The sequence below is a fragment of the Pinus tabuliformis genome, chromosome 4_1 (genome assembly GCF_031772625.1).
Source record: "Pinus tabuliformis cultivar Carrire ecotype Pingquan chromosome 4_1, CPIR1, whole genome shotgun sequence".
Lineage (NCBI taxonomy): Eukaryota > Viridiplantae > Streptophyta > Pinopsida > Pinales > Pinaceae > Pinus > Pinus tabuliformis.
Window position 1 is genome coordinate 404974108 of NC_142303.1, and position 72089 is coordinate 405046196.

Below are 72089 nucleotides of genomic sequence, written 5' to 3' on the forward strand. Positions count from 1 at the left end.
TAAGCAGGAGTACAAAAGTGGCACGGCAAGCATGGCGATACCAGCGATAAAGGGGCCCAACTGGATCCTGCACCCACATTGCAGCTGCATTTTTCCCCGGTTCCTGCACCCACATTTTATTGTCTCGCATTGCAGCTTTCATTTTTTCCCTTGTGGCTTATATTCACTGTTTTTATTTTTACGTGTGATATTTTTGTGGCTGCAGTTCAAGTGATGTTCTATATATTTCTTTTCGGTGAAATTGTTCGAGCCGGTGGTATTTCATTTTATGTTAGTGTTTTCCTGGAATTCTATTTTTATCAATTTTATCAAATTTTTGGTTGTGCTTATGCTATTTCAATATTAATGATTAGATTTAAAGCGAATTTTTTTAAAATATAAAATAAAGATGTCAAATATTTAAATTACATTTATCATTTATATCAATTCTTTTTAAATATAATCTAAATATTAATATTTAATCTCATACAATGTTAATAACATTGTATACCTTGTGTTAAGGTCTTATATTCAATACTCTATGGACAAAAGTCCCTACCTAAGTGATTTTGACTCAGTAAGAGGCGAATTCCAAATGAAAAAATTAGTAAACAAATATATAATAAAAATGTTGAAACATGTAGATTCTACATTAAATATGGGCGTTAGAAAGTTTCAATGATTTGATTTTTTATTTTTATATTTGGATTGAATTTGTCTTTTTCAGTGATATACTAACATTATCAATGATTTAACTGTTATATTGAATAATACGAATTGTGATTTTTTCTTATAATAATTAATTTTGTATTCCAATTGAAGGCAATATTATTATATTGATATATTTTTATAATATTTTTTTCAAATTATTTTAATTTTAATGTTATATTAAAAAATAATAAAAATATTATAAAATATAATTTATATTGAAAAAAAAATAGAAAAAGCAATTGATTAACTATGACTATGTTACGAAATATTATATAAATTATGAGATTTGAGATTTAAATCTATTCATTCATGTCTATTAAGAAAGAAACATAGAGGATCTTTCATTTGGAGTTCTGAATAACATGTTATGATTCTAAAAAACAATAAATCGATGAGAAGCTCTGCTCTGCTACAGCATCCAAACCCTAACCAGCCGCCGCCCTAGTTTTTGCGCCCTGCTACCGCCGTCGAATCCTTGCTGGTCGTTAGCAATGGACATGGCGGGAGGAGGGGAGAGCTCTGCTCCCCCTCCAAAACATTCTGAGCACTCTGACGCTGCCAGGAACATTCAGCATACGCCCCCTTCTGACGCCGATCCAGAATCAGGAAAAGGTGTAAATCAGAGAGAGGAGGAAAGGACCCATACGGCCCCTACAGATGAAGCAGAAGATGACAAAGAGAAGCCTGCTAAAGCCAAAAAGAATCAGCATAAGGTTACATCAGCCACCTGCATACCAAAAGCAGCTGAACCTATCAAAGTGGAGCTGCCCAGCCATCGCATCAATGGTGAAATCCAGTACATGCAAGACCATGCACTCATCGGAAAATTTTTAGGCTTCTGGCCAACGGAAAGGGCTTTACAAGGCTGGATAGCCTCCAAGTGGAAACCCAAAGGTCAAATAACTCTGCAACTAGGACCAAAGGGCTTCTTCACTGCTATATTCAACTGTGTGGAGGACAGAGTGAGAATATTCGAAGGAGGGCCGTACTTCTTTAACTCTTCAGGCCTCTATCTCACTGAATGGAAACCCAGATTCAATCCTGATACGGAGGACTTCAGCTGGGCGCCTGTCTGGATCAGGATGTACTCTCTCCCTACAGAATACTGGAAAGAAGAAACCCTTGCAGACATAGGCAACAATCTTGGCACCTTCATCAGAGTGGCAGCTGAGACAAAGACTCGCAAGTACACCTCTTACGCCAGGATCTGCGTTCTGATGCACCTCACCAATGCTCTCGCGGATACGGTAAAGCTCTACCATGATGATTATGAATGGACTCAATCTTTAGATTATGAACACATTCCCTTTCGTTGCCGCAAGTGTCATGAGCACGGTCACCTCTTTCGTGACTGCCCCTTAAATGCACAGTCCAAAGCAGCCGCAGCTGGTTCTGAAATGGACTCAGAAGGCTTCATTAAAATTCCTAACCGCCGTAGGCATGCCAAAAAGAGCCAGCCAGTCATTGAAAGCACCCCCAAAGTGGACAACCAAAACAAATTCTCAGTTCTTGCAACGCAAGAAATTATAGGCCAACCCAGTTCTGATCCCCCTCACTCCTCCTCCCCGCCCTCTCCACCTCCCTCGCGCCCCGATCCTATGCAAGAATCCGACCCCGATCCACTGAAACCCACACCCAGTCCTGCCATGGAGAAAGGCAAATCCATTTCCAATTTCAGTCCCTCCTCATTCTCCAAAGAACATTCCCCTGAAGCTAGCCAGCAGCAGGACACCGACATGGAAACCGATATCTCTCTTGCTCTCAGGCTCCAACAAGAAGAGGATGAGGAAGCTCTAGATGACAACATTGATATGGTAGAAGATCAAGCGGAAGTCAATATTGATGGATTAGACATCTTCACACTTGAAACGGCATGCAAACAAAAGGAATATAACTCTATTCAACCCTGGCAGATAGACAAGCTGGAAGGAGTTCTAGCCAAGGCGCAGCATAGCAAAAGCCTGGGTATCCAGGGAGGTAGCCCATGGGATGGAAAAAAGCTTCTCAAAGACCTCAAGAAAAGAGGACGGAAGACAGAACTCCAGCGCACAATAGCCTTGGGGGAAATACTTATGGAATCGGGGCGATTCCCTAAGTTGACCAAATTCTACAAACTCAAACAATAGTCTCCATGAAGTTAATATCATGGAATGTAAGAGGATTCAATAGTCCCTCAAAACACAGAATGATCAAACACCTGATTCAGCAAGAAAAACCTACCATAGTTTTTTTGCAAGAAACCAAAAGCACCACGGATGCTATTGAACGAATCCGAGGCAAAGTCTGGGCTGGAAGCAGAGCCATCTCTGTTGATGCTTCTGGAGCCTCAGGCGGCTTAGCCATCTTTTGGAACCCCCAGATAGTCACATTATATGACTTTCATGCTACACTTCATTTCATTCAAGCATCATTCCATCTCATTGGCACTGGCATACATGGCCACCTCACAAACGTCTATTTCCCACAATCAGTTCAGCAAAAGATAGAACTCCTGGAAACAATTGCTCACCTCAATGAAAGCAGACAATTTCCACTATGGATAGGGGGTGGCGACTTCAACATAATCACTTCATTGACGGAGAAACAGGGAGGCCGAACCGGGCTCGACAGCGACAGCGAAAGCCTCAAAGATTTCATTCGAACCAACCATCTCATGGACATCCCCACCTCTAATGGAATTTTCACCTGGACAAACAAGAGACGAGGCATACAACACATAGCCTCCCGCCTTGACAGATTTTTCCTCTCTGACAATGCAATCCATCTGGGAGGGGATTTTCATGCTTCCATTCTTCCTCAAGGAGGGTCGGATCACTGGCCAATTCTGCTACAATGGACCAGACCAGGCAATCAAAATAACAGACCCTTCAGATTCGAGGCTTTTTGGTTCACAAACGCCACTTTCAAAAAGGTGGTCCAAGATGCATGGGCAGCCTACACTCCACCGGAGGGTGCCAAGATGTATCAATTTCAGCAAAAGTTAAAGAACCTGAAACATGTCCTTAAAATATGGAATCGCACAAGTTTTGGCAACATACAGGAGAAGCGCTTACAATTAGAACAACAAATGAATAAACTCCAACAAACCCTCATCCTCCAAGGCAGAACAGAAGAACAAGCACAACAAGAACAGGAATTATGGAACCAGATTGAAGAACGCAGAAAGCAAGAAGAAATACTCTGGCGCCAAAAATCCAGAATCAACTGGCTCAAAGAAGGGGAGAAGAACACAAAATTCTTCCATAAGACCACCATTCAACGACGAATGCACAATAACATAGCATTCATCAACAACCAACAAGGTGAAAGAGTTGAAAAGCATGAGGATATGGAAAAGGAATTCACAGGGTATTTCAAGGAAATATTAACAGAGCCCATTGAAAACAGAGAAGCAGCCATCAGCGCTATCACACAGCACATTCCAAGCATAATTACTGAGGATCATAACAACAGATTACTACAGCCCACCACCATGCAAGAAGTCGAAGAAGCCATGGCTCAACTCAAAGATGGAAAAGCGCCAGGTCCTGACGGTTTCACGGCTAACTTCTTCCATGAATTCTGGGACCTCATCAAGGAGGAAGTCTGGAATTTGGTTGAGGAATCCAGAAGCATGCATTGGATTCTTCCGTCTCTCAATACAACTTTTCTAGCTCTGGTCCCCAAAGGTGAAGAACCCAACAGGCCGGAGAATTTCAGACCCATAGCTCTCTGCAATGTGATATATAAGCTCATCTCAAAGGTCATTGCAAACAGGCTTAAGCCTCTCCTCCCTCTTCTCATATCTCAGGAGCAGACAGGCTATGTGGAAGGACGGCAAATTATGGATGGAATCATTCTTTCCAACGAGATCATACATTCTCTAAAGATCCTCAAAAAGCCAGGTATGATTTTAAAACTCGACCTCTCCAAAGCATTTGATAAGCTCAGTTGGAATTTCATCCAAAAAATGCTTCTTGCCTTTGGATTCAATGCCACTTGGACCAGGTGGATTATGAACCTCATCACTTCCCCTTGCTTCTCAGTCCTTCTGAATGGTTCCCCCTCTCCTCCTTTTCGACCATCACGGGGCATAAGACAAGGGGATCCTCTCTCCCCTTTTCTCTTTGTTTTAATGGCGGAGGGGCTCAGTAGACTACTCAAAGCTGCCACAGCCTCTCGCCAGCTTAAGGGCATTTCCATTCATGGCCTCAATCCGCAGACCCATCAACAATTCGTGGATGACACCATGTTATTTGGCCACCCATCCTCAAAAGAAGCCTCCATGTTTAAATCGCTCCTCTCCCTCTACTCTGAAGCATCTGGCACCTCCATTAACGCATCCAAATCGCAGCTCTTCTTTTTCAATACCCCCCCCTCCACTCAAAGGAATATAGCCCGAATCCTGGGATTCACCATCTCCCACCTGCCTTCCAAATATCTTGGTGCGCCTCTTTCGTCCTCTGCTATTAAAAATACCTCTTGGCAATCCCTCCTTGATAAGCTGGATTCAAAACTCTCTTCATGGACCTTTCGTGCTCTCAATATGGCTGGCAGATTGGTCCTCATCAAGTCTGTCCTGCAAGCTATGCCGCTGTATCTCTTTTCCACTCTAGCAGCTCCAAAATGGGTACTAAAAGCCATTCGCAACCTTCAACGCAACTTCCTCTGGGGCTCCTCTGGCAAAAACCGCAAATGGGCCCTTGTGAACTGGAAAGATGTATGTAAACCCAAAACAGAGGGAGGCCTTGGGCTTCGAGATCCTCTTCAAAGCAACAATACTATGGGAGCCCGCATGTGGTGGAATTGGCTCTCCAAGCCTCACACACCCTGGGCACGCTTATGGCAAGCAAAATATGCATTGGGCAGTCAATGGCAAGAACTAATCCGAATCAATCCCAGTGCCAAAGGCTCTCCAATCTGGAATGCGGCGAAGATACACAGCAGCTTCATACAGGATCATAGCTTTTGGGAAATACATTCAGGAACGTCAGCCAGGTTCTGGGAGGATTCATGGCAGCAACTCCCCAAGCTGACTAATCTATTCCAGATGCCACTTTGGCAATTGTACATGCATCACGAAAACCTCATTCACGTGCATCACTTCTGGCAGCAAATACCCCATCAAGAATATCGAACCTGGAGATCTGCTAACAGCTGGCAAAGAGATTGGGCAGGGGAAACATTCTCAGACTTGGACCAGGAACTGATGCAGCGGAAAATTCGTCACTCTGACCAGCAGGACAAGCTCAGATGGGGCCACAGGCACAAGGGCACTTTCACCACGCAAGAGGCACATCAGCTGCGCTACTCTAATAGCCAAGAGGTTCACGACCAAATCTGGGCACGGGTCTGGCATCCTGGGCTCTGGCCCAAAATCTCAACTTTCCTTTGGCTGCTCAGTAAGAGGCGTATTCTCACTTGGGATAACTTGCTAAAGAGAGGATTCGTAGGGCCCTCCAGATGCCCGAACTGTAACCTCCACACTGAAACAATCGGCCATTTAATGGAATCCTGCCCACTAGCAAAGCAACTTTGGAAGCGGGTGGAACAATGCAACAAAAGAGCAGCTCCGCGAAGCGAAGATGTGACGGACAATATAAGGAACTGGGCCAAGAATCCGTTTCAATGCCAAATCCTCAACTCCTTATGGGATCTCACTCCAGGTTTCATGTACTGGCTGCTCTGGAAAGAGCGCAACTCACGAATCTTCAACAGCTCCTCCAGATCTATAGATGCCCTGTGGCTCATATACAAAAGAAATGTCCAGGAAACCCTTGCCATTCGAACCTGGTATGACACGGATATGCCAGTGACGCAACAAGAAAAGGACATCTTAAAAGCATGGAACCTGGACCTCTCAGCCTTAGCAAAGGTCGCCACGCGTCCCCCTCGTGGCCCCACCTCCCCTTCCTCTTGGTCCCCTCCGGCTCTCAACTCCTTCAAGCTCAACTTTGATGGGGCGGCCAAGGGCAATCCTGGTCCGGCAGGCTATGGAGGAATCATCAGAAGTCACACAGGCAAACCTGTGCACATATACTATGGCTCTCTAGGCAAAGACACCAATAATGTTGCAGAAATGGAAGGACTTTGGCATGGGATCTGCTACGCAGAGCAACTTCACTTCCTCCCTCTGGAGGTTGAAGGCGACTCCCTCATCCTCATCAATGCAGCCAAGAAAATCCAAGCAGGAAAAGCAGCAGACAAGGTAGAAAAGCCTTACCTTTCAGCATGTGCGAAGAACAGCAAACAAGGTTGCCGATAGACTGGCTAACCAAGGCGTTTCCCAGACTTCAACTCACTTCTCAGGTCCCCTGGACACGGTTGACGATGATCAACTCAAAAAAGAATGCATCACCCTGGAGCAACAAGATCTCTCTCCCCCGGATGCGGGTGATCGCTAGCCACGTGACACACAAGGCTCGTCCAAAGGGCATGTGTCCGCCCGGACGAGCCAAGCATGACAGAAGGACACGCATACACTCTACTACCCTTCAGCATTTAAGGAGGGGAATTAAGACGGTTGACAGAGAAGTCCTGTCGACCATCAAGGCGATTCTTGAGAAGCGCATCATGGCGCTTCATAACAACCTTCTCCAGGCCATTCTTACGCCATTTCTCGCTGCAACTGGTTCGTTCTCGCCGGAGGTGACGGAGGTTCTGAAAGTTGATTGTGAATGTGAGTGTGATGCTGCGGAGGAGTGGGGCAATTGGCAAGCTCACAAGCAAGCCAATTGCGCCTCTGAGAATTTGGTAACGCCTCTCTGTATGCGCCTTTCGTTAGCTCCTGCTCTGGTTTCGTTAGCAGGTGAGGGCACTCGGAGCTTCAGCTCGTATCCGCGTCCATTGTTCAGTCCTGTTCTGGCTTTGTTAGAAAGTGTGGAGGCTCAGAGTCTCAGCCCTCAATCAAACATTAAGAAAGAGGGTCAAGGCTCTGCTGCCACTGCTCTCGGCAATTGGGAAACTCAAACTTGGTCTGGCAGCATTTCTAGGCCGATTCCGCTGTTTCACAGTGGAATTAAGCGCTCTGCTCATAAGACCAGCATGCAGCGTAATAGGGGAAGAGGCAGCGGCGGCAGGGGTGGGTATAGTGGCAGAGCCCCCTCGACTTCCTCCTCAATTGAGGAATCCTCTGAACGCAGAAGGCCGAGGGGAAGGCCCCCGGGCAGAGGCAGAATGGGGGAACAGCCTGTGCGCATGGATTGTGGGCACACGGAACACCCAATGGTGCGTTACCGCCTCCCCTGCACCTTAGCTAATTCCACTTTCTTTGTGACTGTCTCTGTTGAGCATTGTAGCAATCCCTGGGAAGATGAGGATGACATCCCTCGGGCCAACCCTCCGCGTGTTCCTGGGATTGTTCCCATGGTGGATATGGAATGCCCTGCTGTTGAGATGATGAGGCCCTTACATGACCCGGGAGCAAGCCTGAGAGAGCCTGTTGGTGACTCAGGCGCTGGCCCAAGCGACCGTGGAGCGCGCAACCTTGGCAAAGCTATCCTTCAGCCTCCACGCTGCAAGGCAGAAGATGAGCCGCAGACCACTGACGAAGATTGACATGCCCAGCTCGCACTCCAGGTTCTACAGCAAGAATTTTTCTCAGTCAGCTTCCTATGCGGTTATATATGAGTCTGTCACTCTGTCTCTATGTAATGGTGTCGGTTTTATGTTATCTCTGTTCCATGTCGCTGTTCTGCAAGTGTATATGTCCATGTGTCAGCTGCATGAATGTGGCTCTAAGTCTTTATCCATGTGTCCATGTGTCAATGTGTCCTATGTGTCAAGTGTCTACTGTCTGTCCGCGGACAAATTTTACAGGGCCGCAGCCCTGTTGTAATTTTCACAATGTAACTCTGCTCTTGCTGTAATATAATAGTTTAGTATTACTTAGAAAAAAAAAAAAAAAAAAAAGAAACATAGAGTAATCTAAAATTTATAATGACTTATTATGTCACACTAACCTGAAATCTGTCAAGCTACACATTCTCTTACACACATTAAAAAACAAGTAATTAATAAATCATAAAATAAAAATAAAAATAAAACATTAAAAAATAAAAGTAATCAATAAATCATAAAAAAATAATTAGTAAATTGATCCAAAATTTTAATATGATTAATAACTTTGATCATTTTTACATAATTTAATTAATATTATTAATTTAACATCACTATTTCCTTTTGCCAATATTATTAATGTAAATAAATTAATACCATTTATACTTGTTTAATATTATTTATGGATAGAAAAGTTAAATATAATATTATGTTAATTTTTTTATGATTAAATATTTTTTTTTTATTTTTCTTAAATTTTAGTAAAAGAAATCATTTGTCAATTTAATTAATATTTTTCGAAAATTGATAATTAATTAAAATTATTCTAAATAATTAATTAAAATTATCAAAATTTACTAGTTAAAACAACTGGTGAATAAATATAATGGTTGCTATTGGTGAATATGCATAATGTCTTATGGAGGTCTCAATTTCCTAACTTGAAGCAGAGATCATCACCTTCCTAACATAGAACTAAAGATAATTAGAACTAAAGATAATGGTGGGTAACTAAAATATTCACCCCTCCTCAAACAGTCTTGCTTGACCAACTATTTTATTAAAAAGAATATGAAAACCTACCACCTAATCATTCAAACTGTATCCCTCGACTTTTACTCGAAGTAAAATCATCCAAAAGGGATTGCTAACATGTAGAGATGTGTGTCTGAAGTTAGCCAGAAAAGATTGCCATTGAGACAGGGTTCTAGGTGGAAGTCTACCACCTTTTGTGAATATTGTGAGCAATCTTAATCAACTCCCCCTTTATCAATGTCCTTTTCATATTCTGCTTGACATATAGAAAATGCAAGGATCTTTTACACCATATCTTAGATATGGCATTTAAATTGATAGCATGAATATCTTCAAATAAGTGTTTGACTTATGAAGGATAAGCCTGAAATATTCTAGGCACAACATAAATTCTATATGGGAGATAAAAGATGTTGGTGGAAAATATATTCAGTCGTGGGAGGATATAATTAAAGCCACTGTCTCCCACCTCTAGATGGATTATGGTCGTAAGGAGGGTATTGTAGTAGAAGATCTCATATGGTGGGTTGATCCATATCCTTCTATGTACGATGAGGATTCAAATACTGCAGTGTTAGATCTTTTAAAGGCAATAAAAGTTTGGGGTCGGATGGGTGGATGGTGGAACTATTTACACATTTCTTCGATATTTTAAAAAATGACCTACTGGACATGGTGGAGGAGTCGAGGGTCATGGGGAGTATACACCATCTCATAAATTCCACATACATTGCTCTTATCCCAAAGTGCTTCCCATCATCTTGTTTCACAAATTTCAGGCCCATATCACTGTGTAACCTCATCTACAAAGTCATATAAAAAGCTATTGTTGGTCGTATGCAGAGTATATTATCGTGACATATATCTCCAAAACAACATGGGTTCCTATAGGACATACAAATTCATGATGTACTTGCTAATGCACAAGAATGTATGCATTCGATACATACAAAACAACTCAATGCTGCCATTATGCAGGTGGATTTACAAAAGGCATACGACTATTTGGACTGGGAATATCTCAAACTAGTTCTTTATAAAATTGGCTTACAACTTAGATGTGTTGATTGGGTAATGGCGTGCGTAATCAGTGTCAATTATGGTGTGATTATCAATGGATATCCAACTCAATTCTTCTAGGCTAGCCGGGGACTTCGTCAAGGTTGCTCCCTTTCTCCACTTTTATTCATTTTGGTGATGGACGAGCTGAGTTTGCATATCAAAAATGTGGTGGTGCATGATCAATTCTAGGCTCTGCATATGGGGAACAACATCAAAATATCACATGGATTCTTTGTCGATGATGTACTCATCATGGGTATGTTAAATCGATTTGCATGGTTGTGTCTTTTTGATATTTTTAGGATATTTGCTGATGCCACTGGCTTGCATATGAATGTTCAAATGTCTATTATTTTTCATCGATGTTGTGACATGGACATAATTGCATATATTAGAAAATTTTTTGGTATAGAGGTAGAGATGATGAAGAACGGTATGGAGTACCTTCAGTACTATATCAAACCATGTAGCTACAGAATTTTTGATTGGAAATGGATTGTGGACCACTTTTTAAAAAGGATATCTGGATGGGAATTTAGATGTCTGTCACTGGGGGGTCGGGTTATTGGTGGGCTCCAGTATTGTAGCAATAATGCTACAACTCCTGGAGCTTCCTTCTCTAGTTTTATCAACCTGGTAGTTCGTAACAAACTTGGAAGTGATGGTGCTGTATGCACAAGTACTAGCTCTTATCGCAGCTGTCACTTGGTCAGCTGGCACAAGTCTGCTAGGGCTCAAGCCAACTTCTATGAGCTCTCAGAAGAAGCTTTTTAACTGATGAACGAAAGATAACTTAAAGGAAATTAACCTACTTTGCAAAAATGAACTGAAAGCCAACAAGAAACGAAAACCCTAGCAAACCCTAATTCTACCAGCTAGTCCTACTGATGCAACGGTGAGAATGCAAACTACTGAAAGAGATGCCATTACTTCTAGGAATGTGGGATGCATGTGTCTAGACTACTATGATCTAAAGAAATCATATTTTTGTATAATTGTTCAAGTTGTTGGAATTATTATGCGTGTGCTTCTAACTGGGTCTTTACTGTGCAGGGATAGATCAAGGGGAGGAATGCTTGGAAGAGGTCAGGGAGGCTCAGAGAGGGTCTAAGGAATCCCCAGCATCCCTTCAGAGAGTTTCACAAAGTTGGATGCCAAGCAACCGTGTTTATGAGCTTCTACAGGAAGTCTGTAGGGGTTCTACAGGATGTTCAGAATTTCTACAGGAAGTTCAGTAATTCCTACAGGATGTTTTACAATCGGATTTTTGGGTGATGGATGAGTAGAAGAGGCTGCATGGATGGATAGGGAGGTAGGAGGGGAGCTTGAAAGGACTCAGTGATGGAGAGATGAGATGGAGAGGGGGTGTACTAAGGTGGTTGGTCTAAAGGAGAGTAGAGGGAATGGAAGGCCGAAAAGGTAGGATAACGTGGGTAATAGAAGAGTTGGGAGGCAAGTGGTCTAACTGGGAGATGAGTAGATGGCCTAGGCATGGTTTAGAAGGATAAGGAAGTGAGGGAGTAGTACTGCACAGTGTAAATGAAACAAATCATCCACGTCTTGTACATAACCGAGATTTCATCAACCTATTCTAACTGTTTTAATAAAACCAAAGAACAACAACGTTATTTCTAAGGAAAATCATGCATGGTGCTGAAGCAAAGACTCATTCCACAAGTTCTAAACACATGGACACTTCCACAAACGAAAATATTGCATGAACATGTGAAACAATGTTTTTGGTGGGTGGCACGGTCTGCAATTCCAGTCCCTAAATAGAGGTGAAAGTGAGTGTGCAGTCAACCCTTTTTTGAGCTCTTATTAACTCCAATCTCCTTACTCTGATCTAAACTACTGAAGCAACTCTGTTCATAAAACTAACCTACTTAACCACATCAAGAAATTCAACTCAGCAAACTACGTTTCCAAATGCATGTACAGGAGAAGAAATACAATGCCGAAAGAAAGGTAACAATACAAAGGAAGGATGCCTTTTGCTCTTAGGTTGGGCCCAACCCCGAGAGCTATGGCTCCTTTAAGAACTCAGAACTGAACTCAAATCTACCTGCTTTTCATTAAAAGATAATAGTCATAAGTCAAATAACATGCCAAAAATGGCTTAAAAAAGAGCAAAACAGAGCTATCAGCTCGTAGTTCAGAATATGCAACAAGGTTTCAAAAGTCTCCCTCGAAGGCTACAGCCTCATCATTTATACATTACGAGGGCCAAGTTGGCCTCCTAAATTAGTGGGATTTGGCTGACCAAACTAAGAGTGATCTGCTATCCTCAAAATCTATTTGGCTGCCTTCTAGCTCGATGGTGGTGGCTGTTGGAGCTCGGAGTTGGGGTGAAGATCACGAGGAAGGCCATTCAATGCCGTGGACAACCTTCCTACAAAATCTCAATCCCATCTTGGCTGTCTCCTAGCCCTCATCTGCGTGGTTTTGCTCCATTAAATGTCCAAAAACCTGAAATAAGCATGTGTTAGCCACCTAGGAATAGTGACTGCCCTCATTCGTACAAATGACATAAATATACTAAAAAATGATGCATACGCTATGAAAAATGAAGGGTTGAGCAAGGGTGGTTAGGCCAAATGAGCCCAAAATGTTACCAAATTTGGGGCTCATCATCACCCCCCAGCTAAAATGATTGCTCATCCTTGAGCAACTAATCCAGCTCCTCGTCCATCATTACCTTCATTGCCACCCTCACATCCCAAGCTTCTGCAGTAGTGTCCTCCTTACTAACATGGAACCCAGCCTTTCTTTCCACCTCTTCCCACTGTTCATGCTCATCTTTCTCTGTGCTGCCTTCCATCAATCCTAACAGCAGAGGTGGGCTTAGCTTGAGGCCAATCCAGCTGGCCTGGAGGTTCTGCATGGATTTCTTATAGAGGGGAACCCGTACTAGAGCTTCCCTCATTTGAGTTGGAGTATGATATTCTCTGATTTTTAAACTGTCGGTGAATGTATTCCATCGGCGGGTGCAAGCTTGAACACAGTTGTCCCCTAACAGTCTCTCCATATCCTCGAAATGCGCTATGGCCTGGGCCTGCTGATCCATATATTTCAATAAAGCTTGAGGGTCGGAGGATAAGTGTTGGTGTGCCAATATTAATGTAGTTGGATCCCCTGGTTCTACTCTAATTAGCAATGGCTCATTCAGCTCTCGGTTCATGACCGCTTTGGCTTCTGCTGCTCTTTTTTCTTCATGGTTCAACCATGAGGCAAATTCCATTAACTGCATATCCCCTAAGACCGTGTTGGGATCCCATGAAGTCACATTAGGAAGGGCCAAATTATGGAGGTAGAACTCCGATAGTTTGGCGTTATCCTCTGATGAATTGGTATTGCATAATTCAGTGAACTGCTGCGGGTCTTGGAGCTGAGAGATACCCCTTTGCGCCAAGGTATTGATTTGAAATTGCAGCCACTGGTCTCTCAGGTACAGGCCATAGGATTTGGCTGGCTGTCTGCATTGTATAGCATCCATGGCCCAACTGGCCATGCAGGCCAATTGTGCCTCTTTCTGCTGCAGCTGCTGTCTGAGAGCTTGTACCTCAATTTGTGCTTGCAGTTCTGTTTCCTGTAGATGCGATGTTGGCTCCCCCGTTTTGATTCTCACACTTCTCCTAGCTTTAAAATATAGAGGGGCCTCCCTCTTTCTCTTTTCCTTTGGCTTAGGAGGTGTACTGAGGGCGGCAGCATGGCTGCTGCCTCCCTTGCAAGAATGTCGGCTTTCTTTTCTTTGGGTTTTCCTTTCTCAGGGCTTCCTGTAGAAGGCCCTTTATCAGCTGATTTCTGGCTTCCGGTAGAAGTCGGTTTTGGTTTTCTTGTAGAAATAGGTGGCACCGTTTTAGTTTGTTTTGCTGAGTGTGTTTTGCTTTTTGACTTGGTCGAGGCTGCCGTCGAGGTGCCTTTACTGACGTGGACCTGCTCAGTCTTGTCCACCCTACTTTGTAATCTTTTCTCTCTGGCTGTCAACATGGGTGTGTCATCCTTCTCCTTGGCACCCTTTTTCTCTTGTTTCTCCTTTTTCTCTTTCTTCGGTGCTTTGACCGTGGGTCTCTGGCCTTTTTCTTTCCTCTCTATGGGTACTGACTCCTTCTCCTCGCTGGAGGAACCAAGCTCTTCGGTCAACATTTTTATATCGCCATCCTTAGTCAAATTCCGGAAGGCTTCCCACGAGAGAGGGACTTTGTCTGTGTGGAGTGCATCCTCCATGAGGAGCTTAATGAGCCCGTGATGAGCTACCTGGTCTGGTGTGCCTTCTCTCAACTTGGTGGCACATTCAATCATAGACTGCAGTAGAAAGTAGGGAATACTTAGTTTGTTTTCTGCAGGTAGGTCCATCTGATGCCTTAATTCTGTGAGTAGTCGAAAATGGTACCCATACACAATGCTAAACTGTCCTTCACATGTGATGTATTTCATAATTTGGAGGCTAACTTCGCTCCAAAGTGGCAGTAAGCTAGTTCTGCGAACATCGTTCTTACCTTTTGAGAATTGCTCCTCTAGTGGGAAGAACTCTTTTTTAGCCTTTTGGCCTAATTTCCTCTCCTCCTTGTCCCACGGTACCCCCATTGGGAGCTCAGTGACTCGGCTGATGAATTGTGGGGTGAGCCTGAGACTCAAACCCCTGAAATTGACAGTAGCCAGTGTTTTGGATTTTGGCTTCAGAGCTCGCAAGAACTCCTCTGCCACCTCATCATCATATCCTTGCAATTTGTCACAGAACGACATCCATTGCACGCGAGTGAACAACTCTACCACCTCAGGGTTCTCCCTTAATTTCTTCGAGTCGGTCGGTTCTTTTCTGATGAAACCACCTGGCATGGTGAAAACCTGCTACGTTAGCTGGAGGTGGTAGGTGCGTATTCAAAAACTAGCCTTTTGGGACAGAGCGTAGGATCACGCCCCTGCCACGCACACAATTCGCGAAGACTATCTACAGATGAGCCTTAACAGGTCTTAATTACAAATCACATCCTGTAGAAAACCTTGCATACACCTCGACGACAATTCATGCAAACGGAAGACAATACTTGCAACTTTTTATGATCAGACTGTAGAACGTTGACTCCACCACCCTTGAAACCAATTGCATGGGAGGCACAGGTTCGGCTTACCTTTTTAATTTGCCACCTTTGACGTGAAGAGACCAATTTTCCTCGTGGCAGTGAGCTTCCTGTAGCGGAGCTTTCCTGTAGAAGCAGCGCAGGGGTTCTAGAGAGCACTGCAGTGGTTCTGCGCCTTCTGTGCTGCTACCAGACGTTCGAACAGGCCAAAGACTTGGAGTATCGAGCTTCAGAGGAATTCGGATGCTCACTCGACTTCTAAACGGCTGATGATAAATGCGTGGGGTGGCGATCTAGTAGATAGATTTGAATCCAGCGGAATTCGTGGCGCGGGGGTGAGCTGTCCCTGCCGGACCATTGGACGACGTCATCTACTCATTCCACTACAAGTTCCCTAACTGTTGCATCATTCTCCGCAGATCCGCCGCCGTAATTTTTGTTAAAACGCGCTTCTCCCCAACTGGACGGTTCTCACGTGTCCACTACCCGTTCTTCTTGCCACGATCATCACCTTACACATCCGACTAGACCATCTGACTGGTCGACGTGGCCAGTCGAATGGCCATACGACTGCTCAACCCATTCATTTCATACTTGCAAACATTTCAAAGTATTATTCATGTAATTCGATGAAAGAAAGGGCGAGGCACTTACCTGTGCGGCCGCAACATGATTTTCCAGGGTTCAGGACGATGATGATTGGATTTTCTTGCTGCTGCTATTTGCACAGGCACGGTGGTTCCTCTTCGCAGGCTGCTGATGACGAAGCTTATTACCTGGTTGCGGGTGGTGCATGTGCCTGCTCTATTATTGCATGTTGTAGGTGATTTAATGGCGTACACTCTAGCTGGATGAACTGCTACGGGATTCCTGTAGGATGTCCTGTAGCAGTTTTTCCTCCTCGGGTGCATGCTGAACGGTGAAAGCAGTGGCATCACGATCACGCTCACAGGACTCTTGGATAGTTGTGATGAGTATGGCATGGCATCTCGGCATCTTTTTTCCATTTGAGAATCGCTTCCTCTTGATAATTCAATGATCTGTTTTGATTGTGCAGGTGTTTTCATTGCATGGCAACTGGGGTGGTAGAAGGAGGTGACAGCAGTGTATGATGGAGAAAATAGTAGCTTGCATGCCTCCATGCCGAACCTTGGTCGTTAGATCTCCCCACACCATTAGTTCTGGGCCGCCCAAAACTTCTACAGGAAGTTTCCTGTAGAAATACAGAACTTCCTGTAGAAAGTCTGTAGCTTCCTGTAGAAGACTAAGCTGTGATGAAATCGTGCCCATACCTTGGAGAAGATGAGTGTTTTTGGAGGGGGTGCTGGTGAGGTCACCTGGTAGCATAATAAGGACCCTTGTCTTTGAGTTGAGGGACCTCTTTTCCTTCATAGAATACCTGCAACCTGCATGCATTGCCACATTGTGAACTTGCTGTCCCTGTTTTTTTGTTTATTGTTTATTGTTGTTTTTTTTTTTGAAAGACAGCAGGGGCGCCTCAATGAGGTTTTCACCCTTGCCATCTGCCTTAAACGCCTCAGAGAGGTTTTCACTCAAGGGTCTTTTTCAAATCTCTTTTTTTTTTTTTTTTTTGAAAGACAACAGGGGCGCCTCAATGAGGTTTTCACCCCTACCATCTGCCTTGGGAGCCTTAGAGAGGTTTTCACCCAAGGATCTTTATTTATTTATTTATTTAATTTTTTCATTTTTTTTTTTTTTTTTAAGATCTTCAGGGTATGCCCAAAACAGAGGCAGAACCCTTCTCTATGACCAGCACTGATTTTTCCACAGTTTTGATGAATTCTTGTCTTGAGAGAGGTTTCCCGTAGATCTTCAGTTGATGCCTATTGACAAGCATGGGAATGGCCTCCTCATCAATGGTTCGAATAAGAACAGATCCATTGTCATGACAGTTTTCCACTGCATATGGTCCCAGCCATCTGGTTCTTAGCTTCCCCTTGAAATCTTTATGCCTGGAATCATATAACAGCGCCCAATCTCCTGGCTAAAATTGCTTGTCATTGAGGTGTTGGTCATGCCACACCTTCCTCTGAAGTTGAACCACTTCTGAGTGAAGAAGGGCCTGCATTCGGTGCTCATCCAATCCATTCAGCTGCAATAACCTTTCTTGTTGGGCATGGCTGAGATCTAGGTCCAGCTGAGCTGCCATCCTCAAAGTGTTGTATTCAAACTCAATTGACAGCAAAGCTCTCTTCCCATAGACCAGCTCATAAGGTGTGAAGCCGGTTGTGGTCTTCCAAGTGGTGTTGTAAGCCCATGTGGCCTCAACCAAGCGATCTGCTAGTTGTAGGACTGTCGGGGTCTTTCTCAAGGAATCCTGAAGGTTGAGTTTGAGCATGGTATCTCTGGTCATCACGTTAATGGCAGCCCCCAGATCAATCAAGGTGTGAGGTATGATGGTGCCATTGATGTGGACATCTACTACAGGACTCCCGGGATCTAGATACTTTGGGCAGATGACTTGTCCCAGCATAAGGTCAGACAGTTGTCCTATGACATTGATGGTTGAAGCATCTCTCTTTCGCCTGCCTGGGTGTCTGAAACACTTTTCCTTAACCAGTTTGTTGTATATCGGTACATCTTTGATGGCTTGGAGAAGTGGTATTTTTACACACAGCTGCTTGAGTTCTCCCAGAAGCTCATCCTCCTCTGGGTTGGGTTGTGTGGTGGTCGTTAGTCTCTCAGGAAAGGGTGGAATAGCCTTTGGTTCACTTTCCTGTTTATCTTCCTCGTCCTCTGGGGGAGGAGGTTGGCGATCTGGAAGAGTCTTTCCAGATCGCAGATTGATCTCCTGGATCTCCACAGCATAGGTAGGGCATGATGTTTCCCCAGTATATACCTGCTGGGCCTGTCTGTTGTTGGGGTTCGAGTTTAGTTGCCTTGGAGGAGCAGGAGGTAATGGTTGTGGTTGAACTGGTGGTGGAGGAAAAATGGGAGGAGGAGTATTGTACTGGGGCCTCCACCCTGATTGAGGTGCATTCCACTGAGGCTGTGGTTGGGCATGTGAGTGATATGAATGAGTAGTGGGTTTAGTATGGTACTGAGGTGGGTAAGACCATGGAGGAGGCATAGACCAAGAAGGATGAGCAGGGGGACCCCAGGAAGGCATAGGAGTAGATTGGTTGGGGCTGTAATAAGCTTGGGGTGTCCCTTGCATCCCCTGCTGGTAAGGTCTAGGTCCTTGTGGCCTCCTTTGGTTGAGGAAATAGAGAGGTTCAGTGGGGGCTTCTATCCCTTGATACATGGCTTTAAGCCCAGGTAAGGTTGGACATTAGTTTGTGGGGTGGTCCTCCTCACAAACAAAACATACTTCAACCGAATGTAATGGGCATTCATTCTTAGGGTGTTTCCTTGTACACCTAGGGCAGAAGATAGCCAAGGCCCTCTCAGCTTCTTCTTTCTTCTGCTGGATTCAGAATGTATCAAGTTGCATGGCAATGGTCTATCTCACCTCACTCTTGAGATCCTCTAATTGATTTGCAAACTCATGTTTGGAGAAAGGAATACCAGCTGAGAGGAGGTTTCCTCTACCTCTTTTCCGAGCTGCCCTAGAGTGATTTCTAGACACAGTCTTTATGTCCTCATAAGGTAGTTGGTAAATATCTCCTCCAGCTAACATGTGAAGGGTATCTAAGAGGTCTTCAAGAACTCCTCAGAGCAGGACCAACTTGAGGGATTCAGGGTCAAGTGTGCACCTAGCCCGTTTATAGCTAAGTTGGAACCTTTCCTCGTAATCCTCTAAGGACTCATCATTTCCCATGGTCATCCGAAAGATTTCTCCCTTGGTTTCCTTGGACCTATAGTAGTCCCGGTATTTCTTATTGAAATCTTGCTGCATCTGAGCCCAAGTGGTGATACTGTTCCCAGGTAAGCCCATGAACCAGCGTAATGCTGCATCCTTGAGGGTTGAGGGGAAGAGTTTCAGCGTCTGCTCATCTTCAGTATAGTCATAGGTTCGACAAAGGACAACAAACTCAAACAGGAAGGTATCAGGATCTTCAGTAGTCAGTCCATGGAAGTGAGGTAAAGCGGAGGGGCTAATTTTCTTCATTTTCATGTCCCCATTGGTCTCTCGGATGGGGAAGGCACCTTCCATTCTCTCATCTTCTCCCCTATTGTCAGCCATAGCTTCAGATGGAGTGGTCTCTAACTCTTCTTCTGCTATAGGATCTTCGTATATCTCAGGAGGTTCACCTATAGGCTCTTCTGGATCACTGTCACCAAAGAAGAGAGAAGGGTGACTCAGTGATGTGGTGGGGGTGTTGGGTAAGAATTTGCATGTTTTATCTCGATTCCTACGAGGCATGAAATGGAAAGACTTTTGATTGCTTTTGTTTTTTCGGGTACCTGCAAAACTGAAACAGATTGATCTACAACTAACTATCTTGCTGAAATGAAAATGCAGAATTGAAGTGAAAGCATGAAAGAACTAATCTACTTTGCTCAAATGAAATTGCAGGAATTGAAATGCTAGTCTACGCTTGCAGAATTGAAATGCTAATCTACGCTTGCAAAAATGGAATTGCGGAATTGAAATGTTAATCTATGAAAGCAAGAAATGTCTATGCTACTTTTGCAGAATGGAAATGAAATAAACTACTTAGCAGAAGGCGAGAGTAGGAAAATAGAAGAAAAGCAACAATTACTAATACTCTAACGCTTCCCCGGCAATGGCGCCAAAAATATGGTGGGCTCCAGTATTGTAGCAATAATGCTACAACTCCTGGAGCTTCCTTCTCTAGTTTTATCAACTCGGTAGTTTGTAACAAACTTGGAAGCAATGGTGTTGTATGCACAAGTACTAGCTCTTGTCACAGCTGTCACTTGGTCAGCTAGCACAAGTCCACTAGGGCTCAAGCCAACTTCTATGAGCTCTCAGAAGAAGCTTTTTAACTGATGAACGAAAGCTAACTTAAAGGAAATTAACCTACTTTGCAAAAATGAACTGAAAGCCAACAAGAAACGAAAACCCTAGCAAACCCTAATTCTACCAGCTAGTCCTACTGATGCAACGGTAAGAATGCAAACTACTGAAAGAGATGCCATTACTTCTAGGAATGTGGGATGCATGTGTCTAGACTACTCTGATCTAAAGAAATCATATTTTTGTATTTTTGTTCAAGTTGTTGAAATTATTATGCGTGTGCTTCTAACTGGGTCTTTACTATGCAGGGATAGATCACGGGGAGGAATGCTTGGAAGAGGTCAGGGAGGCTCAGAGAGGGTCTAAGGAATCCCTAGCATCCCTTTAGAGAGTTTCACAAAGTTGGATGCCAAGCAACAGTGTTTATGAGCTTCTACAGGAAGTCTGCAGGGGTTCTACAGGATGTTCAGAATTTCTACAGGAAGTTCAGTAATTCCTACAGGATGTTTTACAATCGGATTTTTGGGTGATGGATGAGTAGAGGAGGCTGCATGGATGGATAGGGAGGTAGGAGGGGACCTTGAAAGGACTCAGTGATGGAGAGATGAGATGGAGAGGGGGTGTGCTAAGGTGGTTGGTCTAAAGGAGAGTAGAGGGAATGGAAGGCCGAAAAGGTAGGATAACGTGGGTAATAGAAGAGTTGGGAGGCAAGTGGTCTAACTGGGAGATGAGTAGATGGCCTAGGCATGGTTTAAATGGATAAGGAAGTGAGGGAGTAGTACCGCACAGTGTAAATGAAACAAATCATCCGCGTCTTGTACATAACCGACATTTCATCAACCTATTCCAACTGTTTTAATAAAACCAAAGAACATCAATGTTATTTCTAAGGAAAATCATGCATGGTGCTGAAGCAAAGACTCATTCCACAAGTTCTAAACGCATGGACACTTCCACAAACGAAAATATTGCATCAAAGATTGCATGAACATGTGAAACAATGTTTTTGGTGGGTGGCACGGTCTACAATTCCAGTCCCTAAACAAAGGTGAAAGTGAGTGTGCAGTCAACCCTTTTTGGAACTCTTATTAACTCCAATCTCCTTACTCTAATCTAAACTACTGAAGCAACTCTGTTCATAAAACTAACCTACTTAACCACATCAAGAAATTCAACTCAGCAAACTGCGTTTCCAAATGCATGTACAGGAGAAGAAATACAATGCTGAAAGAAAGGTAACAATACAAAGGAAGGATGCCTTTTGCTCTCAGGTTGGGCCCAACCCCGAGAGCTATGGCTCCTTTAAGAACTTAGAACTAAACTCAAATCTACCTGCTTTTCATTAAAAGATAATAGTCATAAGTCAAATAACATGCCGAAAATGGCTTACAAAAGAGCAAAACAGAGCTATCATCTCGTAGTTCAGAATATGCAACAAGGTTTCAAAAGTCTCCCTCGAAGGCTACAGCCTCATCATTTATACATTACGAGGGCCAAGCTGGCCTCCTAAACTAGTGGGATTTGGCTGACCAAACTAAGAGTGATCTGCTGCTTCCTCAAAATCCATTTGGCTGCCTTCTAGCTCGGTGGTGGTGGCTGTTGGAGCTCGGAGTTGGGGTGAAGATCACGAGGAAGGCCTTTCAATGCTGTGGACAACCTTCCTACAAAATCTCAATCCCATATTGGCCGTCTCCTAGCCCTCATCTGCGTGGTTTTGCTCCATTAAATGTCAAAAAACCTGAAATAAGCATGTGTTAGCCACCTAGGAATAGTGACTTCCCTCATTCGTACAAATGACATAAATATACTAAAAAATGATGCATAAGTTATGAAAAATGAAGGGTTGAGCAAGGGTGGTTAGGCCAAATGAGCCCAAAATGTTACCAAATTTGGGGCTCATCAGTTATCCTTACCCAAATTGTTCTCACTCAATTGGGGGTATACTGGGCACACCTTTTTCATATTCCTCTCACCATCGTTAATTGTCTTAATTGAATCATGGTTGATTTCATTTTGGGGGGGGGGGGGAGTCATGGGAAAAAGAAATTTCATCTAGTTAAGTTGTCCAACATTACTTTTCCAAAGGCCATGGGTGGTTGGGGGGTAATGGATCTTCGTCGTTTTGGATGGTCGTTACTGATCAAATCTCTATGGAGGGGTATATTTTGGACTGGCACTTGGAGTAGGGTGATCAGACATAAATATCTTAAGGACCATGATTTTCTGTTTTGGTATTGTAAAGGCACTATTGGCTTCCGCCATGGATAGGTAATCTGGCTTAGGTTTCATAAGGTTGAAAAAATATTTCTTCAACATCTTGCGTGGTCTATGGGATTGGGCCACAAGATCCTTATCAACGTTGACCAGATTATGGGTGTTGGCATCAACTGTAATATCTTTGTGGGGCTCATACAATAGTTAAATGGGCATGGCATATATTTCTGGAGTCAAGCGATAACATATTGGCGGGGTCTATGCCCTGTATGGAAAAGCACATAGGAGATGGGTATGGTTGGGCAGATGGACCTGGAGTGGAACTAGATTGTTGTTGGCATCAAAATTCTTGGTATTTGTTATGCGGGGATACATGACAACCTTATTTGGTCAGGGATGATGAAGTCTAGAAACATCATTAAGGTTGATACTTATCATTTTCTTTGTGACGGGGATGCACAACATGGGGAGCATGTTCTCTTATACGCCTTTTGGAGGACCAAAATTCCAAACAAAATTATCCTATTCACATGGTTGGTCTTCCATAACAAAAATATCACATGGGAGAATTTGCAGAAGCGGCAGTGGCATGGTCCTAGTATTTGTTCTATATGTAGAATGGATGCAGAAAACAACAATCACATGTTTCTCAAGTGTCATCATATGGTTCAGGTATGGAAAAAATTGTCATCTCATATCGGTTTTCCTTATATACAACATGATTGCATTGTGGATTGTATGAAGTGGTGGAGTACTCAGAAGATTGCATGGAGATCCATTCCACTTTTTCTTTTCTGGGCTATATGGAAATGGTGAAACAAATGAATTTTTCATAATTCTACAGAAAATTTCTATATTTTATTTGAAAGAATTATAACAAATCTTTCCATGTTCACTTCTTATGATACATGCTCCAAAAACTCTCAACACAAATAGACCAGGACACTGGTGGAATATCCAATGGGTTTTTTTGGTGGTTCTGTGCAAAGGAATATTTCTGGATGTGGATTTTGAATTTCCATCTCAAATGAATTGGCATACATGATTCACTAGAATGGGGGAAGTGGTACTAATACCATGGCTGAAGAAATGACGTGATGGAGTCTTTTATGGCTGGCCAATTTCCTTAATATCCTTGATATTCATATTTATGGGGATTCCAATATTATCATCAACCAGGTAAAGAGCAGTGCAAACATCAACAATCCATTCCTACTTAGATGGCTGGGGAGAATTAATCTTCTATGGAATCAACTAAGCAATTCTACAATTATGCGCATAGGTAGAGAATAGAACAAAAATGATGATGATCTTTCAAAGAGGGGACTACAAGATAATTTTGGTAATATGCACATTGAAATAACTCTGGGCTACAATGTTATGGCAGATGATGTCTATATCCCGTATTCTCATTATATAATATAATATATTATGTTTTTTTCATATTGAAAAAAATAAATTCTAGGGTTTCAAAATAATTCTATTAACAGTATGTAACATGCCAATAATGAGATCATATTCCCATTATAGATTCCATTATAGTACATTATAATTATCTTACATTTTCATAAAATTCGTAATGGAGAGCAAAGAGGGTAAATTTGAGCACTGGAGAATGGGAGATAAAGTTGAAGCCACACTGTTCCAAGATGGAATGGTAGATAAATTTTAAACCATGCTATTTCCCGATGGATAAACTCTATTTAAGTTGGTAAATTAACTAAAAAATGTATATTAATTTTAAGACTGACCAAAAGCACATTCTTACAAATTGTTTACAGTAAATGATAAAAAATAAAGCATGATGAAGAATTAACGGAACTTTCACTCTCTAAATGATAAAAAAATAAAGCATGATGAAGAAATAATTGGACTTGCACTCTATACTTAAAGGAAGGGAGTTTAGAGTTTGCCTAGATCTAAGATTTTTTTGTCTTTTCTTTTTGGTATGAGAAAAGGGGTTGGACATTAGTTTTTTTAATATTTATTAAAAGAATGGCGAGTAAATCAAATTATATATTTTCTTTCTTTCTCTTTCTCTTTCTCTTTTTCTTTTTCTGTAACTGAATCTTTTTTCTAATACAAGGTCTAATCTTGAGAAGTTTTTGAAAAACCCTGAATGAGAATTGCAACCACTTTTAAAGAAGGTATATTCTATAATGGCAACCAAACTCATAATGTCATGGGATGTTGAACCTCTTCTTCTTCCTTTTGAGGTTGCAAAGCTCCAAATTCATTATTGGATAGGAATTATGTCTTGGAGGGAGGCAAAGGCCTCAAGGAATGTTGAGACCCCCTTGCTCCTTGATTCTTTCGCTTTCCATAATGCTTTAATCCTTTATTGTGGGGAGTTAGAAACAGCTTACAAAGGAGCACCCATACTCATGGTAAGTATTACATCTAATAGGAACTTTCTCATAATTAAGAGACTGAATATCACTACAAACCTAAAATTCAACTCTGATAACCTCATGTAATCCCTTATTAAAATATATTTCCATACACATTCTAACACAAATGAGAATACCATCTATAGGCTCTACATGGGTTATATAATGTTTCTTGTTTTTTATTGCTTTGAAGGTATACTCTCAGTAGAAAGAAATAAATAAATGTGGAAGTCTAATTGATATGAAGCTAAAAATATTTCCACGTTTGAATTGAAATCAAGGGTCCCATGGGATAGGAGCATTCCCTTGGAGACCAAGATTTCGATGTTTGAATTGAAATAAAGGTCCCATGGGATAGGGTCATTCCCTTGGAGACCAATATTTTCATGTTTGAATTGAAATCAAGGGTAGCATGTGATAGGAGCATTCCCTTGGAGGCCATGAACTAAGGAAAATATCTAAATATCAAATCCCTTGCTTCCTTACCTTCAAAATAGGAATAAACAAAACTTTACCACAACGAAACATTGCAGCATGGTCATGATCAACCCAATTCTTAGCATTCCTTCCAGAAATTACTAGGCCAAAGACCTCTAGATTTACCTAATAATTCTCTAACCTCTCAAATATTGATATTCTGAGGTGACATAGAAGTGCGTAAGTTTTTCTTGGGAATGAAATTTGACCGTTTGTCACTTTTACTATTTTTAGAGATGGGTTTTCCTAAAAGAAGGGAGAACCATTGTGAAAGCAAGTATAAAACCCTTTACCAATTGGAACGTCTACTATTTATAGAAATGGGATTGTCCTAGAGGAAGGGATACCCATTGTGAAAACACACAAAAAAGGTTAATCCTTGTATTTTCATGAAGGGATTACAATTTGCAAGAGTAGGGATCCCCCACTCTTTTGGCTTCTCTTGACGAAAAATGAGTCTAGAAATGACGTTTAACCATTTGGCACATCTATATTTTTAGAGATGGGATTACCTCGATAAGAAGGGACACCCATTGTAAATGCACAAATAAAATCCTTGAATGTGGAGTGAGGGGTTGCAATTTGCAAGAGGGAACCCTCAAATATGCATTGAGAGATTAGGGTAAATGATAACTTCTCTACCTATATTTCAAAAAAAATTAAACTATCTATAACTAGAAAACCCTAACTATAGATAAGCATCGCTTTCACTTCATTATTTAAAGACAACCTTCAATTCATTATCTAAAGCCAATTATTTATAAATATTTATCAATATATTTCATTCCTACTATTATTTTTCTAAATATATAATTCAAATTTTATTTCATTACTTTAAAAGGTCACATAATGTTTTTTTTCTAGGTTAGCACACACAGGGGATTTGAGCCAATGACCTATCACAAGGAGTGCCTTAACACTGCACCATTCACAGTGAATCCATAGCCCCGTGGGAAAAGGGTCACATAACTTCAAAACAACTTAAAAATTAAATTATTGCAAAACTAAATTTTACTCGATAATAAAAATTATTTATATGAATAAAATTAATCATCTTACTCACACTCATTAATAAAATCCATATCCATATCCCTTTTCTTGAACAAAAAAAAATGATTTTGATATTTATATTTAATTATTTTTACCTTCAAGAGGGTATTATTATGGTAAATAACCCATATTTTCTAAATTTAAAGATAGTTGGAAATATCCAAATTTCGTATTATGAATTAAGAAATCTCCAAAATTATTTTTTCGACAAATCAAAAAATTACTTATCATATTTCTCTATTGCCTCTTCAAAACAATTAACACCAAACAATCTATAGAGGTAAAAAGGCCATGCGTCATCACTAATGGATTTGTAATTCCCTGTGGCTTGCGAGTTGCCCAGATGCGCCCACCGAATTGACGAGCTAGCAAAACAGACGAAGTGCGACCGAACAGGCAAGACACATATGTGCGGGCGAGGTGTGGTTGCGAAGTTTATAGGTGGGTGAGTACTAGCTCAACCCGCAGGCTGACTGAGTTAGTATTGTAAATGGGCGAGCAAAGGAGGGGGTGCTCCCACGAGCTGGTGGACCGACCCACCTATTGAATGAGTTTACAACTCAAATGGCAAGTCAGTCAGGCGAAGTGAGACGAGTTGGCCGGGTGGCATGACTCACCCACCCACCGTATATATTAGCAGTGTGGTTGGGAAGAGAAGGCATCATTTAAACATCGGATGAACTCGGCGTGTCAAGGGTGTGAGGAGCAGGTGGAGTACCGAGGTGCAGAACTGTAGTTCATGCGCTCGCTCGTTGGGCAGAATGCAAGACTTGACACTGGTGAAGGCAAGTCAGGTGGAGGGCTGCACGAAGGCACACCCGCCTGATGGATCGTGCAAGCTTCAGGTGAAGGCAAGTCGGGTGGAGGGCTGCATGAAGGCGTGCCTGCCCGACAAGTCATGCAAGCTTCGGGTGAGGTGAGTTGGGTGGAAGGTTGCACGAAGGCGTGCCCACCCAACGAGTCATGCATGCCGAGTTGGGTAGCTCGAACAAACCAACTAATGGTGGCGGGTGACCCGGCTGTGGGTGCCCGTGCACATCGAGTTGGGCAGCTTGGAAAATCAGTTAAGTGTGGATTGTAAGGCATGACCACCATGCAAGGTGTGCATGAGGTGGGTGCTTGGTGACAAACGACACGGTCGTAACGCCAATAGAGCTTTTGCTCCAGGTTAGCTATTTCCTCACAAATTCATAATAAAATATTATTATTGCATATGATGGTGTCCTATCCGTTGTGATGAATGTTTATTTTTATATGTTATGATGTTAATGGATTCCGCACATTAATATTGTTAATGAAAGATGATGAATGTTAGGCATAGTTCGCAATGTAACTTAACAATGGAACATGTTAGCTACTTAGGCAGTGCCGCACAGTTTCCTATTAACAAAAAAGAATTGGCAGCATGACAAATGGTATCAGAGCTAATTGCAGAGAATAGACATGTATGCAGGGAAAAGTTATGGAGAAATTGTGGATTAACAGTTTGGGTTTCATGGACTTGGAGGTTCATGGCAAGACCATCCAAGCTCTGGTGGACACGGGTGTTATAGACATTTTTGTGCCTTACAGCTATAAGCATGAAATGTCCATAAACCAAGGGATCCTAAGTCCCTAAAAGTGTTGTTCCAGCTCCTAAAGAAATAAGGTCAACAAATTACAGCTTCTCCCAGAAGTTCTCCACCAGAAACTGCTCAAAACTAGTCAAATCAGGATCATTTCAGATGCTCCACTAGCTAGCTGCGTTGCAAAGCACCCAAATGCACTAGCTAGGTGTGTTGCAACGCACTTGAATGCACTACCAGGGTGTGTTGAGCGGGAAATGACAAGTGGAAGAGTCATTCCGCGAGGTGGAGAGACAATGGAAGCTTCCAGAATCTTCTCCAATGACACTTGCCTCACTGAATTCGACCAGTGATGAGTAAGAGGCTCTCAGTCTCCAAGTGGAAGCAAGAACTGACAGAGAGAAGCCACTAATCAATTCATGAGCTGACTCATCCTCTTTGCATATGTCTATATATGGATCCCTCACCAAGAGATCCAAGGGAGGCTGGAATTTTGTACATTGCAGAGAATTGCTGTTGGTTTTGTGATAGATATCAGAGTATTGGGTGATTTATGCTTTGTTGGAGGTGAAGAAGGGATTCTATGCTGGGAGGTTGATGCTGGATCAGGAATCATTGGTTGTAACTCCTCCTGGATCTTCTTGTTTTATCAATAAAACTACTTGAGTTTCTCCTACATGCTTGTATATATGATGTGTGTTATATTTGTATGTTTAGCTTAAATCTGATCCTAAGCTTTTTATGAACATAAATCTATGTCTTTGTGTAGTTTCTCTCTTCTGTGAACTTGTAGGAACTTGGTGATGCTGGGCAAGTGAGGGAGGGAGCAGATCGTTGGAAGCTAGTAAAGAGAAGAGAGATTGGATCGAACAACTAGCGCAAGACACAGGTCGGTTCATCTTAATCATCTTCGTTTATAGTTCATAAAGAAGAATACAAGAGTAGTTTTCCTTGTTTGTTTCTGAGGTCTCTGTCACAACCCAGTGGGATAGGGTCATTCTGAATAGACACTTTTCCCGAAAACAAAATGGTGATTCCACTGGGGAACATGTCTAGTTAGTTTATTTGTGTTTCTATTGTTGTTCATCTCATAAACTTAGGAGTAGCGAATCAAACTGCATTTGCCATTTACAAATGCAAAGTAGACATCTGCTACTCTAGTCCAATCACTGGGCCTATTTATGATCTGAACAGTTGACTCACAAATGATCCGATTACCCTTTGTGATGGCTCTCAAACCTCTTGTAAATCAACCCTCTGATTGTGCACAATTGATTGCTTTTACCCGGCCAAAAACCATAGATTAAACTACAAACCGTGACCTAGAACCCAGAGAAAATTCTCGTTTATGCTTCAGCGCAGGCTCTGTGAGGAGACTCTACATTTCAGTGCAGTTCCCGAGAGGGCTACCTGCATTGCAATTCAGTTTCTCTGTGTAGCAGGTGCGTTGATCAGCCTAGCCCTGCCTAGCTGAGGTTCTTTGCTCACTTTTTCCAGTTTTGCCTCTGATTTTTGCAGCCTGTGATCAGTGTGTTTGTCTGTTTAAAAGCCCCTTTTCTTTGCCTTAATTCCGCCTTAGTTGTATAAAGGAAACTGTATTTGTTTTTGTGTATTTGTTACGTCATTTACAGTTTCCCATTGCAAAAGTAAACTAGTCATACTGTCGCCCTTAGATCTAGATTTGTCGTAAGTGTTGTTTTGATCTTAGGAGAAAGTTTATTTGCTGTTGACAGTTGATTATGCTTTTAATTTTGCCTTTGTCTTGAATTAGCGAATTTCTAGTGTCGAAACAAGTGTTTACTTCAAAATCATAAAGTGTCGTAATCGTCTCTACCTTTTGATTTCGAAAAGAAGCTTGTTTGTGTTTTTCACTTGAAATCGAATTCAAATTTGTACAACAACTTTCTTTTTAGGCATCAATATTAAGAAAGTGAAAAGCAAATACACGCACATGTGCATTTTCATATTGACAGTCTGTTTGGCTTGATTTAGGAAAAGTGCATTTACAGTGTGCTCTTTGCTCTTTGAGAAAAGATTGTGTCTTTCTTTTCCCCTTGTAGCTAGGATTTTCATTGCTGAAAAGAGATAAAAGCTTGCTTATCATCTTTAGATTGCATTTTAGGAATTACATCTACATCTCGTGGTGAACCCAAAAGGAAAACTTTATAAGAAAGATCAACCTAAAATAAATTCAATCAACTTAACAACGCTTTGTAACTTAACGCACAACATCTAGAGGTCTAGGCTAGAGACGTATTCCGGCGTCGTAAAGCCTGGTAATTGTTATCCTCACTGATGGTTGGGTGATTCCTCCACTTTGAGATGATAAGTGCTAGTACGGACTTGTGCTCCCACGTACCGTCGAGTACATATTGGGAGACCCTTATAGGCATAAAACCTTTATCCATAGGAAGCCGTGTCGGCCGCCCTACTGATCGCAATGCACCGAACACAACATTTGGGAAGATTGACTGCCGTACCCTAAAAAGTATTCTTAGTTTTGCGATTGGTTTGGTACACCCTCTACCTAGACCTCCAGAGCAGTCCATTTCGTTCCTTTTCAGACTCCTTAATGGAAAAGGTCCATCTGAGCACTTGTCACTTCAGGCTCATTAAAAATCGAAGGAGACTAGAGTCATCTTTTGTTTTTTCTCGACTCTTAAAAACTGAAAAAACAAGTTGTGTCAGAGCGTCTAAAATTTATTTTAAACAGAATAATCATCACCATTCCCTCTTTGGTCTTCGAAGTTAGTCTCTTTTCATCGCAAGTTATTGTAGAATTGCTAGGAAATCTTTTGGATAGACTAGATATGTCTGAACAACCATCGACATCTAGGACTGTGTCATTCGACACAGCAGCAGCAGAACCTCCTGCTGCTACTCCAACAATGTTCGTCGGTATACCATCTATCCCGGCAAGTTATCAACAACAAGCCGGAGTCCAATCAGGGACTGTCTCGACGACATGGTCTGTTCCTATTTCTTCATCCGGATTATCATCTGGTATTTCTTATGTTGAAACTCAACAAACTGATCCAATGTGTCTTCAAAGGCCAATTTACCCTTTGAGTACTGGATTTCCACCATATGGAGGGCAATATGCCTTTTCATTGTTCCCTCCCGGAGAACAACCATATGGGAGTTTACAACAAAGTTTAGGTCAAACTGGAATTACATCCAGCGGTTGGGTACCAATACTGCCTCAGCAACCAAGGGTTGTATATTCAATGCAACCAGTCCACCCTGTGTCGAATATTCCCACTATACCTGCTATGGTGACTGCATCGCAAGTACAAGCACTACCTGTTGTATGTCAACCCCAATAGCCTCAGGTTGCAATGCAACAGCCTCTTGTCTCAACGACTCAATCACAACCTCGGGTTAGTGCCTCCTTATTCGGAACGACTCAGGCTCAAATGAGTACTATGACTTCTCATCTTGGTAAATCATCCAGTATTGGACAACAGCAAATGGTCCAACAACTAGGGCTGTTTCAATCTCAACAACCGCCATTCCAGCAATCATATCAAGGACCTGAGCAACAAGTCTTTGTAAGTAATGGGCAACCGCATTTCCAAAGCAGTTATCAACAACCATATTATAATGGTTATGCCCATCAACCTTGTCAAAGTTGCCAACATCAAATACATTATGCTGGTATGCAAAGACCCATTGCTCAGGCGATTCCATCTTATCCTGGGTATGCTTCGCCTAACCTGAATCAACAGTTTCCCTTTGTAGAAACTCTAGAATTACCAGATCTAAACTGGCTGACGAATGATCCAATTGCTTATGCCCCTTGGTGGCCAGCGATTCCGCATAAACTTCCGTCAGATATTCCTAAATTTAATGGAAATCCGGGTGAAGATCCGTCGAATCATGTGTTGACATTTCATCTGTGGTGTTCATCAAACACCCTAAATGATGATTCGATAAGACTTCGCCTCTTTTAGAGGACGTTAATGGGTCCGGTGGCAAAATGGTACATCGAATTGCCTAGAGCTTCGTTCGACAACTTCAGTACCTTAGCCACAACCTTTTTAACCCATTTTCAGTTACCAATAAGGTACGAAACGGGAACAGAACTTCTTACCAACTTCAAACAGACAACGGCCACTCACATATCTGATCATATACATGAATGGCGACGTCGTCGTAGAATGGTGAAAACGTATGTTCCCAATCAGCTTTTAGCTGAATGGTTTATTAAGTCATTATTTCCTTCCATCACGGAAGATGTGGCAAAGGGGGGAGTCGTAACAGAAGAGCAAGTGATCGCTCATGCACAATATCTAGATTTGATTTACACTCAGTCTGGCACGCTCTACGACAAAATACATGACGCCCCTAGATCGGAATCCTCGATTCCTCCTCCTCCTAAATCAAACAATGACTCTCACGCCGGCGATGGCGTGATTGGCACGACAGACACGAAATCGACAAAGGCCACATCCAAAAAGGCCCGTAAGGTTTCAGGTCAAAATGCAAAAGATGAACCTCTTGCTTCGGAAGTAAATGCCGTATCGACAGATAAAGGAAAAGAAACCAAACAACCAGGAAGCAAGAAGAAAGGAAAAGGGAAGAAGAAGAAACAGGATGAGCAATCTCCCAAAAAATCTTCTTCAAACCCTCCTAGAAATAGGAAACCCTCTACAGGGTGCATGATATGCGACGAGGATCATTGGACAAGAGAATGTCCGTACAAAGCTGAGGTTAAGAGATTCTTTAAAAGTTTGAAAACCTCAGCGGTGTTAACCGATCCGTTTCTGAACCCAAGAACAAATCTGGTTGAAAGTGGAAATACTTCCCCGTCTCAAGTGCTAATGTTGTCGATTTCGAAACAGCAAAATGATGCTTTGATTTCGACAAAGAACAAAGATTACGGGAATCCTCAGTTGTCGAACAACAAGGATAAAGATCAACCGAGTAGTTCGACAACAACTTCGACAGAAGTTGTACCACCCACCATCCCTGAATTGACAATAAAACCGCCAAAGCGAGTAGTACACAAGTCGACATTTAATCCTCGCGCTAGAGTGGCGTAGCATTATAACATAGTGGAAGAGTTGGCCCAATCGCCATCCGCTATGTTGACTCTTGAAGTACTACAAAACTGCCCATCCCAAAGGTAGGCTTTGTTATCAGCCATTGGTGGGATTGATCCAAAGGATTCCAATCTTGTATCCTTTGACCACAAAGGGTACGATCTTGAGTTACCAGCTCAATTAGCTTTCCTTGTTCAAGTGAAAGCGCTCAACAAAACTGTTCACCGAATGATTATTGATGAGGGGGCGTCTACATGTATCATGTCGATGAGCTGCTGGAAAACTTTAGGATCTCCAACCTTGTTGCGGTCTGCGACAACATTAAAAGCATTTGACGGAAGGATGTATACCCCATACGGCATCCTAAATAACTTGAAAGTTGAACTAGGAGGGAAAACAGTAGAAATAGATGTTGAAGTCATCGATGGGAATCTTGATTACAACATCCTACTAGGTAGACCCTGGATATATGCCATCGCCGCAGTTGTGTCGACCTACTTCAGGAAGATTGCATTTCCCTTCCAAGGAGGAATTACAATCGTCGACCAACAAACATTTCTCCCCAACAGTTCACAAGTTACGGGAAGCATTCCAATGATCCATGGAAGCAATCACTCGCTCCAAAATATCGGAGTAGGTCTCCTAAAAGACCCTACCTTAATGGGTACTTTTGCCCTACCGCCTCCGAGTAATCTGGCGGAAGTGGCCACAGTGGAATATGAAACCTTCTATATCTAATGGATTTGGACTCCGAGGACGGTTCTTATTTCATGTCAACCTCATTAAAAAATGAAACAAATCCCCTTTTCAAATCTCAAAGGTAAACCTTCATTCCAACCACCGAGTTGAATGCAATGAAGGTTGGGGGGCATGCACCTCGATTTGCGTTATTATGCTAGGGGCATGCAAACTTATCATCGAGCAGTTTTAGCGCATAGTTCAGGCTCGTTAAAAAATAAACATAAGATCGAGCAAATGTTTCCACCCGCGTTTAAGCTCGTTAAAAAATGAACTATCCTCCGGTAAATAACCACCTTGAATGAAGCATTTTCAGCCATTAAAGCATTGGTCGTGTTTGCACCATCACCTCCACTTTTCCATTGGCCAATCATTCACCTCCATTTGATTGTTTACCCATTTTGAGGAACAGCTGCGAAGAGTGATTTCACTAGCCATCCTTGTGACACTGCCGTGATTGGAAAATTCCAAACCTTACCTGGAATCAGCTGCTATCCATTTTATCACTCGTTCCTCAAAAGACGAGTCTTCTTTAAGCTCTTTTCATCTGACTCGTAAAATATGAAAAGATTGCCGAGTTTTGGCCTTCCAGCTCGTTAAAGCGATCGGAAGTGCTATCCCTCCTCTAGATTTTAATCTTTTTGGACCTGAGGGATTATTACACAAAAAGATCGAGCGCTTGTTTTGTTCGGCTCGTTAAAACTATCGAAAACTCATCTCTTCTGTGTTGTTTTATACTTTTTCGGACTTAAGGGATTAGATGACAAAAAAGGAATTCCAGAGTTATCTTTACGTACCTTTTCAGACTCTCTAAAAATGAAAAGGACCGAGTTATCTTTGTCGTTAGACTCATTAAAAAGATTAATAGCGACAAACTTGTCTTTAGATGAGAACGAGTTTCACTATCGCTAGACTCATTAAAACATAGCGATGGGTTTGCCCGAAGGGCAAATTATAGAACAAGCATATGTTATCCTCCTCAAGCTTGACAAAAATAAAGAGGTACTGGTCAGCAATGACTGGGGAAAAATTGGGAAGAAAACTCAAAGAAACTTTATTGGTAGCAAGTCGCTCTTGAACATGACACTTCCGATCCGTGCCTGAGTCGGGTTGGGTTGTTTCATTCACCGGTCACATCACCATGGTCATGCCATACCATCCACATTTGGGGTAAATGCTACCGATCCATCACATAAGTGTCACCGACATGTTCAAGAGAAGTCATCCAGAGAAGTCACCCGTGTCCCATCCACTACCATACATTATACTTCATTCTTTCATGACCGCCACCCTGAACCGTATATCACCAGATCGTTTTCACCTCCATCAAAATTATTTGCTCCGTTCCATGTCATTGATGTGGGATTCATTAAGGCCCTCCTTTGACGGATCGCTTCTTGTCGACATCAGCTTAATATCCAAGAAGTTGATCTAGGAACACCCCTTTAGTACTTTGAAGCTTGCATGCCTCAATGGTAAGTTTCTCACTTCCGGCGACAGGTATACATCAATGACCTTCGACCAAAAGATTTTGCGTGGTGTTCGACATCAAGTCCTTTATTCACACCACGTGAATTGTACTGCAGTACCTTGAGGGTCATTATCATTATCAGTGATTCCTCTCACGCTTGTTAATAGTTTACATCATTGACTGGTAATCAATCGATGTCTTTCCATGTTCGACTTCAAAACATTTCTCACATGGACCGACTTGTACTTAGAGTGAAGATCGGACGAGATTGAAGACCCCAGATCTAGTTTCATCCATCCGGGCTGCGATATATATTCAGGAAAAATAAAGACATTGAAATGTACAGCATTGCAGCACAGATAATCATCCTACCAAAAGGATGGTGACTTCATCAGAATCATCAGTCTACCATCAGACGATTGTCTGTCCTATGTACATAAAAATGAATTTATAAAGCTGAGCATGGGAATGCCCGCCTCAGCTAGATCATGAAAACAGTATGAAAATAATGTATTGTATTGTATCTTATTACAGGTCTCCTCCCCAGCATTAGAAGAACTTCGGATCCTCCTAATAAATCATTTCACCCAATAAACGGCCTCATACTTTAGGGGGCAACTGTTATAGACATTTTTGTGCCTTACAGCTATAAGCATGAAATGTCCATAAACCAAGGGATCCTAAGTCCCTAAAAGTGTTGTTCCAGCTCCTAAAGAAACAAGGTCAACAAATTACAGCTTCTCCCAGAAGTTCTCCACCAGAAATTGCTCAAAACTAGTCAAATCAGGATCATTTCAGATGCTCCACTAGCTAGCTGCGTTGCAAAGCACCCAAATGCACTAGCTAGGTGCGTTGCAATGCACTTGAATGCACTAACAGGGTGCGTTGAGCAGGAAATGACAAGTGGCAGAGTCGTTCTGCGAGGTGGAGAGACAATGGAAGCTTCCAGAATCTTCTCCAATGACACTTGCCTCACTGAATTCGACCAGTGATGAGTAAGAGGCTCTCAGTCTCCAAGTGGAAGCAAGAACTGACAGAGAGAAGCCACTAATCAATTCATGAGCTGACTCATCCTCTTTGCATACGTCTATATATGGATCCCTCACCAAGAGATCCATGTACATTACAGAGAATTGCTGTTGGTTTTGTGATAGATATCAGAGTATTGGGTGATTTATGCTTTGTTGGAGGTGAAGAAGGGATTCTATGCTGGGAGGTTGATGCTGGATCAGGAATCATCGGTTGTAACTCCTCCTAGATCTTCTTGTTTTATCAATAAAACTACTTGAGTTTCTCCTACATGCTTGTATATCTAATGTGTGTTATATTTGTATGTTTAGCTTAAACCTGATCCTAAGCTTTTTATGAACATAAATCTATGTCTTTGTGTAGTTTCTCTCTTCTATGAACTTGCAGGAACTTGGTGATGCTGGGCAAGTGAGGGAGCAGATCGTTGGAAGCTAGCAAAGAGAAGAGAGATTGGATCGAACAACTAGCGCAAGACATAGGTCGGTTCATCTTAATCATCTTCGTTTATAGTTCATAAAGAAGAATACAAGAGTAGTTTTCCTTGTTTGTTTCTGAGGTCTCTGTCACAACCCAGTGGGATAGGGTCGTTCTGAATAGACACTTTTCCCGAAAACAACGGGGGCCACTCATAACTTCATGTCGACAAAGTTAGCAAGAGAGATTGGACTGATGATCTTCCCATCGAATGTGGAAGTCAAGGTAGTGAAATCTAGAGCTAAAGTGGCGAGTTTGGCACACGAAGTTCCTATACAAATAAAAGACTGGAAAGGTCAGTTGGACTTCACAGTGATGGAGATGAATGACTTTGATATGATATTGGGGCAAGATTTCTTGAAGGGCAACAAGGGAATTGTTGTCCCCTGCTGTGATGAGGTGTTTCTGGTTGGATAGTCACAGACTTGGACTTTGCCCACTCATAGGCAAAGGCATGAAGTCAAGGTGCAACATGTTTCTGCACTAAGTTTGGAGAAAGCTATGAAGGAGTTAGATATGGAGACATATGTGGTGATGTTCAAGGGAGTCGAAGGTGATGGAGTGGGGATGAGTGTTCCAACTGAGATTTTTGAGGTGCTGGCCGAATATGCAGATTTGGTGCCTGATGAGCTACCAAGGAAACTTCCACCAAGGCGTGAAGTGGACCATAGTATAGAGCTTGAGCTACGGAAGCAACCTCCGGCTAAAGCACCTTATTGGTTGTCAGGACTTGAGTTGGAAGAGTTGAAAGGATAGTTAAAGGAGTTAACTGATGCATGTTTCATCAGACCTTCAAGGTCCCCCTATGGAGCTCCGGTATTGTTCTAGGGAAAGAAGGATACAAATGAGCTATGGATGTGTTGTGATTACCATGCTCTTAACAAGAAGATGGTGAAGAACAGGTATCCTTTGCCATTTGTTGTTGATTGCTTCGATAAGCTTGCGAAAGCCCGAGTGTTTTCCAAGCTGGACTCGAGGCATGGGTATTATCAGGTGTGGATAGCTGAAGAAGACAAGAAGAAGACTACGATAGTAATAAGGTATGGTAGATTTTAATTGCTTGTTATGCCATTTGGGTTGTGCAATGCTTCTGCTATATTTTTCAGTTTGATGAATGATGTTCTATGTCCATACTTGGATTCGTTTGTAGTAGTGTACTTGGACAATACAGTGGTGTACAGTGACAACATGGAGGATCATAAGAAGCACTTGGCGATGGTGTTCGAGGCACTGAAGGCAAATCAGTTGTACTTGAAGAAGTCTAAGTGTGTGTTCGCTCAGACCGAGATTTCGTTCCTTGGACACAGTGGGTCAAGGGTACATATGGATGGAGCTGAGCAGAGTGAAGGCAATCAGGAATTGGGTTGAACCGAAGAATATCCATAATATGAGGGTGTTTTTGGGCATGACCAACTACCAACGGAAGTTTGTAGAGGGGTACTCCAAGGTAACATCATCACTGATAGACCTATTGAAGAAAGACAAGAGATGGAGTTGGACGGACAAATGTGAGGTGGCATTTGATGATTTGAAGAAGAGGATGGTTACAACACCGATACTAAAGTTTCCAGACTTCGAGCGACCATTTGAGGTACACATAGATGCTTCAGATTTTTCCATAGGAAGGGTTCTTATGCAGGATGGGTATCCGGTGGCGTACGAGAGTCAGAAGTTGCATGGTAGAGAATGAAGGTATCCGGTCCATGAGAAGGAGATGACTACAATCATTCATTGTCTTCATGTGTGGAGGCATTACCTGATTAGGAAACCATTTTTTGTCAAGATGGACAACATTGCAACAAGTTATTTTGCATCACAACCAAAGCTTTCTGCAAAGCAAGCTCATTGGCAAGACTTCTTGGCAGAATTTGACATGGCTATTGAGTATAGACCAGGGAGACTTAATGCAATAGCAGATGCCCTTAGCAGGAAGGGACAACTTGCAGCATTGGAAGGGGAAGATTGGGCAACAAGGAGTAGGATTCGATTTCAGATGTCAGAAGAGATGCAAAATAAGCTCAAGGAAAGTATTGAGATCGATACTCAGGCGCAGAATATAGTGAAGTAAATAAAGTAGGGGAAGACACAGAAGTTCTTTCTCCAAGATGGATTCTTGTTCTTTGGAAACTAACTCTATGTTCCAAATTCATCAGGGCTCAGGAGGCACCTTTTGAAGGAGTGCCACGACTCACCGTGGGCTAGCCACCTAGGGCAGCGTCATTCTTTGGCATTGTTGGAGAGAGGATTCTTTTGGGAGAAGATGCAGGAGGATGTAGAGGAGTATGTACATATGTGCATCATTTGTCAGCAGGACAAATTAGATACTCAAAGGCAAGGAGGTCTGTTGCAGCCTTTACCAATTCCTGAGAGACGATGGATGAGTGTCTTGATGGACTTCATTACTTAGTTGCCACGGGTACAGGGGTATAATGGGATAATGGTCATGGTTAATCGTTTTTCGAAGTATGTTGTTTTTGTTCCAAAAAAGATGCCATGTGGAGCTGAGCGAACTGCAGAGTTTTTCTTCAAGAACGTAGTAAAGTATTGGGGGATGCCATTAAGCATTGTGTTGGACCGAGACCCATGATTTATAGGTAGATTTTGGACCACATTGTTTAAGTTAGTCGGGACAGAGTTGTTGATGAGTTCGAGTTACCATCCGTAGACAGATGGATAGACCGATAGGATCAACGTATTGCTGGAGGATTACTTGAGACGTTATGTGACGGCTGATTAGAAGAATCGGCCTAAACTCTTGGATGTGGCTCAGTTCAGCTATAACATACAAAAGAGTTATGCGACAGGGTATAGTCCATTTGAGTTGGTGAATGGATAGATGCAAGTCACACTGTACATCGTAGTGACAGGAGGTTTGTTGAGGAGTCTTCATGCAAAGAAGTTCATGAAGGTTTGGTATGAGACCTTGGGGTTGGCATGGTTGTTCTTGCATGAAGCTGCAAGGAGAATGACGAAATGGGTAGATAAGGGAAGACGGGATGCACACCTCAGTGTGGGAGATATGGTGTTTCTCAGGATTACAGGAGAATAGTTTCAACCATCTAAGGGGACTGTGAGCAAGTTGACGAGGAAATATGAGGAACCAATTCAAGTGAGGAAGGGAGTGGGGGAATTGCTTACGAGCTAGAGCTTCCATGCGATATGCACATGAAACATCCAGTTTTTCATATGAGTTAGTTGAAGAGATGCAAACATGACGCTGATCATCTAGAGAGGGTGGAACCACCGAGGGGACCAAACATGATAGTGGATAGGCCGAATCTAGAGATGGACAAGATTCTGAGTGTTTGATCTACAGGGATTGGTTGCCACATGAGAGGGGAATTTCTTGTTAGATGGAAGAATGCACCACATGATGACAGCTGGGAAACAGAGGACTCACTTTGGATATGGAAGTGGAAGATTGCGAAGTATGATAGGAAGCTACAGAGGAGAGCCGGATTGCCAGTGACGACAATGCTTTCGGGGAGGGAGAATGTAAAGCCCTGCGGCTTGCGAGTCACCCAGGTGCGCCAACCGAACGGACGAGCTAGCGAAATAGATGAAGTACAGCTGAATGAGCGAGACACATATGTGCGGTCGAGGTGTGGTTGCGATGTTTATAGGTGGGCGAGTCATAGCTCGACTCGCGGGCCGACCGAGTTAGTATTGTAAACGGGTGAGCAAAGGATTGGACGGTCCCATGAGTTGGGCAGGCCGACCCACCTCATGTACAAGTTTACAACACAAATGGAAAGTTGGCCAGGCAAAGTGAGATGAGTCGGTCAGGTGGCACAACTTGCCCACCCACCATATATATTAGCAGTGTGGTTGGGAAGAGAAGGCATCATTCAAACATCAGATGAATTCGGCGAGTCAAGGGTGCAAGGAGCAAGTGGAGTACTGAGGCATAGAACCACAATTCATGCACCCACTCATTCGGAAGAACACAAGACTTGACATGGGTGAAGGCGAGTCAGGTGGAGGGCTGCACAAAGGCGTGCTCGCCCGACAGATCGTGCAAGCTTCAAGTGAAGGAAAGTTGGGTGGAAGGCCGCACGAAGGGGTGCCTGCTCGACGAGTCGTGCAAACTTCGGGTGAGGCGAGTTGGGTGGAGGGTCGCATGAAGGTGCACCCGCCCAACGATTCGTGCATGCTGAGTTGGGTAGCTTGAATGAACCAACCAAGGGCGGCGACTAACCCAGGTGTGGGTGTCCGTGCACGCCGAGTTGGGCGGCTTGGAAAATTGGTTAAGCGTGTATTGTAAGGCGCGACCAACATGCAAGGTGTGCACGAGGTGGGTGCCCAGTGACAAACGACACGGTTGTAATGTTGGTAGAGCTTTTTTTCCCGGTCAACTATTTCCTCATAAATTCATAATAAAAGATTATTATTGCATATGATGGCGTCCTCTTTGTTGTGATGAATGTTTACGTTTATATGTTATGATGTTAATGGATTCCACACATTAATATTGTTAATGAAAGATGATGAATGTTAGGCATAGTTCACGAAGTAACTTAACAATGGAAGATGTTAGCTACTTAGGCAGTGCTACACAATTGCCAATTAACGAAAAAAGAATTGGGGGCGTGATAGGATTGGTTTCATTAGAGTCATTTCAATTCAAAGGCCCTTTCAATTTCAAATTATAAATTTGAAGCACTAATAATTCTTAACCATCTATAAAGAAAGAAATGATATATTTTATTAATAAAATATTATTTTTATTAAATTAAATTAAAGTAATTATTTTTATTTTTATTAAATTAAAGTTATTATTTAAATTAAATGGTCAGTATATATAGATAGATATCAATTCATATTTTGATAAATTTATATTAAACATTAGAATATCTATTTTGTGATATATTTCACTTTACCAAAATATTTTTTTATTATAAAATCAACTAAGCTAATACAACCATATAAATTATATTGCTAGTAAATGTTAATAGGCATCAGCTATTTACTTTTTAATACATCTCATTTTATAAGATTAAAATAATCCACAAAAGTGAACTAAATTATTATTATTATTATTATTATTATTATAAAAAGAATTATATATGTGTTAAACATGTACATATTTTAAAAAACATATCCCAACATTTTTAACCATGCAAATTTACCTCTACCTTGATATGAAAATAAACCCTTCTTATAAATAGTCTTGATTAAAAATGCTATGGTTTATCGATATCTCATCCCCAATATGAAACATGTTCATATGACATTTTTTCTAATTAAATAATTTGAGATAAATTAATTAAAGGTGAATAACTAACTTTGAGGAGAACCTTATTTCAGCGTATGTTAATTCTCTACCATCCACCTAATAATCAGCCATAACTAAATTAAAATTCTAAAAAACATACTTAAAATAAACATGCTTATCTAAATAATTATAATTTTTTTTAAATTATTATAATTAATTATAAAATAAGTATATATACATTTAAAATAAAAAATAATAAAAATACAAAACGAGAAATAATAAAAATACAAGTTCATAAACAATTATAAATATGACATTTATTTTAATTAAATTAAATAGTAAAAAATACATAACTATCTAAATCTCAACCCTCAAAAATGAATGTAAACGGGTCCTAAAATATCTCAAGAAATACCTTAATGGTAAAAAATAGTTAAACAACATATCAATTTACATTTATATTTAAATTAATTCACTTTGTTATTTATATTTAAATTAATTCACTTGGTTAGAAAAATTCATCGAGCGTGATTTAAAAAAGTGCAAAAACAAATAAAATATACTCTGACATACTTTTGGTTTTCATCGACTTATATCAACATGCAATTTATTTCCTCACACAAATTAATTATAATTTGAAATTGTCAATATTCAGAGGTCCTTCCACGCTTCAACTCAATAAAATGGTTGCTTGAATTACGTGGGACGTCCTCTTAGAAAATCTATAGAGAAACAAACACATAATAAATAGTACAAGATAAATATATAATATCATGCTTCATTGGACATGTCCAATATGTTATTATCAATAATATATTTGTTATAATTGGTTCACAGACAAGTTACAATTGAATATTCATGCATTTAAATAGGCTAGGTTACATTAAAATATCACCGCTAAAATCACAGTTTTCCAAAACTTGGGCCTATAAATTGCTAATAGTAAATTTATTGTATGGCTTAACAAATTTTAGGTTTTAATAAAAAAAAATTGAAGTATGTCAAGCCAGTATCTAACTACATAAAATATCTCAAAGTGAAAACTTCTTTTTTGAGTAAAAAAATTGAGGAAATATTTGCATTTCCTGAGATTTTGATCCGTCTCTATGCCTCATATATCTGGAGTTTATGTTGAAAATGTACCTTGGTCAAACTAGATTAACATTCCAACTAGAGTTTATGTTTAAAATGCAACAAGAAATTCTAGTTTTGACTTTGCCTAAGTCAAACTAGATTAACATTTCAATTTCAATTTCAGCAGAATACTTGGAGGTAGTTAACTGAGGTGACATGGCTTGTGTCACTCAGTTAGGTTAGTAAATTCGCTTTGGAGACATTTGAGTTGAGTTCTACTTGATTGATTGCTAATTTGTAGCGATCCATTTTAGTTAATTTGAGTTATTGTCAGTTTAATTAGTGAGGTGACATGGCTTATGTCACTCAATTAGTTAGTAAATTCGAGTTGGAGACATTTGAGTTGAGTTCTACATGATTTATTGCTAATTTGTAGCAATTCATTTTAGTTAATTTGAGTTATTGTGAATTTAACTAGTTCTAACTATGAGAAGAACTAGTGGATGTCACGTTTTGGGTGTGTAACTTCAAACACACTGAGCGATCAACCATTTTGAGTTATTGTTAGTTTAACTAGTTCTAACTACCAAAAGAACTAGTGTAAGTCATGTTGTGGGTGTGTAACTTCAAACACACTGAGTGATCAACCATTTAATTTATCAATCAACCCAAAATAATTGTTACATGAGGAGAACTAGAGTTACCTAGTTGAGATTGGAGTTCAATGGTAGTGTACTATCACTTGTAAACTAATCTACTTGTTTAGGTGGTGCATGGAGTTAAACAAATTACCTATGGTAATTGTGCAATTCCTTATTGTGAAATTCTAAATAATAGGGACAATTTCCCAAGGGAACATTATAAAGAAATAGGAGCTTGGAGGCTTGAAAAAATGACCAAGTGTTGGGCCAAGAGCAGTTAGTGAGGCAGAGGGATAGACGATGAGTCAAAGGATTGATCTATGGTAATTGCACAATTCCCTAGTGTGAAATTCCTAAATAATAGGGGAAATTTCCCAAGGGAACATCACAAGGAAATAGGAGCTTAGAGGCTTGAAAAAATGACCAAGTGTTCGGCAACGATTAGGTAATATAGTAGACGGATAGACTATACTAGTGCAGGCTTGAGCGAACATTGTATTTCTTCTCTATTCTCTGATTAACGCAATACATATAGTAAGAGGCTTTGAGTATTTGGTTTCCCCTATAAATCTTTTTTAATATGTGATGTTTCATTTTGGATGTTAATGATTCTTATTTTAGATGGTGAATTAACTTCCCCATATCAGTAGAGTAGCTTCAAGTCTTGTTATTTAGCTAATTTTTGAATCTACACATTTCTAGAGTTTATAGAAACCGTGAATAGTAAATTGACATTATGGCCTCAATTTTACCTAAACTACCAAAGCAATATTTATAAGCATTAGTTTGCTATAATTATTTAAACTTGATTTAATTTTAATTTAATTTTAAATAAATTGATTTTTTTTTGTTTTGACCAAGTCAAAATGTTTACATAACGTAAGAGGACATTACAACATCTCTTGCATATTGGGATGGAGAGCATCAAATATCGCAATTATTTTTAATTATAAAAATAAATTATTTATGCATTAAAGATGTATACATTTTAAAAACCATATCAGAATATTGTTTACCATGGAAATTTATCCCTACTTTACCATGAAAATCAACCCCACTTGCAAATAGCCTATATTACAATATCGTGGCTTATTAATATTTGATCCCATATATGACATATGTGTTATAACGTTTTATTAATTAATTAATTTCAGATAAATTGATTAAAAGTGAATCATTAATTTTGAGATAAATCTTAATTTTGTGTAGGTTAAATATCTACCATCCACCTAATAATCACCAATAATTAAATTAAAATTATGGAAAACATATTTAAAATAAACATGCCTATCTAGGTAATTATAAGTTTATTTTTAATTATTATTATTATTAATTATAAAAAGAATCAATACATAAGTTAAGTGAATATATAATTAAAGAAATGTAACAAAAAACAAATAATAAAGCACTAATAAGTAATACAAGTTCAAGAACACTTGTAAACATGACATTTCCTTTAATTAAATAGAAAAATAAAAAAATCATAACTACCTTTGATATAAATCTCAAACCCTTGAGATATTTGATTCCTCTTGGCACTTGATATAAGATGGATTTCGGATGGTTTTGATATACCTCAAATATAAATACAAACAAATAAAGTATACCATATTATACTTTTTTTCATCGATACAAAATGATTGCCTGAATTGTGTGGGATATCTCATTAGAAAAACTATAGAGAAATAAATACAAAATAAATATATAATAACATGCTTCATTGGAGAAAATAATTTACCTTGTGTTAAAGCCTCAGATTTCTGTTTCTCCAACATGGGGGATAACCACCCGGTCTGCACCTTAAGACAACTCCTTTTCCATTTAAAGTGGTGGCTCAGACTGGGGATAATGGGACCAGTTTCCAGTATGGGTTTAAACATGAGAGTGGGTGGTTTATGAGTGAGGGGAGGGAAAAAGAAAGAGGAGAAAGGAGAAAGGAAATATTGGAAGGGAGAAAGGAGAAATTGCAATATAATAATGATAACTCGATTAACCTATTATATCATGTGAATATCTAGCTAACTTAGTATAATATAAACCCAAGTATTTTTGTATAATATGTGATCTACAATGATATATGCTTGACATGTGATAATAAAGATTAATCACGCATAAAACAGAGATGATAACGTGTAAAGATAATTTCTTTGACTAAATAGTTACTAAAAAAAATTTATAAACTATATCACATATATGGTGATATATATATATATATATATATATATGAAAATAAATATTCTCAGTTAGGCATCATACAATAGTGCAATTAATGCTTTAATAGACAAAACATATCTCATATACAATTCATGAAAATAAAGTGTTGTCACTAATCAAATAGAAACATGTCTAATCATATAAGATAAAAGTACATATATGTGAAGTTCTACTCATTTGAATAATGACATAGATCAACTCCTTTCTTTATATCAAATTATCTTCCAAGTATACAAAAGTGCATCAACAAAGGTTAGTATTCTGAAATTTAAAAGAAACGACCATGTTCCATAATTTCACCAAAGCATTCACAAACTTACAATAGTGCATTATTTGCAAATGTTTTTGATAAAATTCTTGACTCTTCTCTAAATGCATGAGAAGGGTATAAATACTATTCTAACTAATGTTCAAAAATAGATTATACAAAAAATTGAATAGGTTTCAAACAACCTTCATCCTAGCTAGTTAACTAATTCTAAAAATAAACAATGGCTTGATGAGTAGAGGCTATGATATTGATTTGTTGTCTGCCAGCTTGTCCTTCAAATCACATATATCGGCCATCTATTTGACTTGAGGAGGTGCCCTAAAATGCGTTCTCACCTGTCCTATGAAAATTGCATCTATGAGAGGTGGCAGGATCTGTTGAGTTGATTGGAGAGAGCAGTTAAGGGTCATGATTTGACTGTGTGGCTTGACGAGGTATTGCCAGTACGACTCCCAATCAGTCTTTGCCAATTTTGTGATCGCCTCCCTTTGAGTTTCTACTCTTTCCTTCCATTTGTTATGCAATTCATTCAAATCTGGGAGTTCTTTAGGGTTGCCTTCTTTCACCAAGTTGGTGGAAAGCAAAGTATGGTTTACCACCTTTACTATATTCTACGACACCTTAGCCACTCTTGCCACTGCTAGTTTGGCTTGTTTGATCCTTGCGTCCCAATATGTGAAAAGAATGTCCTTTTATGTCTCCTCAATCTCAGGCAGATTGGATTTCCTCCCCTCTTCTGTTTATTTCCATTCGATGAACTCTAAGATTTTGTTGTTAAGATTAGTAAACTCATTTCTCTAGTCAATCGCTTTATCCATTAGCTAGTCACTAGTGAACAAACAAGGAGTGATATGTGACATCTTTGGGAAAAAATTTTCTTGCTTCTTTAGTAAGAGAGAATTAAGCTCTACTGCCTCTTGGATGAAATCCTCGATAGTAGGAACATCCTTATATCTTTCCATGACTTGCTGCAAGTCTTGGAGTTTCATATTTTTGGCCGATATGTCTTCTTCTGGTTTATTTTCAACACTTCCATGCTTTGTTGGAATTGGGTGAGTTGTTCAACGACCTTCTTATTCACATTTTCCCTCTCTATTTCGAGCCGCTACTCTAGTTGTGCAATCTTTTCTTCTTTATCTTTCAACAAAAGAGATATTTTGGTAGCTTTTTCCATGGTATTAGTTCCATGTGATCCTATAAGCTGTGACAATTTAGTCAAGTTTTCAGTTGGGTTGGAAGGGACATCCTTCCAAACTATATCCATTTGTTGATTCTTAGGTGGGAGTTTAGATGATTCAATCCTTCACTTGTTCCTTTGTATCCATACTAGAACCTTGTCTAGAAGGCTGTAGAACACATTAAGAGGAGGGATTTCAATCACCTTCAAGACAGTTTCCGACGTGGGCAGAGCAGGGATGATTTTAGTCTCCTGAGATGTCGTCACTTACTCATCCATTGGTTCAAAGTCTGCATTCTTCCAAACATGTAGAGGAGTTTGATACTCCGTAGCTTCCTAGGAATCTATTGTCTTGGGAGTGTCTTGTAGTTTCATATTGAATTGATCCCACTCCTACACCAAACTGCTTCTTTTGATCTCAGAAATAATATCTTTGGGTGGGGTACTCATACCCTGCTTTTTGACTGATTTCTTGCTGGATTCTACAGTAGTCTCGATGTCTTGGGCCTTCTCTGTGTTCAGTTCCTTCCCTATATTTGAATGAGACTCTATGCGAGAATCAGGTGCCTCACTATTGATAGTCACACTTGGAGTAGGCTTGTCCTCGATTTTCAACAAATGTAGTGGGATTACCTCGAGCCTTTGTTTCTGAACTCCCGAAAGCTCTCAAAATCTCTAAGACTCAGATTTGTCGTCGTCCATTCAAATGATTGTTCGAGGGATTGAGCTGGCTGTAAAAGGTATTCTGGATCAAATTGCCTTTTGGGCAAAGTATGGAGCCTAAGAACTTCGATTGTCACTGACTACTTTATCGCATGATTAAAATTTGCTAAAGAAAAAGAACTGCACTTGATAGGAAAAGATGGCCATAATAAATTCTTACTTTTTTTGAGAACTTTGGTTAGGCCTTTTCCCACGATGTGGTGGGCTATTTCTCTTGTTAACAATTTATCAAAAACCTACAAAGGGAAGAAAGGTGGGTCTGTTGTGCTACCAAAAACCCTAATGTAGGTGAACCATTCTTCAAAAAAATATTTTCTATCAGCCAGAAAGTTTGTAGCGGCTTCTTAGGAAAACCTGGGGTCTTTCTTATTGAAAATTAATTGATGTAATGGAAAATTAACAGCATGGCATATTTTATAGAAATGGGTTATATAATGGGAATTCCCAAATTTGCTTATGGATGAGATGGATAGGGTGGGGGTCTAGTATGGTCCATTTCCAAACCATGATTGGAAATTTAGTGCAGAAATAGATGGCATTCATAATATAGGCACTAAGGTAGAATGGAGGAAGGTTCTCTGGAGATGAGGATATCTTTTGTCGATATTTGGTGATGCTGGTGGTTAGGTGATCAAATAGGATGGTGGCCAAATTAATAATGTGGGAATTAACACAGGCATAAACCAGAGGAATCAATTCTATGGAGAACTTATCATTATTGGGTAACTCGTATAGTCTACATAACATGGCAACTGTATAGTTGTAGGCATTCTCCAAAGAGGCTATAGGATAGATACCCGATTTATCAAATTTGAACTTGCGCTTCAATACTCTTCAGCTTGGAATCATCTTGAGGGGTTCTTCGTTCTTGTTTATGAAGTTGGCCACGTATGTCTTATCATTTATCTGAAGGGTCAGGTATATGGTACATTTTCTTTAGGTCCTCTGCTTTGAATGACCCCATGAGTTCCATTCTCGAATCCTTGAATTGCATATCTTCAATGGTGAGGTTTCCCACCACCCACCTAATCATATTAGTGTATGGGAGGATTTTTTCTCTCACTCCTATCCTATGAAGGAAAGAATAAGAAACATCCTTGAATTGGAGTCTCGAAGGTCTTATTGAGTCATTTGTTGCTCTTGTGATAGTAATCTTATGACCCTCATTGATAAGCCCCAGAAATGGGTAATTATATGGGCTCATTTTCCCTCTTAATTCGATTTAATTCGCCATTCTCATTAGTTTATTGCATGTTTTTGAATATATTTATGCTAATAGAGTGAATTGGCTTAGTCATTTGGCCATGTAGTCTAATTTGTGCTTTATGCAGATTTATTGGTCAATTTTGGACAAAGTCAAGGGATTTATGAGAAAATGGTAGCCAAAACTTGAGGAAAACATGGACGATTTGAATCCTCCATCAGCAACTCGGAGCACAAAGGTCCACATTGATGATTCCAAGGGGCACTGGAGCAAGTAAAGAAGGACTGATGTTTATCTCCAGTTCTTGGGAGCCTGATCCAGATTTAAATAGGAACACAAAAAATTATAGAGATAACCATAAACACAAAGATGCAGCAAAAATAATACTTCATTTCATTAATGGAGAATACTGAAATATGCTTACAACTAGAAATGTCAATAAACAAGCTAGCTTATCTCTAAGAAGAGATGTGGTGGATACATGCCTCTGAGCTATGTTACAATGAGGCTCGAAGGCCTATTTATTGTTGAGAAACAATGGAAAACCCTTCTCATCCAAAAACCTAACCCTAGAAGATGAAACACCAAATTGTGGGCCCCGTTTTGGGTAAGTTGTTACATCAACTTCCCGGGGTCATAACTTTGGCACCCGATCTTCGTTTGACGCGTACAATAGCTCATTAGAAAGATCTATCTGAGCACTACAACTTTGGAAAAAAAAGCTCCCATATTTCCCAAAAAACATTGTTTAGGGCCTCAAAACAGCTCCGGAAGTTCAGGACTTGAAAACTGCTAAAAATAGTAAATTGTGCTACAATTACGAAAAGTAAAAAACTGAAAGAGATAGTTGTGGGGGTCCAAATGGGATAGGTGGGTGGCCACCATCATCCACCTGGATCATTCCTTCCCCCTTAGGAAGCAATGGTCCCCATTGCATTGATTTCCTCCATTTGCTGAACTTGCGCTGCAATCTTTGATGTGTCCAGTAATGGTGGGAAGCATGGTCGAGGACAGTCCACATTGAACACTTGGTGCAGGTGAAGGAATGGAGGAATGATGTGCTCCAAAGAATTGTTCCCCATAGCCTTGGTACTGCTTTAAGGACCATGTCGGAGTGGTCTGAGCTTCTGATGGGTTCTGGTAAGGCGCTCTTTCTGTCGATGCAACCAGACTTTATTGCCAACCTAAAACTCGTGTGGTAGCCCTGTGGGTGAGGAGAAGCTATTCCTGTGTTAATTCATGACCGTATCCACTTTTTTATGCTACTGCTACGTGGGGGAACCCTTCGCAGGGGTCATGGATGTGGTGACAATCTTCCCCTTACTTTTGGAGTGAACTAGACAAAAAATAAATTTCCTAGTCTATGAGATGAGCTTGCTTCCTTTCTTAGTAGTGACTAAAGAGGTGGTGGTAGGTGGGGCTACCTCTGGTATCCTGTATAATGAATTACCGAAGGAAATAATAACAACATGAGGCCTTGAATCATACACAGCATGTCGCCTCCACAAGTATGGCTGGCCTAATATTACATCACAAACATCCATAGGTGTAACATCACACAATACCTCATCTGTGAAGGGCTTGATGCTGTATGGAAGGTGACACTGCTGGCGAACTTTGAGATCTCATCCTACATGAAGCCACCCGATGCAGTACGGTTGTGAGTGTAGTGTACTCAGTAGGCCCAACCACTACACAACCTCTGCTGAAATGAGGCTCTTTTGGTTACCACTATCGATAATGAATTGCAGTGGTGAACCCTTCACCCACATTTGTGAGTGGAAAAGATGATCCCCCTTCTCTGGGTCTTCGGGCTCATTCTTCTAGATCTTGGTACTGTCAATAGTGACGTTGGGCTCCACATCAATGATATGCTTCCCTTTGCTATTCCCCTTGTTGGGTTCTGGCTCAAGGTCGGAACACGCATCTGATTCGGAAGCCTTCACCTCAGCCACGAGTGACTACCTAGTCCGACACTCACTTGTGTTATGGGTGGGACTCTTATGGAACTCACACCACTTTCCTGTGTCCTTCCTCAGATTCATGGTGTTGTTCTTTTCCTGTGGCTACGACGGGTTGTCTTGGGTCACCCCGCCTTGGCTTTGTCCTTTGGTCTTCAGATTTGCAAATCCAAAGTCTCGCTTCTTCTATTTGAACTTTTTCTCAATTTTGACAGCATATTGGTATGTCGTGCCAAGAGAGGAGATGTTTAGGAACTCCATCTCTTCCTGGATGTATCTATGTAGGCAGCCACAGTATTTGAGTACCCGATGCAGATCAGAATCTTTGATACCCAACTGTGTGCGAAGGGTATGAAAAATGTTTGTGAATTCTGGCACATCTTGGTCCCTTCCCTGCTATAGCGTGGTCCACTTTTTGTATTTGTCCTTGTAGCTTTTGCCCAAGTAGTACTCCTCCTTGATGGCATCCTGAAATGAATCCCAAGTGGGTGTGGTTGAAAATAGTGAGTCTTGCTTTCATCCTTCTACTCGCAGTAGGTTTCCCACCAGTCCTTGACGTGGGGGGCTTCTTTGAGAAGAGCAAAAACAATCTTTTCCCGACTCAAAACTTCATGAATAGAAAAATACCCATTTAGTAGGTTTAACTATTTATCTACGACATCTACATCTATTTAACCCTCGAATATGGGGATTTCAAAATTAACATGTACCTTAAACGGTGTGGCATTTCTAGAGTACTTGTTGGAAGTTGATGCGTCGCCTCTGGGTAGCCGCTGAAGGATCTGTGCAAAGCTATCCATCATCGCGTTCCTTTGCTGCTCGAGGGCTTATTTGAGCAAGATTTTGATAGGATCTCCTGCCTCCTTGTCTTACTTCTCATCCTCCATGGGAGGCCATCGGGATTTTCGAGGCTAGTGTTGCAAAGGTTCGACCAATTCAAGCCCTAAATCCTTATAAAAACAGAGAAAAACCAGACCGCTCTCTGATACCACTGATCCAAATTTAAACAAGAACACAACTAATTATAGAGATAACCATAAACACAAAGATGTAGTGGAGATAATACTTCATTTCATTAATGGAAAATACTCAAATATGCTTACAACCAGAAATGGCAATAAACCAGCTAGGGCGATGGTAGCTTATCTATGAGAAGAGATGTGGCAGCTACGTGCCTCTGAACTATGTTACAATGAGGGTCGAAGGCCTATTTATTGTTTAGAAACAATGGAAAACCCTTCACATCCCAAAACCTAACCCTAGAAGATGAAATGCCAAATTGTAGGCCCCATTTTGGGTAAGTAGGTACATCAACTTCCCGGGGTCATAACTTTGGCACCCGATCTTCGTTTGACGCGTACAGTAGTTTGTCAGAAAGATCTATCTGAGCACTACAACTTTTGGAAGAGCAACATCAGTCCATGGACCACGTTCCTCCTAGATTTCCCAAAGAACATCATTTAGGGCCTTAAAACGGCTCCGGAAGTTTAGGACCTGAAAAACTGCTAAAAATAGTAAATTGTGCTACAATTACGGAAACTGAAAAACTGAAAGAGATAGTTGTGGGGTCCCAAATGGGATAGGTGGGTGGCCACCAATATCCACCTGGATAAAATCCAAGCTCCTTGATTTTAGGGGGACTGTTAGATGTCTCCATTTGTATAAATAAGGGGGCTTACAGCCTTAGTTGGTTAGCCAGTCATTAGTAGAATTTTCGCACATTTGTGCAGCATATTGTTCTGCTTATTTTCGAGTTCCCTTTGAGAATAGTTCATGTAATGTGACTATTATATTTGGTAATGAAGATGAAACAATTTTTGAGCCAGAACTAATCTCTTTCAGAGGGCTGAATCTCTTGGGTTAGGGCCCAACCCAAGCTACCCAGCACCTCTTGCCTTGTACTTATATGTTTTTGCTTCAGTTCAAAAGTTAATTTCTATTACATAGATTCATTTTACTTTGTAAGATTGGGTTGATTTTGACCGTTTGCATAATTGTTTTTGTTTCAATTGTTTAAGTAGGTTACTACAATGACAGAATAAGATTCAAAAAGGCCAACAACAGACCATGATCTCCTTTCTCCCTTCCCGAGACTATGATTTCAGGTCAAGGCACTACTGCTGCCACCAAAAACACGGTTTCTTCTCTTCCATGCAACTGCTAGTGTGATACTTTGATTTGGAAAGATTGATATTGGTTCAGATTCAATTGTCTAGATCATTTCCTATTATTTTACCATAGATCTCTCTGCATGCTTTTCTGTTCAAAGATTATTGTTCAGCATTTTCTATTTGTAGGTCAGAAATTAGGTCAAGCTAGAAAAATCTTTGTTTTCATGGCATAGTTAGTTATTTCTTTGATAAGTTTTTGTAAGTAGATGTGAAAATCTCTTGCAGGACACCTTAGCTCAACATAAATCCATAAAACAACTAGCACCAGCTGACTTCTCATATATTTCCCAAGTCATTCGCAACATTTCGCCAATCTGCCCTAATTTCTGCGTTTTTCTCTATAAGCTTCTTTCTTGCCATTTGAACAAATCCAACCATCCTGTTCTTTCTTGATCTTCCTTGACTAGCTCCAGACACCTCAACACCTTCATCTAGCCTTCATTTACCCTTTCCCATCACTTTTCCACCTTCAAGACTCCAAAAATATCTCTCAGCCTTCTCCTATACATCTTTCTATAGAACCTCTTGTAGAACCCTTGCAGCCTTCTGTAGAATTTCCTATGAGTGATTTTTTAAAGTCTGATTGCAAGGGAAGTCTTTAGAAGGGTACTAGGGGCTTCTTAGGACCTATCTACACCTTCCTCCACCTCTGCAAAAGCCAACTCCATCTTCCTTCGCCACCAAACCTCTGCACAATCACGACCAGATAAATCACAAGCATAATAATTTCACATAAAAACACTCAAAAGCACAAAATTATGTTTTCTTCTCATTTATTTTCGGAAGTAGCTTGAGTAAATACAATTTAATTTTTCGGTAGTCAATGGAACTCATTTCATCAGTTTTGATCTCTTTCCTTGCAACAATAAGGTTAGTGGGTAAATTAGGGTTTGCTAGGGTTTGCGTTACATTTCAGATTTCCTTCTCTTTCTGCAAATATAATAGCCTCTGTAGAGTTAGCTTTCTTTCATCATAGTTAAAAGATTCTTCTGAGAATTCATAGAACTTGGCTTAAGCTCTTAGTGATATTTCACCAGTTGACCAAGTGACAGCCTGCAGTAGGAGCTAGTACTTGTGCATATAGCACCGTCACTTCCAAGTTTGTTATGAAGTACTAGGTTGATAAAAGTAAAGTAGGAAGTCCCAGGAGTTGCAACATTATTGTTGCAATACTGGTATTCACCACTAATCCTCAAGCCTCTTGTATATGACCTCCCAAGTTGTTGCACCCCCGTCAGTGCTGCAAAGCGCATCAGAGAATATAGGAGACATTTTTGTAAGCTCAGACTCTGCAATGCTCATCTTTTTCTGTTTCTGCATCACCTTCCATAATGACATATCTTTTGTAGCTTGCCTAAAATGGATTAGATATATCAACATAGATAATATTGGGCGATTAAGGCTGAAAGCTTTGTGAAAAAACTTTGAATCGTGGGAAGATTTCAAATGAGATACTAAGCATTAACTCCCCATAGCTTGCAAAATCATTACCTCTCATCAGGCCACTAAATATTAATTACCCTGTCAAACCATTCATTATTATATTAAAAACATAGTTACTTCCCATGTTTGCTGCTTGATTCATGCATCAGAGTTTTTAAAACAATGTTATATAGTGTTATCTTCTTATAAGGCGAAATGCAATTATGGATGTAGCAATATCACATTATCAAATCGCTGACAGATGACATTGTCGTAGGTCTTATTTACTAGTGACTTTTGTGAAATGTGATTGCAATTTCTTAAGCGATTTTGATCGGTATGTCACAGTGAAAGGTTTGATCACATATCACAATTCATTTAAAGTGTTTATGATCATCACATGGAAAAATGTGATTTTCGGTTTGCGATGGGGATCCTAAACTTCGGGCATTCTAAGAGTTTTCCAAGGCAATTTCTTAGAGTTAGGATTTATTTTCTAAAGACTAAAATTTTTTAAACTGGTCCCCATTTATATGTCTAACATTAGCTATTACTATACATAAATGGGGGGGTTGTTTCATAGTACAACAATTGGTGATTCACTTGGGAGAACCAGTTATCTCTGATTGGATTTCTGAAATTTCTACAACTTTCAAAGTAAGAAGATTTATAGGAATAATAATTACATGAGTTATAAAGTAAACAACATTTATCTAAAATCATAACCACTTGCACAGTCTATTTATTCAACTAATTTACCCTTTATATTGATAAAAATACAAATTCCTTCACTAGTTAATATTAAGATTTTAAAGAGATATAGTAGGTGTCATTCTATAGATTAGTTTTTTGGTTTTTTACTCATTTATCATAGATAAAGCCTCCACTGCTAGTAGGCATTCATAGCCTCAACAGGGTTATATTTTAACCAATAATGATTCATTTTCCCATTTGAAGCAATATTCAAAATTCAAAATGATATTCACTTGCTTCCAATTTCATTTGGATCTTGTCTTTTTCTTTTTTGTTTCTTAAAATACATTGTCTAGGCTTGGTAACCTAATAATGACAATGCCACTCACTGGTTGTAACTAAATTGAACAATTTATCTCTTGATGAGACCCATTGTCCTTTAATTTATTAGATGATTGGGTATTACCCTATTTTGGTATGCAGTTTCAGTAATATCAGTTTAATTATTTCCCTATGATCATGGTAAACAAGCTCATAATGAGACTTATTATCTTCTATATATTTTATATTTTAGAATTACACTTTGAAAAGGGAAAATTTTATCAGATGGGGTGAATCGTTGGCTCATTTAAGAGTTTTGGATGATAATGATAGAGTTTTAATATACTAATCCACAGAAAGTACTTACTAGGTTAAAGATTCTTTTTTTGATTGATAACAACACATCTATACATCGTAAAAGTAAGAGTTTGTTCATAGAATAAATATTTCAGCAAGATCAGGTTTTTCCAAACAAATCAGGCTCACTCTAGTACTAAAATGTCCTAATTATTTCTTTAACTTCTCCTACTTATAGAAGCGAAAAATAAAAAATATTATCAAATATTTTATTTTGAAAAACCAAAAGTAAATACTACTTAACCTTTATTTTCCTAATAATTTTAAAGGAATACGATACAAAATTAGAAGAGGCTATCTTCTAGGAAAATTATTTCTTGATAATTTTCCCATTAATGGGCAAGGAATCTGTTCTTCCTAATAAGTCTTGTAATAGAAATGCTGATTGACCAATTTTATTAATGACTTGGAAAGGGCTAAGCCATATTCTTTGGAATTTGGTATGTTTGCATTTTTCCTCATGTGCTTTGTCCGATTTCAAAACCAGATGACCTACTTCAAAATTTTTATGACTAGCAGAGATTTTATCAAAAGAGGCTTTGACTAATTACTAATGATGGAAGTGGGTTTCTTTAGCCTTTTCTCATTCTTCCTCGAGTTTAAGAATCTAGAATTGTCTCACTTGCAGAGAGGAGGAAGGGTTTTCATTGATGAATTGCACTAGGGTGAGAGATGGAATTGCTATGTTTGTGGGGAGAACAACTTTTTTTCCATAAACCAAATCAAAAGGAGAAGCATCGATGGAGGCCTTCTGTGTAATTTTGTCTTCTCAAAGAGCAAATGTCAATGCCTTGTGCCAATTCCTATGATTATGGTCAATAGTCCTTTTTATGATTTTGATGAGATTTTTGTTTCTTGATTCTGCTAGTCCATTACCTTGTAGATAATAGTTGGCTGGATACTTTAATTTAAAACCTCTCTTCAAAGAAAATTATACCATTGTATTTGCAGAGAAATAAGATCCATTGTCAAACATTAAAGTTGTGGGTAAGCCAAACCTGGTAATTATGTACTCATCAATGAAGTTCATAATGATTTTTGTGTTAGCTATCTTTAGGGGAATAGCTTCCACCCATTTTGTAAAATAATCAATAGTTGTAAGGATGTATTTGTGCTTCTTGGAAGAGTTAGGAACAATCTCACCAATTATATCTAATCCCCATTGTTCGAATGGTTGTTGGATGTTCACTGGTTGCAAAGGGAATGTTGGCTTCTTTTCTCTTCCAACTGCAGTTTGACAGGTTTTACATTTTATTGCATATTCATGTGCATCCTTGAATAGTGTCATTCAATAATAATCTACATGGATGATTTTGTGAGCTGTGGTATTTCCTCCAAAATGTCTTCTAGCTGGTCCATCATGTAATTCCTGCATAACCATTTTAGCTTCAGGTTTTTCTAGGCATCTTAACAATACTAAATCATAATTTTTTTCTAAAGAATACATCATTGATTAATTCATACTGATTTGATTTCAACCTTAAAGGACACTTTGTTTTATAATTGATATGCATAGGGGTATATCCATTCTCTGAATAAAACTTCAAATCATCATATTGCGATTGTGCATCATTGAGGCTTACCTCAGATATCTTCACTTCACTACCATGGCCTTCTTCTACTAATAGGTGGGAAGCTTTAGTCAACATCCTACAAAAACTTTCGCCCCTAACAATTTTAGCTCGCCAGATTTCTACGTCATACTCTTGAAGCGCAGTAACCTAATTGGCTCTTTTCTCACCTACTTTTCATTGAATCAATAATTTCTTTACTGGAGGGTAAGGTACTACTATTTTTGTATAGGTTTTAAGAAGAAAAGGTCAACAACTAAATAACTTAACTTGGCACCTTGCAAGTTAGAGCTGAAAAAGAGATGGGTGCCTTGATATTTTGTTCATTCAGTTGTGTTAAAACCACTGCATATGATGTTTCGGATGAAAAAGTGTACAACACAAAAGGTTTGAGAAAGTTAGGGGCTGTTACAGAAGGAGCATTGATAATGGCTTTTTTAATCAATCCAAATGATTCTCTTTTATCTTTACCCCACTTTAAGACTGGGTTTTTTCTTATCATTCCATTAAGGGTTAGGACAATTTGCGAAAAATCTATAACAAACCCTTTTACAAAATTAATTTGGACTAGCAATGATTGCATGGTCTTTTTGTTATCTGGGAGAGGAATTTTTTCAATCTCTTGGACACTATTAGGATTGATGTAAATCCCTTTCTTTGACACTATAAATCCAGGGAGTTTTCCTTCTAATAAAGAAAAATAAGATCTTTTTGGATTTAAGGAAATGCCATATTTATTGAATCTTTAAAAAATATGCTTTAGGTAATTTAAATGATTGTTTCTATTCTTAGAATAGATTGTGATGTCATCTAGGTAAATAACAACTGATTTATTAATCATACCTTTGAAAGTAATATCCATAGCACGTTCAAATGTAGCATTTGTGTTTATGAGTCTGAAAGGCATCTTCTGATAACTGTATGTTCCCCACTTGGTCCTGAATGTTGTCTTTAATCTGTCATCTCGATGTACGAGAATTTGATTGTATCCTGAAAATCCATCTAGAAAATACATTAATTCGGAACCTGCAACTGATTGCAATATTTGCTCCATAGTAGGCAGAGGAAAGTTATCCTTTTGACAAGCTCTATTTAGATTTCTAAAATCAATACAGATCCTAATATCCCCATTATTTTTCCTTACAGGGACCATATTTGATATCCATTTTGAGTGTCTAACACGAAAGATTATTTTGGCTTTGAGGAGATTATTCAATTCAGATTTGATTTGAATTTCACGGTTTGGGTGAATGATCCAGATCTTAGGGGGAAGGCCCTCAAGATCTGAAAGATTGAAATGGATCTTGGAGGGAGAGACCCCCAAGATCTGAAACCTTGAAATGGATCTTGGGAGGAGAGACCCCCAAGATCTGAAAACTTAAATTGCCAGAAGAAAAAGAGGAGAATGCCCAATAAAAAAAAAACCACAAAGAAACTTTTTATTAAAACTGATAATAATTGTAAAGGCTACATTGTGGCAGACAATCTGTCCTTTCACAAAATGTGACTTGTTACTTATAGTATTTTCCAGTTATAATACCATGGGTCAATTCCATGGGTGAATGAATACCATGGGTGGATTTTACAATACCACGGGCAGATTCCATTTACAATACCATGGGTCGATGAATAATATGGGTGGATGAGTACCATGGGTTGATGCCATTTTCCATTCGGATCATTCCTCCCTCCTTAAGAAGCAATGGTCACCATTGCGTAAAGTTCCCTCCTGCAAAGCCTTTGTTGAATATGAAGAGCCACTGAAGAGAATGGTTTTATGTGGTTAACCCATAATCCTGATAAACGAAGATCCGAGGATAGAGATACCCTATAATGCTTGTGACCAACTGTGATTCTGACAGTGTGCGGCCTAGCAAATGGACTTCGATGACAAGGATTTTATGTGGTTGACCCATAACCATGATGTTGGTTGCTGATGAAGTAGCAGGTGCCTACATAGCCTGGGGTGGGAGGGCACATCTCCAAATAACCCAAGCCAACTGCTGCTATGTTGAAACTGATGAATGTGAAGCAGGTGCCTACTAAAGTGGGGTGGGAGGGCACCCCACTTTTTTTTTTTTTTTTTTTAAATAGTAATGGAAATAAACTAGCTAGGGCGATGGTAGCTTATCTCTGAGAAGAGATGTGGTCGCTACATGCCTTTGAACTGTAAAGGCTACATTGTGGCGGACAATCTGTCCTTTCACAACATCTGACTTGTTACTTATAGTATTTTCCAGTTACAATACCATGGGTCAATTCCATGGGTGAATGAATACCATGGGTGGATTTTACAATACCATGGGTGGATTCCATTTACAATACCATGGGTCGATGAATAATATGGGTGGATGAGTACCATGGGTTGATGCCATTTTCCATTCGGATCAATGAATTTTCCTAAGATTTTGTTGTATTGGCTTTTCATTCGAAGTGATTGGTATGGTATTTTTAGTTACAGAGGTATCATAGGTCTCGAAATCTACATAATCTTAGGCAAAGACACCTTTAAACATCTTTAACAACTTAATCAATGATATTCTTTCTTCAGATGATAAACCAAGACCTAGGTTGATAGTTTGAGGTTTTTCAATTGACCCTAGGTTTACCACTTCAAATATTAGAGCAGAACTCTAAGTTCTGGAGTTGGTGGTTTTCTTGAATCAATCCTTTAAATCATAAAGATCTTCCATCTTAACCGCAGAATTTGGAATTGGGTTTTGATCTTGTTGATGGTTTATTTGTAGATCATGCTCATGTTCATCTATGGTCAATTCCTCATAAGACCCTTCTGATGTAAGGAAATCAATTATATCCACATCATTATTAAACATTCTCCAATTTCTCACATTATCAGGAATGGATGGCCTGAAAACTAACTCTATTGAAAATCTGTCTAGACTAAATTTTTCAGAAGGTACAAGCTTGGATGCAACATTAACAAGTAAATAAGCACTTGCGTTTTGCAATATGGGAACTGAAGAAATGTTAAAGGCAGTGATATGAGAAGTAAGATTCTGGGCAAGAGATTGATAATGTTTAAGGGGCCCAGACACACAATTAATTGTATTTCTTACCTATTTAACAATTATTTTAGAATCCCCATATATTTGCAAATATTTGACATTAAGGTCATGTAGGTTTTAACCCCGTACAGAAATTACCTGCATATGAATTCTAAAACACAGAAAATAAACAATGCGAGAGAATAACACATAAAACACATATACACAAAGATTTTCCCCTGGATCCAAAAAACGAGACTACCAGCTTGATTTTTCATTATATTCATTTCAATGTTACAATACATATTTATACATGTTGAAGCATCCAATACCATGGATCGAAAACCATAGGTAGGTTCGCCTAACCTAATATAGGGTCCAAAAAAAATTTTCCCGGGGCGTTGGCCCGGACCTCGTAGAGGGGGGCTACCCACCCCCCTCAAACCCCCTGGATAGGGGGGGCTGTGACCCCCCCACTGCGCAATCGACGCAACGAAGGGGGAGCTCCACCCCCATCTAACCCCCCGGTTCACTACGTAGGTTAGTCATGGAAAGAATATAACACAACCCAACAATCTCTCACTTGTTTTTTTCTTTCCACAGGGGGCCACACGAGAGCTTAGTCATTTTTCCAGCCCTGAAATTCCCATTTGTTTCTTTACACCAAGAGAAATTCTTAGAGCTCACAGATTTTGTCAATGCATCTGTAGTATTCTTCAAAGTGTCCACCTTTACCAGCAACACCTTTTCATCTTCTATCATATCCCTCACAAAATGATACTGAACATCAATGTGCTTTGTCTTCGAATGATAAGCAGGGTTCTTTGCCAAGAAAATTGTACTTTGGCTGTCACAGTCTATTCTTATAGCTCCCTGTACTAACCCCATACTTGAACACAATCTCTACAACCAAACTGCTTCCTTGCTTGCATGAGTGGCCGCCATGTATTCTGCCTCTGTAGTTGATAGTGCCACTACAGATTTTTTCTTACTCATCCAACTGACTGCACCTCCAAATAGGTTAAACACATACCCACTTGTAGATCTTCTTTGATCTAGATTTCTAGCCCAGTCTGCATCAACAAAGCCACGATTATCCAACACTTTGTCCAATCCTGGTCTTCCTTGGTAGCACAAACCATAATCACTAGTGCCACGCAAATACTTGAAAACCCGATTCACTATTGTCCAGTGCTCCTTCCCTGGTTTAGACATAAACCTGCACAATACTCCCAATGCATGTGAAATGTCTGGTCTAGTATAGACCATTGCATACATCAATCTACCGACTGCACTCACATATGGAACATGGGACATGTCTTCTTCCTCTTCTTATGTCTTGGGACACTGTTTAGCAGATAACCTCACACCTACAGGAATAGGAACCTTCATCGGCTTACTATCCTGCATATTAAACCTCTGTAGTATTGTCTCGACATACTTCCTTTGGTTTAACCAAAGCTTCCTCTTTTCCCGATCTCTTTTAATTTCCATGGCCAAAATATAGTTTGCAGCACCAAGATCTTTCATGTCGAATTTGGAGGACAATTGGGTCTTCAAATCCTGGATAATTTATTTCTCATTTCCAACCAGGAACATATCATCCACATACAAAACCAGATAAATAACACAGTCACCAATTAATTTAAAATACACACAGTGATCTACTATACTTCTTGTGAAGCCAAGTCCCCGTATAAATGTATCAAATTTCTGATACCACATCCTTGGTGACTGTTTTAACCCATATAAAGACTTCTTTAACTTACATACTAGTTCTTTCTTACCCTTCACCGCAAAGCCTTCAGGTTGCTTCATGTAGATTTCCTCTTCCAAATCCCCATGAAGAAATGATGTCTTCACATCCATCTGTTCTACCTCAAAATCAAAAGTAGCAGCAACAGATAAAAGTAACCTAATAGAAGTTACCTTGGCAACAGGAGAAAAAATATCACCGAAAACAATTCCCGGCACCTGGGAATAACCTTTTGCTACCAACCGAGCTTTGTATTTCTCCACCTTCCCTTCTGCATTTCTCTTCTTTTTGAACACTCATTTTCTGCCAATGGGTTTCCTTCCAGCCGGCAACTCCACCAGATCCTAAGCCTCATTTTTGTGTAAAGATGCCATTTCATCAACCATGGCCTCTTTCTAGAGTTTTCCATGCTCTGAATCTACTACTTCCTTCACAGTTCTGGGATCATCATTAACAGACAAAGAAAAATTTCAACAAAAAACAGAAGGACTATACCTTTCTGGCTGCCTTCTTTCTCGAACTGATCTTCTCACAGCCGAAGTTTGTGGCTCTTCATCTTCTGATTCCTCCTCTACTGCAGAGTCTGATTCTTCCTCCTTTACCTCAAACTCTATCTTCTCAGGTTCTTTTGGTTGCACTTCATGTTTAATAACATCTTTTACCTCTCTGAACACCACATCTCGGCTATACACAACCTTCCGTGTGACTGGGTTCCAAATCTTATAACCCTTTAAACCATCCTTATACCCAATAAAGATGCACTTTTCATATTTACTATCCAACTTGGTTCGTTTCTCCTTTGGAACATGTACATATGCATCACATCCAAATACCATCAGATGTGAAAGAGAGGGTTTCTTTCCAGTCCATACTTCTTGTGGAGTCTTATCCTCCAATGCTAATGAAGGTGACTTGTTCACCAAGTAACATGCAGTATCCACCGCCTCTGCCCAGAATTCTTGTCCTAACCTGGCACCACTGAGCATGCTTCTTGCCCTTTCCATCAACATCTTGTTCATTCTTTCTGCGACTCCATTTTGTTGAGGTGTATATGGAGTAGTCTTCTATTGTCCTATACCACACTTCTTACAGAATTCTTCAAATTCCTTGCTGCAAAACTCTCCACCATTATCCGTCCTCAGCACCTTTATCTTCTTCCCTGTCTAATTTTCCACCAAAGCCTTAAATTCTTTAAACCTGTCAAAGACTTCAGATCTCTTCTTAAGGAAATATATCCATGTATTCCTTGAGAAGTCATCTATAAATGATACATAGTACACAGACTTACCCAGTGATGAAACCTTCATAGGTCCAAACACATCATTGTGCACAAGCTCTAATATATGTTTCACCCTCTTAGCACCAGAGGAGAAACTCACCCAATTTTTCTTCCCATATACACAATTTTCACAGAAATCAAAATCCAGAGAACTATTACTCATACCTTCTACCATACCTTTACCATGAAGTATTCGAAGGCCCTTCTCTCCAATATTTCCAAGCCTTTGATGCTACAGCATGGTCTTCTCTCTAGAGACAATGAGATTTTCAGCTCCACTTTCAGGAACCACAGAACTGTTGCACCCATCAACAACAGTGCTACCTTGCATCTTGTACAGAGTTCTAGTCCGAACTACCCGCATTAATACCAGTGCTCCCTGAAACATATTGTAGGTATCTTTCTCGAACACTGTCTCTACACCCGCATCATCCAACTTGCTTACAGAAATCAGATTTCTGGCCAATGCAGGAGTATGTAGAACACCCGGAAGTGTTCTAACCCTTCCACCTTGCAACTTCAACTTTACTTTTCGACGACTAACGATTCTAGCCTTCCTTTCATCCCCCAAGAATACATCACCACCATCGTATTTTTCATACTAGCAGAACCACTCTCTATGGGGAGTGAAGTGAAAGGATGTACCTGAGTCAATCAACCATGCCTCATGATCTACATGTGTACTTGAGGAAGCCAAGTACACATCCCCACCTTCATCTGAGGTGGTTTTCGCTTCTTCAGAAGGAGCATCATCAGATCCCTTTCCTTTATCAGGAGCTTTAGATTTACAGTCCATTTTGAAGTGCCCTTCCTTTCCGCATTTCCAGCTGTTACACTAAAAAATGTCACCATGGCTATGTACAATTAGTATGGCTCTATCAACAGTCATGCTATCCTCCTGGGCAAGTCTTAAGCCTCTGCTCTCCATGTCAAACTCCAAAAAGAGAGAAAGTCTTTATAAATGTAGTTATCTCTGGGTACGCAGGTTCTCTCAACCTTACCTGCGGGTACGCACCCAATGTTCACAAAAGCTGCGTCCTTGGACACTCTGTATGTAAAGGGGCAGGTGCGTCCCCCTGTAAAGGTCAAAATGCGCAAGTTTCATCTTTAAAAAGTTACTTGTGGTCATTTCTAGAGCATTCTAGAAAGTTGTTCGACGTGTATTGAGCGCTTCCAGATGGTTCATGTACCCCTACCAAAGAGGAACTTATCCCATCAATAAGGGAGCTATCCCATCCAAAGAGGGGATTATCCCATTGATGGTGGACCTGATTAACCTCCTCTTGAGCACTATAAATACAGGCATTGGGCCAGAAGGAGGGGAGGTTGAAAGCTAAACATTTCTAAGGGTAGATGCTGCAGGAATTAGGACTCCCATTTAGAAGCTTGTGAGGAGAGATTGTCATCTTTACTTGTTCTATTTGGAAGTGGGTGAGCTTTGTCAAAGTAAAGGAGAACTCTTGATGGACCCTGGGAGGGACTTGCACAACACCAAGGCTCAGGTTGTAATTGTTCCTTTTGTTTCCTATTAATGCAAATGAGTCCATTCTTCTCAATAACTTGTTATTTATGAGTTGTTTCATCTACTCCCTGGTCTATGTGTTAAATATGTTTTATTCTATGATATTATCAAGTGCTATTTAATCGTTTCATTGTTAGTGGATGCAAGTTTCAAAGTGAAGGAGGAGCTCATCCGGATCCGCGGAGCTGGACTGCTACAACAGCGTTGGACTACAGGTAGGATCTAAACACTTGATTTCTTATATGGTAAATGCATGTTTAGAGAAGGATTGCTCTTGTTTGTCTTGTTTGTCACTAGAGAGTCTTAGGCTCCTAGGGAGGTTGATTTGTGTCCGCACTATCGACTCTTTCCACCTAACAAAATGGCGACTCCACTGGGGATTCCATTGATGTGAAAGTCTTTTCCTTTGTATGTAACTTTGCTCTGAGAAAAGTCATTTATTTTCTGGTTTTTGGCTCTGTGAACTTGTATTTGGGTGGATTAGCTTAGGATTAAATTAGATTTAGTTTTTCTTGAGTTTTCCAGTAGGACGCACCCTCTGAGTATTGCACAGTGCGTCCCTGCACGCACTGTTGCTCTGTGCACAGAGCGGGCCCGCACCTGTCTTAACAGGTTGCCTGCGTCCCATGCTAAAATTTAAGAAAACTCCATTTTTTGCATTTTCTTTCTTACTTTTTGCTTTTTCTTAGTTTTGACTACCTAGATCCATTGCTCTCTTGTCAAAGATCTTCACCTAAGCTTGTTTCATTGGCATTCCTTCTTTAAGCTTTCATCAATTGGGTGTTTTGAGTCTCTTTTTTGAGAAATTCTTGATTTGATTTCCTTTGGTCATTCCTTTGAGTGTTTTTATTTTTGATCTTTGGAACTCTCACCCAATTTTCTCAACTTGCACTTGATTAGTTCTTAGATCACATTAGAACCGTCTTGTGTTTGAGAATTCTCTTGCATAGATCACATTTGCATAATTAGAATTCTCATTTTCGGAATATGAATGAAAAATGTGCATAGATTACATTTGCATACTTTTCAAGTGAATTGTGCTTAGATTACCATTGCATAGTTTACATTCTGAAAAATCAATCGTAGATTTAGATCAGCTCTCTTTGATTTGAATTTACACTAAAAATAAAACTAAAAAAAAGGTTTGGAATTGATTTGCATTAGTTTTTCTTGATAAAATTAGTGCATTAGAGAATTTGTTGAATTTTCTCTTAGTGATCAATTTCTTGCATTGTTGGAAGTGAATGGAAACTCTCTCCTTACTTTAGTTAGGATTCATCGAATTGAAAAGATTACATTATCATATTCGATTGCATTCAGTTGAGTCGGGTCATAACACCATTGGTTTCATCTCCATTTACCCCTTTGAGTAATAACAGCCTTAATAACACAACGCTTAATTAAAATTCATCTAGTAATTTTTACATTTCTAGGGCTCTGAAACACCAACATAGATCAGGCTAGTGTCTTGGAGTAGGAGAGTAATTAACTCTCCAAGACAGCAAAACCAAACAAGTATCTCATCTTGTGGTAGGATAAATCCAATTGTTTCATTTGTACTCTGGGAAAGCTCCTCTTAAAGGAGAAGCACGAGCTCGTGTCCGAACCAGTGAGGGGATCAATCCTCCCTCGTTGAGAACGACGCCAGACACGCACGTATTACAAACGGTAAACCTCGGATTAACCATTGTCGAGGAGCCAGGGGTCACTTGTCGGTAAACCTTGGATTATTGTCAAGGAGCCGACAAGGGGATTGAGCTTGATACTCTGCCCTTGCGTGCTGTCGGAGTGTAGACTGTTCCCCCAGGTGCATTTGTTGCTGTTGGTGACCTTAGTGACCATTATCTTTAGGTTTCTACCCAAGGTGACGGTGGAGGGAATATCCCACTGTACCTGGAGCGGACGTCAGCTAGACTCACTTGGATTTTCTGGGGGGTTCACTTCACTCGAGACGGTTAAAGTGGAGGAACTTGGTCCAGTCTATTCATTAAGCAGGTTGCCGGGGTAACTGTTCCACCCACCACTTCTGTACTGAATTCGGCGATGTTGGGCTTCATCACCAACTAGTGTTTTCGGTCTGGAAGGTTACTGTTTGTGTGTGGTTTGACTCCTAGATTTGATAGCGCGTGTTAATTTGTTTGTTTTTACTTTTAGAGACCATAGGTGTGAATTGTGAATTTTAATTGTTAGGTGTGAATTGTGAATTGTTAATTTTAGTTTTAAATTGTTAATAAAATTCACTGAAGTTGAATATAATGGCAAATGCTCCGGAATTTATCAACCTAGGAACCCCTCCTAACGAGAATCCTAGTACTTTTCCTTACTTTGGAAATGTTGGTCCTCCTTATATGGCTACTTTGTCATTACCTGGATTTACAATAGGTTTACCGATATGGTTATTTTCAACTTCGTTGGCCCAAAATACTCCAATTGTTCCACCTCAACCGAATGCTTCACCTTGACAGAGTTCACCATCTCAACATCACCAACCTTCTGTTGACCTACCTTCTTCGCCTAATTTTTCTTCCTCCATTTCTTCCTCTTCGCTTGGTAAACGCCTTGATGCTAGTAACCAGGTGTCTAAGAAGAAGAAGAAAGGGAAGAAGAAAAAGAAGAAGAAGCAAGATAAGAAAGAAGTCAACCAACCAATCACGACTGTAAGTGTTAGTTGTGTTGAGGAAAACTCCGACATGCATCGTAAACCCAAATACCCTTGCAGGCTTTGTAAGGGTGACCACTTCCTTGTCAATTGTCCTAGTATTCCAAAGGTCTTGGAAGTATGGTCGGAAAAATCTCATCAACTTTCTATTGATCCATAAACCAGTGATAGTCAGGTTCCTGGGAGAAAGGGTAAAGTTAGGTTTCCTTGTAAGTTATGCAAAGGGAGTCATCAAACTCACATTTGCCCTCACATGGATGAAGCCTCAAAATTGTTGGAAAACCTTCCTGTTCCACAGCAAGAATTTCCAACTGGTTACCGTAAACTTTCTCCCAACCTACCGTCAACTGACGGAGTGATTGATCTAATTTCAAGTACAGTCAATCACACTCTTCCATTGGAGAGTGAAACTCATGTCACTCAGGTTGATGATCCATTAGTTGATCAAGTGGTCGATTCAATTTCACATTCGGTCGATCACACTCTCTCTTTCGAGAGTCTACTTCATACCGCTCATGTTCTTCTTGTTACATCAGATTCTTCTATGCCGGGGGGCATTTCACCTGTTTCTACAGAACCCCCTCCGAATACTGAGGTCTTTTCCCTTGATTGGAATAGACTGACAGAACCTCGTCTTCCTTCCTCTATCCCTTTCCAAATCATTGTTAAGGCTGGTGGTAGGGACATACATCGTACTCAGGTAGATGAAGGTGCTTCTATTAGTATTTTATCCTCAACTGTTTGGAGAGCTTTGGGTTCCCCTCAGCTTGCACCTATTACGCAGAATCTGAAAGCTTTTAATAGAACCATTAGTGAACCTTCCTAAGTTTTCTATTACCTTGGAAGGTAAAACTGTCTGTATTGATCTTATGGTAGTTCGAGGTCCCTTGGATTTCAATTTACTCCTTGGGCGAGACTATGTTTATGCAATGAAAGTTGTCGTATCGACACTCTTTCGCGTGATGTCTTTCCCTCACAATGGCAGTATTGTGACTGTAGACCAGCTTTCGTTCCCTAGTCTTGTTTCAACTACCAATAGTATGACACCCCTAAATATTCCTGATTCTAAAGTGTTATCTACCCTGCCACGGGTTAATTATGTGGCAACTGATCCCATGTTTTCAGTTACCGATGAAAGTGAGCCTCTCACTGTTTGCTCATCTTCCTTCGATTTAGATCCGGTAATTGACATGGAAAACTCTATGGGGTTACTTGAACACGATGTTCTTATCCCTTTTGAGTCCCTTGACATGTGTTTCTTCCAAATAAGTATTCTTCCTTCTGATGAAGACCTCTTGGAAGCCATGATCAAGGTGTGTCCATTGACATGTCTTTCTTCCAGTTGGAAGCCATGATCAGTGTGTGAGGAAAGTTCCTTTTACTGTGTCAACCTCGTTAAAAAATGAATCAGTTAGTCAGAGGATAGTTCTTTTTACTGAGTCAACCTCGTTAAAAAATGAATCAAGGACGAGGATAGTTTGTTCCTGTCTCAACCTCGTTAAAAAATGAAACTGGATGCAACGAGGATAGTTTTTTCCTGTGTCAACCTCGTTAAAAAATGAAATAGGCTGTAGTGAGGATAGTTTCTTCTAGTCTCAACCTCGTTAAAAAATGAAACTGGAAGTCATGAGCATAATTCCTTGTCTTGTGTCAAGCTCATTAAAAAATGAAACAAGGAGTTGCGAGGATAGTTCCTTTTACTGTGTCAACCTCGTTAAAAAATGAATCAGTGTGTGTGAGGAAAGTTCCTTTTACTGAGTCAACCTCGTTAAAAAATGAATCAGTGTGTATGAGGAAAGTTCCTTTTACTGTGTCAACCTCGTTAAAAAATGAATCAGTTGTGCGAGGATAGTTTTTTCCTGTATCAACCTCGTTAAAAAATGAAACAGGCTAGTGCGAGGATAGTTCCTTTTACTGTGTCAACCTCGTTAAAAAATGAATCAGTGTGTGTGAGGAAAGTTCCTTTTACTGAGTCAACCTCGTTAAAAAATGAATCAATGTGTATGAGGAAAGTTCCTTTTACTGTGTCAACCTCGTTAAAAAATGAATCAGTTGTGCGAGGATAGTTTTTTCCTGTATCAACCTCGTTAAAAAATAAAACGGGCTAGTATGAGGATAGTTCTTTTACTGAGTCAACCTCATAAAAAAATGAATCAGGTAGATTTTAGGATATGTAGGTAGATTGTAGAAAGTAGGGTTTTGAGGATAGTTCCTGTTACTGAGTCAACCTCGTTAAAAAATGAATCAGGTATGAGGATAGTTCTTTTCTTGTGTCAACCTCCTTAAAAATGAAACAACTCCCTTTTCAAGTTAAATATTGAAAGTAAACCTTCATTCCATCCATCTGGTTGAATGTAATGAAGCCTGGGGGGCATGTACCTCGCTTCGCATCATTATCCTGGGGGCATGTGAACTTTTTGAGCATAGTTCCTTGTCTTGTGTCAAGCTCGTTAAAAAATGAAACAAGGGTAGGTTAAGTAGGTAGATTGTAGAGAGTAGTCATGAGCATAGTTCCTTGTCTTGTGTCAAGCTCATTAAAAAATGAATCAAGGATTTTAGAGCATAGTTCCTTGTCTTGTGCCAAGCTCGTTAAAAAATGAATCAAGGTTTTTAGAGTAGAGTTTTTGTTAGGTAGATTGTAGAGTGTAGTTATGAGCATAGTTCCTTATCCTGTGTCAAGCTCGTTTAAAAAATGAAACAAGGGTTTTGAGGATAGTTCTTTTCCTGTGTCAACCTCACTAAAAAATGAAGCAACTCCCACAAGGCTTTCCAAGATCTTGAAAGTAAAGCTTCATTCCATCCACCTCATTGAATGCAATGAAGCTTGGGGGGCATGTACCTCGTTTTGCGTCATTATGCCGGGGGCATGTGAACTTATAACAAGCATAGTTTTTCGTTTCAAGCTTGCGTAAACATGAAACCGAATCCGAGCATAGTTCTTTTCCTATGTCAAGCTCGTTAAAAAATGAAACAAATCCTCCTCTAATTGAGTTGAGAGTTTGACTAGACCTCATAAATGTTAAGTTGTATATTTAGGTTAGTTATTTCAGTTTTTGCATAATTTTCTTATAGTTTTAGGTCAAGTCTTTCCATGATCTCGTAACTCAACCTTCATTTCATCCAACTGGTTGAATGAAATGAAGCTGGGGGGCATGCGCTCTAGCAGTTATGCTTAGGGGGCATCAAGCACAGTTTTCTCTTTGTTTCAAGCTTGTGAAAAAATGAAACTACTTTGAAGCATAGTTTTTGTCTGTTTCAAGCTTTTGTAAAAATGAAACCTATCTCGAGTCAATTTTAGTTATTTTCAAGACTCGTTAAACTCATGAAAATACCGAGATTATTTTGCTATTTTTCATTCTCGTAAAACAAATGAAAATGCCGAGTTCTTTCCGTCTTTTCCTGCTCGTAAATTAAATTGAAAGTCGGCCATATGAGTACATTTTTATCATTTTTTCGAACTCATTAAAACTTATGAAAAAGTGAAAACCATGAGTACATTTTTATCCCTTTTTCAAACTCGTTAAAATTTACGAAAAAGTGAAACCTCAGAGTCATCTTTTAAGCCCTTTTATGACTCCTAAAACATGAAAAGATCGCCGAGCGTTTCTTTTACACTCGTTAAAACGGAATTAAAAGACGGTCCTCTTATAGCCCTTTTCTGACCATAAAAACAAGAAAAGATTGCCGGATTTTTGTCGTTTCAAATTCGATACTGCAAAATAAAACGCCGTGTCCTTGAACGCTTTTTACTTTTCAGGTCAAAGGCACTAATCATGAAAGTACTCCTTGGTCGCAAGATCAAGCGGTTCTCTCAGGTATGATTTTATACTTTTTCGGGCTTGAGAGACACAAACTTACGAAAAAGTTCACCTTGGAGTCTTCTTTAAGTTTTTTCAGACTCTCTAAAATTGAAAAACACCGAGTTTCTCCTATACTGGACTCGTTAAACATTTCACAGTAAAGGACCTGTTCAATTACAAACAGGAACGAACCACTCCTTCCTAGGGTTCGAATCAAAACTAGGTTGGACTCATCCGAAGGATGAGCTTATAATCAAGCATATGTTATCCTCCTCAAGCTTGTTAAAAATAAAGAGGTACTTGCCAGAAAT